The 71,619-nt window shown below is 44.7% G+C and overlaps 4 protein-coding genes and 1 long non-coding RNA gene across 14 annotated transcripts in view; 2 read left to right on the top strand and 3 right to left on the bottom strand.

Moving 5' to 3' along the window:
• Window positions 1-12,831: 12,831 nt before the first annotated feature.
• On the bottom strand, window positions 12,832-20,950 carry CCNE1 (cyclin E1). Of its 2 annotated transcripts, XM_075838407.1 has the most exons (12): window positions 20,339-20,950; window positions 19,662-19,712; window positions 19,460-19,538; window positions 19,303-19,377; window positions 17,241-17,392; window positions 16,913-17,048; window positions 16,429-16,575; window positions 16,028-16,123; window positions 15,818-15,952; window positions 15,618-15,729; window positions 14,971-15,131; window positions 12,832-13,435 (listed from the first exon to the last, which is right to left on the bottom strand). In XM_075838407.1, the coding sequence occupies exons 2-12, from the start codon at window positions 19,673-19,675 to the stop codon at window positions 13,328-13,330; spliced, it is 1,215 nt and encodes a 404-aa protein (XP_075694522.1). In that variant the 5' UTR covers window positions 19,676-19,712; window positions 20,339-20,950; the 3' UTR covers window positions 12,832-13,327. The 2 variants fall into 2 exon arrangements, with proteins under 2 accessions (XP_075694522.1, XP_075694521.1); XM_075838406.1 differs by lacking the exons at window positions 19,303-19,377; window positions 19,460-19,538; window positions 19,662-19,712; window positions 20,339-20,950 and adding an exon at window positions 17,486-17,617.
• Window positions 20,949-34,931, top strand: LOC142661129 (uncharacterized protein F13E9.13, mitochondrial-like). Of its 2 annotated transcripts, none has more exons than XM_075838408.1 (7): window positions 20,949-21,047; window positions 28,401-28,476; window positions 28,546-28,628; window positions 29,646-29,826; window positions 31,477-31,627; window positions 33,208-33,335; window positions 33,737-34,931. In XM_075838408.1, exons 2-7 carry the CDS (start codon window positions 28,404-28,406, stop codon window positions 33,925-33,927), a joined length of 807 nt encoding a protein of 268 aa, XP_075694523.1. In that variant the 5' UTR covers window positions 20,949-21,047; window positions 28,401-28,403; the 3' UTR covers window positions 33,928-34,931. The 2 variants fall into 2 exon arrangements, with proteins under 2 accessions (XP_075694523.1, XP_075694524.1); XM_075838409.1 differs by lacking the exon at window positions 20,949-21,047 and adding an exon at window positions 26,910-26,936.
• LOC142661131 (uncharacterized) lies at window positions 33,615-47,351 on the bottom strand. 3 transcript variants are annotated; one of them, XR_012850650.1, is made up of 3 exons: window positions 46,981-47,203; window positions 46,048-46,257; window positions 33,615-33,857 (listed from the first exon to the last, which is right to left on the bottom strand). It is a non-coding gene; the product is annotated as an uncharacterized LOC142661131 (long non-coding RNA). The 3 variants fall into 3 exon arrangements; XR_012850651.1 differs by lacking the exon at window positions 46,981-47,203 and adding an exon at window positions 46,709-46,972; XR_012850649.1 differs by lacking the exon at window positions 46,048-46,257 and having other exon boundaries at window positions 46,981-47,351.
• On the top strand, window positions 38,646-52,813 carry C9H19orf12 (chromosome 9 C19orf12 homolog). 5 transcript variants are annotated; one of them, XM_075838411.1, is made up of 4 exons: window positions 44,160-44,248; window positions 46,067-46,146; window positions 47,372-47,539; window positions 49,797-52,813. In XM_075838411.1, the coding sequence occupies exons 3-4, from the start codon at window positions 47,380-47,382 to the stop codon at window positions 50,060-50,062; spliced, it is 426 nt and encodes a 141-aa protein (XP_075694526.1). In that variant the 5' UTR covers window positions 44,160-44,248; window positions 46,067-46,146; window positions 47,372-47,379; the 3' UTR covers window positions 50,063-52,813. The 5 variants fall into 5 exon arrangements, with proteins under 5 accessions (XP_075694530.1, XP_075694525.1, XP_075694526.1 ...); XM_075838415.1 differs by lacking the exons at window positions 44,160-44,248; window positions 46,067-46,146 and adding an exon at window positions 38,646-38,667; XM_075838410.1 differs by lacking the exon at window positions 46,067-46,146 and having other exon boundaries at window positions 44,141-44,248.
• A 12,920-nt stretch (window positions 52,814-65,733) lies between these two features.
• Window positions 65,734-71,619, bottom strand: part of PLEKHF1 (pleckstrin homology and FYVE domain containing 1) — a 6,910-nt gene continuing 1,024 nt past the window's right edge. The window contains exons 1-2 of one of the 2 annotated variants that reach the window (XM_075837097.1): window positions 70,009-70,221; window positions 65,734-67,106 (exon numbers count right to left, since the gene is read on the bottom strand). In XM_075837097.1, coding sequence (XP_075693212.1) covers window positions 66,295-67,106; window positions 70,009-70,093 — 897 coding nt within the window. In that variant the 5' untranslated portion in view covers window positions 70,094-70,221 and the 3' untranslated portion in view covers window positions 65,734-66,294. Of the gene's footprint in view, window positions 67,107-70,008; window positions 70,222-71,619 lie in introns of those variants that run through there. The other variant, XM_075837098.1, reaches the window with a different exon arrangement.

The following is a 71,619-nucleotide window of genomic DNA, read 5'->3' on the forward strand; positions in this document are numbered from 1 at the left end:
GAAGCCAGATCATGCCAGTGACCCATTTACCATCCTCAACCACAAGGAACATTAGGTGTAATCCTGTAACCCACCCTGGACCTCCTGGGATATTACACTAGATTTTAACCCCTTCACCGCCCTAGAGCAAGTTAAGGATATTACACTCTAGCCTTAGATACACAAGCACCACATTACACAGGATAGGCTTAGATACACTGGCATAGTATAACAGAGAAGGCTTAGATACACCAGCACAGTATAACACAGGATAGGCTCTGATACACCGACACACTAACAGGATAGGCTTAGATACACCGGTACAGTACAGGCTTAGATACACCATCTCAATAGACTGTACAGAAATTTCTATTGTCGCTATTTGTTACTTTGGAATCCCCGCCTTCCTGCTCCTTCCTCTGCTTGCTGCCGGCTGACTCTTGCGATAACAGACGTTGCAGTTATAATATATTCTCTTTATACAGTGAGAGGCTAAATCTAATATGAGCCCGTGATACTTATTTACCTTCTCCAATAAAACAGGATTTACAGCTGCAGGATAAAACCGCTCATCTTGGACATTGTAAGGAATAAGAGCGAAGCAGCCCACTGAAACGCAGCATAACGGGGGCTCCAGTTACCCAAAGGACCAGCAGAGGTGAAATATATAGGATTAGAGGTATAAAAGGCAATGAATCAGATTAGAAGAAATGGCTCTGCACTGTTCCCATAAACAGCGCCACTCCTGTCCATAGGTTGTATCTGGTATTGCAGCTTAACCCTGAGAGCAATACAAGAACCTGTACTAGGAGGTGTGAAGAAAATAAAAAAAAGAGACCCTTTAACTATTGTACCCCTATGACAAGGCCAGCCATAGCGCTTCATACAGTGCAGCCGTGAAGTCTGACACGCCACAGGCGCTGAACCATACCATATAGTGCCAGCCACTGCAGAGCCCACCACTGAACTACAGAACCCATTTACAGTGCCAGCCACAAAGCCATGCCCAGGGGCCCACTCAGGTGCAAGAATGGTCCAGCTTGCTAAAAGTAGTTACAAAACTATAGAGTTATATTTTAAAATCCTTTCTGCTTGCAGCTGCCACTAGGGGGAGCTCCAAACAGGTTTATATGACTAGAATGGAGTTTAATAGGAGATTATAAATATGAATGTAAAGAGCCCCCCCTAGTCCCATTAACCCCTTCACCATGCAAAAACACCACGATAATTAGGTGTTAACCACTAAATTACCAGGAATCTCAGGAGGTTAACCCATAACCCCCTGGGATATCACAGGTAAACCCATAACTCCCCCCCCCCCCAGACCACCAGGGATATTACAGGTTAACCCATTACCCCCCCCCCTCCTGGCCAGCAGGGATATCACAGGTTAAGCCATATCCCCCCAGACCACCAGGGATATTGTAATGCCCATGGCCGCAGGCCGCCAGGTTTGCTTACCTCCTGACGGCCGCAGCCATGGATCAGTGAGAGCTGGTCCCCATCTCCTCCTCAGGAGACGCCAGCGCACGCACCTGAATTAAAGACAAAATTAGCCCATGAGCACCCTGGACTATAAGAAGGGCTCTGCCCCTTCCTGCATTGCCTGAGCGTTGTTGTCATTACCCAAGTTTGTCTCTGCAAATGGTCTCCTAGTGTCTTCCAGTTCCCAGTGTTTCCCGTTACTGCTACCTGTAACCTGTATCCCGTACTATCCTGGTCAAGTGCTGTATTGAGTTGGAGTCGTGCTGTGCTGTATACCACGCCTGGTACCTGTCTGCTGCCAAAATCCCATCCGAGCCGGTCTCGCTACTGTCTGAAGCTACCACAGGTAAACCTATACAAACTATAGACTGTGACCTGATGGTCAGCTGCCATACTGCCAAGGCGGTACGGCCCAGTGGGTCCACGCAGCCCACGTAACCGATATACAGGTTAATCCATCCACCCCCCTAGACCACCAGGGATAACACAGGTTAGCCCATAACCATGCTAGTGCACTAAGGATATTACCACCAACACCCGTTGCGACCCGAGACCACATATGTATTCCTGCCATGGGCCCCTAGGAATTCTAGACACCACTGCACAGAGCCCCCATATAGTGTAGTCAAAGGGGCTCCATAAAGTGTCAGCCCCTCCCTGCTCCTGCACTCCCTCCCTCCTCCACTAGAGGTGAGCAGACCGATAACAGAAAACATCCAACCCGGGGCACATCGCTGCAGTAAGGGGGGAGGGGATGTGAACCCCATAACACCCCAATAGTCCATCACCGACATCAATCTGGACCTAGGTAAAACCTTATCATTGGTCGGTGGCGATGTGAGGAGACGGAGTCTGTATATTCGGGTGTACGCCCGCTCCGCTGCACATTGTGTAAGAGCCTCCGTAATATCAATGTCTCCTCTATGGCGGCTGCAGGGAAATGCTCAGAGATTGGAGCCGATCATAAAGGTAATGGACCGGACCAAGCTTAGATTTCCACATTCAAAACCAATTGTGATCTCCAATAAAGCTGCGAACATTAATTATCAGCCGCTCATCACTCCGCTGCCTAATTACTTGGCTCAGATAAGCCGCTCGTCTCTCCATCACCGCAGCAAAGATGACAAGTCAATGATTCAGAGCGGAGGCGTCACAGCGAGGGCACAGCACCCCCCAAGATCCATCGTTTAGGGGAAAACTCATTATCTTTGGGCCCCCCCCCCCCATACACGAGAGAAGAATGGAGGGTGGGGGAGGGGCAGCGACAAATCATGCCAGATCCCCACCAGTCTATCTTATGCTTCCATGCCAAACTTTACAGAGTCTTTAGGAAGTCTCCCAGAATTACAGCCAACAAAGTATAAAACGTCTAAGAATCGGATTAAAGAACTAATCCGACACTACAAGCAGCTCCACCTGCAGGACTTAAAGGAACACTCCCTTTTTATAACGTTTCACAGTTAAAAATCGACCAAAAATAATGAGTAACTCTGCAGATATTTATTTTTTTGGACTGAACTTGGTTCATGCTCCAATCACATCCAAAGCGGCATGCACAGTTCAGCTGACTGATAGCAGGGAGCAGTGCATTTTGGGTGTTCCGATGACAGTTATAGCGAAGATATTATTAGACATTATATTTGTCTGCCGGTGCAGGTTAGATATGCCCTTGCCTTTTTCCACGGGAAGTGTAAATGCAGCTCTGTAAGGGACTAGAGTATAAGACATGAACTTAAAAAAAAATAAAAAAAAATAAAAATGTATAAACAAAGCATTCAGAAAGTTATGAAAAGTTCTTAAAGGGGTATTCTGGTTACAACAAGTTACCCCCTATCTGTAGGGTAAGGGGTAACTTGCTGATCGGTGGGTGACCCACAGCTCAGACCCTCACCGTTCATGAGAAAGGGGAGCCCGAAGTTGCCCGAAACCCAAGTTTGAACAGCGTGGCAGGTCGCCCATGCGCACTGCCGCTCCATTTATTCTCTATGGCAGCGCCGGAAAAAGTAGAACACCGCCCTCAGTTATCTCCGGCACTTCCATAGAGAATGCATGGAGCGGCAGCGCGCATGAGCGACCTGCCACGCTGTTCAAACTTGGGGTTCGGGCAACTTCGGGCTTCCCGTTCTCTTAAACGGTGGAGGTCCGAGCTGTCGGACACCCACTGATCAGCAAGTTACCCCATACACTACGGATAGGGGGCAACTTGTTGTAACCGGAATACCCCTTTAAAGCCACCCCAGGTGGCCGGACTGCAGGAAGAAGGAGAACATTCTGGGAAGGTAGGATTTATTTTTTTTCATTCGTTGCGATTTTTGCCGCATAATCGCTGCGCTTACGCCGCAAAACTTGGCTTTCTGTTACGGGTTTTGCGTTACCCTTGAATTCAATGGGGAAAACCACAACAGAAAATCAATGAAACTGCAGATTAAATTCACATGCTGCAGAATTAAATTCCGCACTGCAGGTCAATTCATTAGCGTTTTTGCGGATTTTTTTTCTCCGCAGCGCGGGCACAAGGTTTTCTAAATCTCATCCATTTTGCTGCTACTGTAAATGCTGCGGAAATTCCGCACAGAATTCCATTGCGGAAATTCCGCAGCGTTTACGCTATGTGGGAACCCGGCCTGAAGAGAGTACTGCGCTGAATAGACACCCTCATCTCCCAACTGATGGAGGCCCAAGCGAAGGAACCCCCAATACCATCTCTCGATAACTCCCTTGGATGGATTTCTGGGTGCATAGTGCCCAGTTGGGGTCTTGAAGGTTGGCTCTACAGTCACCAGTTGTTAACTTCTCCATCTTTGTATTTTATCCTTTTTTGGCTGTTTTCATTAAGATTTCGTTAATTTATACTCCTTGCAAAACCAAACCTGTTAGTGGAAACCATCAGCAAGCAGGTTGACCGGTGACAGATCTGGTGGCCTTTGTGAATTACCACAACAGCTTGGCTCAATAATACATGAATACCCGATGCTGTTTAACACATGATCAAATAAATACTCTGATCAACATATAAATAGAGAATACAGACGAGCCGGGGGGGGGGGGGGGGGGGGCTTCAAGGGTACCCTTACAGTGTTAATGAGTCAATCAGACCCACATCAAAACTTCACTATGCAATCAAAATACAAGAAAGATAAAATAATAAACATGGCAGATCCGTTAACAGCAGCTTAGTGGTTGTTTCCGCTACTAAAGCAAACTGGGAAACTATTCAAAACAGATAAAATAATGTAAACCTAAAACAGAAAACATATTTCCAGGAAACGTGTTCCAGGTGAACGGGCAACATACAGGAGACAATGCAGGAGTGACACTGCCGCCCCAGCCGTCCTGTGCAACCATTTACCTAAACTTAATCCCCTATGGCACCAAATGTGACAATAATTCAGGGCAACACAGTTTAAAGGGATAGTCTATATAAAGTCCGAGCACCCTGCATGGACTTTGCTGGTGAATATGAGCTGTTGCTCTCTGTTATCGGCCATTTTAAGAGGCTGGATGTAGAAGCTTTCATGGTATAAGGGGCAGGTAGTGTTGAAGAGGATTATTTTAGATCCTCCAGAGACAGTTATATCCATATCAGCTGATCCACTCAGGAGGCTTCGGCTACACGGCGACTTTTTGTAGCGCGAGTTTACAATTTTAACGATAGACCGCCGCTTTGGAAATCTATTGAAAAAACACAATTTTTTGCCACGAAAATACAAGAAAAATAACGACTGCGGTGTCCATAACGATAGAACCGCCGACCGCCACTGGGTCACCATAGAAGCAACATCGCTGCGGCCCAGTCATCACGCTGGATGGAGAGGGACTGGGGGCAGGGAATTAGGCAGAAACCAGGCACTTAGGCCCTATTCGTACGTGTTGGACTGGACACCGATTTTGCCGCATATTCTACACTGAAATCCAACAACAATCCGCAGAAATAAGAAGCAAGCTACTTATGTCAGACGGAAACGCTGAGGATTGGAAGGACATGCAGATCTTCTGCACAATTAGAGTGACAGATCCATCAACAGCAGCTTAATGGTTGTTTCCATCCAGGAACTACAGCACAGAACTTAGCACCCGTACTGCACACGTTCATATGCAGGAGGTTTACCTATTGCACTCAGACTGAAAAGCCATGTTTCTCCCCAGCAAACAAAATCTCCCTTCATTGTCCTCTGTGCGGACAGGGCGACACACGGCGGTTTTACACGCTTTGCACATTCAAATCTACCCGCCCACGCCACTTTTGAAGGGCGCGCAATACAAGAACCTCAACATTTACTCAGCCGACGCTCAACAGCTGTAACCTATCAATCTCCACCGCTGTGATACAGACGGGCTGCAGGTCGGGGCTTATATAGACTGTGGCCGCTCCCCTTTAGTGACGTAGCCCTGGAAAGGGGGTGTGTCTAGAGGTCGATGCTGTCAGCAGCTGTCAGTGAAGTCACGTGAGTAAACAGAAACACGTGGCTGCGGAACACGTGGTGACGCGTCTAGCCGGCGGGGGGAGGAAGAACTGTCAATCATAGAATACGGAAGTGGGTCAGCCAATCAAGTTGCTGGGAAAGTTTAGCAGCCAATTAGAAGGCAAGAAAGTTTGACAGCGCACTGGAAGCCTGGGTGCTGCCGGGGTGAGTGTGGCGGCGCTGACATCATGGCTGGATAACAGCTGCAGGTCACTGCTCGCCTTTTATTCACATTTCACTGCAGTTTTAGTAGATTCTAGTCGAGAAGAGGAATGATTATAGAGTAATGGAAGCTGTTTCTGTAGATTTTTCATACAATGGACATGCCCGTTAATTCAAATTATTCTTGATGATTATTATTATTATTATTATTAATAATAATTAATAATATTAAAAATAATAAAAAAAACTTAAAGGTATCCAAATTCTGATCATTACCTATATAATTATTAACCAAATATAATCCTGCAGTAATCAGATGTTATATATGTGATTCAATAGGGATATAATAATTATAATATAATAGGATATAAATTCCCGTTGACACTGACGATGATTCTGATACATGCGGTACATCGCAGCTACAATAAATTAGTGCATGTGATAGGTCAACCGAATGGCGCCCTTAGTTTGTCCTATGGGAAACATGCCCCCTACTGGACACTCCTTCTAACAACATTATGCAGAAGGACATCAGTAGACAGGAGGGCATCAATAGGCAGGAGGACATCAGTAGGCAGGAGGGCATCAGTAGACAGGAGGGCATCAGTAGGCAGGAGGGCATCAGTAGGCAGGAGGGCATCAGTAGGCAGGAGGGCATCAGTAGACAGGAGGGCATCAGTAGGCAGGAGGGCATCAGTAGGCAGGAGGGCATCAGTAGGCAGGAGGACATCAGTAGACAGGAGGGCATCAGTAGGCAGGAGTACATCAGTAGGCAGGAGGACATCAGTAGGCAGGAGGACATCAGTAGGCAGGAGGGCATCAGTAGGCAGGAGGACATCAGTAGGCAGGAGGACATCAGTAGGCAGGAGGACATCAGTAGGCAGGAGGGCATCAGTAGACAGGAGGGCATCAGTAGGCAGGAGGACATCAGTAGGCAGGAGGACATCAGTAGGCAGGAGGGCATCAGTAGGCATGAGGACATCAGCAGACAGGAGGGCATCAGTAGGCAGGAGGACATCAGTAGGCAGGAGGACATCAGTAGGCAGGAGGACATCAGTAGGCAGGGTCCATAGTGATGGTGGTGGACCACACTTCTGAAGTCACTATATCCCGGGACACTACAACTGATGCTGCACTTTTGCGCAGTTGTGTGATATAATGTCATTAAACACTTCATTGCATTAATCATGGAGCAGCGGAGATCCGGGGGGGCCGGGATGAGAATTTTAAGCCTGGGAATATTACATTTTTCTATTATTATTTTTCTATTTCAGAGCTTCTGGGGGTTCTCTGATTGTCCCCTCTAAAGACCCCAATAACTGCAGAGTGGCGACAATGACATTAGCGGTTACAACCCCTATTACTCCAATCCTACAGGGGGCGCCATATTTTTAATCAATCCCATGTTATGGGTTACACCCCAATCACACAAAGCGGAAAGGGGCCAACAACTTCAAATTGGGGCCCCTACTAGTTAATTTGTTATCTTGGGACAGGAGGTCCCAGCTCCGTTTGCCCCTTAAAGAGAACCTGTCACCTCTCGTCACATGTCTGTTATAGTAAATACTTAAAATTCTGGAGCACTCTTTCTTGGAACTCTACGTTGTGCTGTTCCTCTGTTATTCCTACTAGAAATCTATGAATAAATTGACAGCTGGTTGTTACCAGTTGGGGGTGTGTCCCTACACAGTCTGATACTGTCCAATCAGTACTGACAGATGAGACTGTGCAGGGCTATGCCCTTTTGACAAGGGGAAAGGTAACACCCAGTTTATTCATACATTTCTAGGAGGAATAACAGAGGAACAGCACAATGCAGAGTACTAAGAAAATATGTTCCAGAATTGTAATCTTATGGGGAATGTAAGTATTTACTAAAATAGACATGTCAGGAGATAAAGGAGGAATGCCCCCCCCCCCCCTGCTTCCATATGGGGCACATTTTTGGGTACAAATTACATTTGGAAACACAAAATACATAATTAGCGTCAGGTTGAACTTATCTGTCACTAGAGTAACTTCTGTTTATAATAAATAGGTCAGGAACAGCACCAAGAAAGAGCAGCCGAATATAAAGTCATCACAGAGGGGCGACCACTCCCATAGTACCGGGTGTCAGATGCCTGAGCTGGAGCCCCCTTCTTCATGGGCCCCACAGTAGCCGCATGCTCCACCTCTATTATAGCTGCTCCCTTGGATGACTATATTTCACTGCAGTCTGAATGGCGATGTATATACATAAAAACTACGCCACCTTATATCTGCTCTTGGGAAAGTTGGGTGACAACACACAGGGGTTGTGCCCAGTGTTGGGGGGAGGAATTACTGCATAAAAAGCAGATTTGACATTCAGGAGCCTGGAAAAGCTGGATGACAGCAGCTATGATGGCTATAGTGGTTGTCACTCAGCTTTCCAAGATACAGATACAACAAAGAGGACGACTAAGGGACTTCTATGAAATGGGGATGTTTGGTTTAAGGGCTCTTTAAAGGGGTTGTCCAGGATTAGAAAAACAGCTGCTTTCTTCCAAAAGTAGCACCACACCTGTCCACAGGTTGTGTGTGGTATTACAGTTCAGCCCCATTAACTTCAATAGAACTAAGCTGCAACCCATGGTCAGGCGTGGCGCGGTTTCTAGAAGAAAACAGACATGTTTTTCTAATTCTGGACAATGCCTTTTAATTGTCTAAAAATTCCCCATCAGCACCCGCTCCCTTCGTCCTGGGATCCAGGCGATCGCTGCTGGGTGATGGATCTGGATTTCCTCCTGAAGATCAGCGGCCGCCAGTGACTGCTTTTCTCTTTGTCTGGGTGTCAGTGATTAGTGAGCAGCAGCAGCAGCATTGTGTGCGCCGCTCTTTGAAGGTGGGTGGCACACCTGCTGACCGCCAGTCACTGAATACTTATTGTAGAACTGACTAAGACTTTCCCCTCGACAGCTGCTCCTATAATGGGCGCCGTCACCGGGGCAACAAAGTCTATACAAAATCGGATTTGTGGCCGCACTTAGTTATGCAAATACAAATTAAGAGAAGTTCAGTTGTTCTGCCGGCGCAGGGGGTCACATACTTATCCCTCGCTGTCTTCCTATAATAACTACGGAGGGAGCACTCACACAAGACCCCACATTATGATTATTATCTCCAGTACATTATCAGTGATCACAGTCGCCGTTTATTATAAAATTATAATTTAAATATCAGGATCATTCTCTCCCAGCAGCACAGAGTATTACAGGAGAGAAGCCTTTTGTCCTTGCTGATATTATGTCAATAAGGATGGGAGCAGTGTCAAGATGTGAGGCAAAGTATGGCCGGGGGGGTCACAGAGAGAGAAGACAGATAAAAAGCAGGGCCAACAGCAGCACAGAGTATTTTAGAAGAGGAGTGTGATCATGTGAGGATGTTAGTGAGGATAGGGCTGCATGTGACGGGGCAGTGTCATCATATGAGCGGTATGGTGACAAGTGGGAGGTCACACATGTGCAAGTATTGACAGCAGCACAAAGTATTTCAGGAGGAGTGACCAGCCCTTTTGTGAGTATGCTATTTTGGACAAGGCTGCTTTCTACATGGGCAGAGTGATGAGATCTGAAAGTGGGAGGTCACAAACTGAGAGTTTCATAGTGGAAGGAGTTGGGTCCCCCGCAGCACAGAGTATTTGAGGAGAGGCATGTACTGAACTTGTTAGAGACAGTGACTCCCGTGATGATGGGGCTGCATGGAGGGGGGAGGTGTTATTTACTTGTCCTATGGGTCGTGTACATGATTTCCTGCCTATAATGTCGGTATTTGGACTCTTTTCATAAGTAAATGACCCCGGGCGTGAGCTTGGACTAGACGGACTGATACAGACGAGAGAACGGAAGACCAAGCCCATCCAGCTACAAAAACATCAGGCTGACTATAGGACAGGCGCACACAAGCTATTGCTTCCTGTTATCAGCCAATTCAGGCGGGCGAGGCGGACTGTTCTGTGCTTTAATGGAGTGACAGGAAGTCTAGAAAGCTCCCCTCCCCCATGATCACTCTTTTATGACATATCCCCGATGCTGAGAAGCAGCAGAGACATTTATATCATATAACGCTGCTGTACTGTAATAACCTGATAACGTTACGGTTACTGGCCCTTTAAATGTAACGTTAAATTCTGTACTTTTCGGTTTCTTGGACTCTACCTGGTGCTCGTGTCTGCGCCATCTTGTTTACGTCCCTGCCCCCCACTTACCTCCATATGTAATCTGAACAACAAAGCCATGCCGGATCTTTTGTGCGCTCAGATGGTTAACATTTCTCCCCATGTCCCCACTCAGTTCTTGTCATTATGTAAAACCGGTCACTGCACTCCAGGTGAAACCGGACACTCATCATGACCGGCGCCTGCTTCATGTGATCGCGAGCGCGCCATTCTTATGCAGCTGTGACTGCCCTTACTCCTATAATCCAGAAAAAAGCCATTTTTGGGCATTGTGGCAATGCTTGTGGTCACCCAGCCCTTACTAGATCCTGAGTGAAACACCTTCAATAATATGCAGAGCAACATTCCTCCTGTGTCAGTATTCACTGTCGTTCTGGAATTTGATTCCTTCACCAGGTCCAGATTCTCTAAACTCCAGCGATCTGCTCTTACAGTAGAGACGATGCTTCTGGTCAGACATCCCCTGCAGGGGAAATGTAGCATTACATGGCAGTCTTCCTAACGCAAGGACAGGCGGGGTCTGTAACTGTCCCAGTGGAAGCCGAGCGTGCAGAGCATCTCTCCATTCTCGGATCACAAACAGGAGACCCTTTCTATGATATCCATATGTAATAGGAAATATGGACTTGTGGTCTCTTTAGGAGGCAATCCCACTAAAAGCGACTGTGCTCCTTTTATCACATCATCTTAGGCCTAACATTCTGCGCTGATTGATTCCTTAAGCTATCTATATAACAGTCAGAGCTCCCTTTTACTAAAACAGAGCTCTAAATCCTTTGTATAGACCGAGCTCAATGATCAAACTCTAGCTGCCTTCAGCCACCACTAGGTGGAGCTCACTGCATACATTGAGCTCAATAATAACAGTGTTCAGTAAGCTCCCCCTAGTGGCAGCTGCAGGCAAATAAGCTTTTATCATTGAGCTCTCTCTCTACAGAGACTTTGTGGAATATAAATATATAGGCACTATAAATAAATCAAGAGGCGAACACATAGAAAACAACCAAAATTAATTCCTAAATTAAAAAAAAAAAAAAATTGTAGCAGAGCGGACGTGGCAGCCCCTGCGATTTGTTATTGCAGGGGACACGTTTTGTTACAATGTATCAATTACTAGAATAGTTTTGTTTTTATCATCATTTTTTGCTGCATAGATAAATCACCCAATGCGTCCTGACAGATGATAATGTGACGGGGCTGAGACAGATCTGGAGCACCGCCACATCGCTGTTGCGTCCTGTGCGGCCATGTTCCCTGTCATACACACACCTTGTGTAAATAGCGGCCGCCATCTCCACCCATCGCTCATTATAATTAAGCGGTTTCCTAATTTCACAGGTCGCTTCATGAATCTGTATTTTGTCACAAAGGTTAATGGGGTTTTTCACCTACAAAACCAATCAACTTGTATGAAGAACGCGCTTTTCACGTTGTTCCTTCGATAATTACCTCAGCAGAAGATAAAAGAACTCGATTAAGACAAGCAGGCGGACAGCGCAGCGTTAATCACAGGACGTGCATAAAATCTAAACAACCCCCCCCCCCCCCCCAAAAAAAAGGGAAGGGTCTAATGGAAAGCAAAAGAGTATTTAAACATTTGACTAATCTGTGGCAAACCAAATAAAGCTTTAAAAGGGGGTGCATGGTTATATTTGGGGGTACACTGTATGATATAGGAGGCTGGAGGTAACTATGTAGAAATTTTTACATACAAAGTCAGTGTAAATAATTACTGATCCTGAGTTACATCCTGTATTATACTCCAGAGCTGCACTCACTATTCTGCTGGTGGAGTCACTGTGCACATACATTACATTACTTATCCTGTACTGATCCTGAGTTACATCCTGTATTATACTCCAGAGCTGCACTCACTATTCTGCTGGTGGAGCCACTGTGTACATACATTACATTACTTATCCTGTACTGATCCTGAGTTCCATCCTTTATTATACTCCAGAGCTGCACTCACTATTCTGCTGGTGGAGTCACTGTATACATACATTACATATCCTGTACTGATCCTGAGTTCCATCCTTTATTATACTCCAGAGCTGCACTCACTATTCTGCTGGTAGAGTCTCTGTGTACATACCTTACTTCTCCTGAATTATCTCCAGTATATACTTCAGACCTGCATTTGTAATTCTCCTAAACCTCACTGGAAACAGTCAGCAAGCTTGTTATCAGACACACCCACTAATAGCCTCAAAATACAAATTCACCAGTGCAAGCTTTATGGAGACACTGAACAGGGAGTGCTGGGAGATTTCAGCTCCGGAGCCTGCAAAATGTATCAATGCATATTACACCACTCATGTTAGAGTAGCAGGGGAACGTAAAGTTCTCTAACGGATCAGCATGTGCATCATTTCCTGCTGCAGTGCATTGTTGGAGATGTGGTGTTTATTCCAGTTTGATAGGGGAACACATCGGAAACGTCCACATGAGCAGTGGATTATGGAGATTGAGGCGTGCAGCTTTGGGAGTGAATGTAGTGGAGGGATTGGAAAAAATATTTAAAGAAATAACGCTGCCTTAAGATTACTTTAAAAACATTGCCATCTCCTAGACGGCATCTTTATTTAAAAAGATATAGCAGCATCTCTAATCAAAAAGGTACAGATTGTAAAGGAGAGAGGAGAGAGCACCCTGAAAAGTAACCCTGACACCCAGCAGGACTCCCAGTCACCCCCTCCCCCAATCATTACTTTCCTTGGCATCCAGCAGCATTTTCTATAGCAGCAAAACAAACACTTCGGGATTTTCGCCATTTGTTAAAATAAAATAGTAGCAATCAATGGTGAGACGCGGAGCGTCGAAGGGGGAGCGCCCCGCAATCAATGGTGAGACGCGAAGCGCCCCGCAATCAATGGTGAGACGCGAAGCGTCGAAGGGGGAGCGCCCCGCAATCAATGGTGAGACGCGGAGCGTCGAAGGGGGAGTGCCCCGTAGGAAGTTTATAAAAGCGTAAAATGCCTGCGTGTAACGTGTCCAACACATCGGCAGCAAGTCCAGCACAGAGCAGGGTCACTCCGAGTCACCAGTCCTGTTTCTTGTCACTCCGGGGGGGCGTCAGAACGCCGCTGGGGACTGGAGTTACTCTGTTCTTTTCCTCTAACATTTCCTTCTTAGTTTGAGCTTTTTCCTGAAAAATAAAAAAAACAAAAAAAACTTAAAAAAACAAAAAAACAGGACAATGGGAGAGACGAGCGTGCAACAGATGTGGCGTTAAGGAATTGTAACTTAAGAAATTCCCTGCTTGGATTCAGGAATGATCAAAACAGCACAGGGGGGGGGGGGGGGGATGCGGAGGGAAAAACTAACACCCCCCCCCCCCCAATGAGTGCCCAGGGAAGAGACACGCAGCAGGTTCTCATTACACCAATGAGGGATTGTTAGTCAAGCAATTGTCTGACATTTCCTGCATAAAAGAAAGTGAGGAGCTTCCCTCTACAGCCGGGTTTCTAAGTATAAACACTGCAGAACTTCTGCAACGGAACTGAGATTTTGAAGATCTCATGCCCACGCTGCGGGGGGGATTAATGGAGCTGCGGTGTGGAATTCGGTAGCATGTCAATTTATGCTGCGTTTTCCCGATTGAATTCAATGGGGATGCAAAACCAGCAACGAAGGCAGAATCGCAGCGACTCCGCGGCAAAAAAAAATAAAAAAAAATTATACCTACCCAGAACTCCCTGCCTCTTCCTCCAGACCGGCCTCCTGGGATGACGTTTCATCCCATGTGACCGCTGCAGCCAATCAGAGGGGATGCAGACTCATCCAGGGAGGCCGGACAGCAAAGGAGGGGCGTGTTACCATGACAATGGCCACAGTAAGTAGGAAGAGTGTTTTTTTTTTCTGGCGGTAAAAAAAAAAAAAACTGGTGCGGTTTTTCGGACAGAACGTGCTGCGGGTCTCAGGTCGGTGCGTGGTTTTATGGCTTGTTAAACTGGCATTAGTGCCACCCACCAGCCTTGCCCTAGGAAGCTCCTTTAACAAAAAAAAGCTGCAGAGCGCCATAAAGGGTTAGGACCTCCAGCGATACAAAACCCCTGAATTGACTAAATATGGGCGTCGGGGGCAGGGCTTGAGTCCCGAGCAAAGCGCTAGCCATGTGACAGCCCCTCGCGGTCATGTTCTTGATAACACGCCGTCACGAACAGCTCATGAAGCGAGAGCTCAGTCACGCGGGGCCGTGTCAGCGCGTCATTATTAGAAAAGCTCCAGAACTCCCGGGAACAATTCATGAGGTTAGAACTGCACGACTTAGTACAGCATTGTAAATTAGTAAGTTACTTCGTTTCGCATAAATATATTAGTGCAATTTTTGGATCCCGGATAACCCCTGTAAGCTGAGAGGCCGTAGTCACCCGGAGTAACAAGCAATCCCAGCAATGAACCAGTGGAGATGCCCTTTAAATAATCCATAGGTCAAATATCAGAAATAAAAATAACTAATAATTAAAATTACTCAAAAAAGGTCTTCAGAGGACATACAGGGGCCGCCATTTTTCCAACAGAAGAAACATTTCAGCCTTCAATTAGCTGAAAAGGAAGTTGCCACTTCTTAAAGAAACAGTCCTTACATAAGTAGGAGTGAGAGCGGCCGCCGGCACGTCCTATAATCTCCGGTTCGATTCACGTCCAATAACGGCTTCATATTTATAAGGAAACACTTACCAGCAGATCTAAGCAGCCCGTGTGCGTCTGGATATTGTGCAGGTCTTCAATGTCCACCCCCTTGAAAAACTTTAATTTTGATTGTACCCCCGCGTCTCTTATCGCCATCGCAAACGGTACCACGTGTTTTATGCAAGTTTCAAGTTCTCTCCATCGATAGCCTGAAATCAAAACAGAGAAAGAAAAAGAATTACAACTAAAGCAAAACCCCAACCAAGTAATATATATATATGGCACACGACCCATCAGGGTGACAAGTAGTGAAACGTCCTGCAACTTTCGAATATACTTGGCGTTTCAATTCCTCACCGTTTCACAGCTTGCTTTCAGTGAGTGGAAACACTTGCTTGAAAGCCCATACAGAGGTTCGCTACAATTGTATCCAGTCTAGACCATTCTATGAACTCCGGAATGTTACATGCAATCTCCACTGATACAATATATCTGACACAATGTAACAGTCTGGAGGTCAGAGGATGATCTACACTGGATACAATGTAGCGAGCCTCAGCAGCTATTCACAATATGGAGGGTCAAGCACCCACAAACTGGTTGTATAGGTGGCCCTGCTGCCATGAATCAGGGGGTGCCAATCCTCCGCCAAAAACAGAAACCAAACAAGCAGGCGCCGGTTCCTCCAGACGTACCCGACACCTTTTCCACAAGTTCAGCATTGGAGAAGTGATACAAGGCAGAAGCGGCCAGGACGCTGTAAGGATATTCCAGACACCCGATATCCAGGATACAAACATCTAGGAGCTAGAACAAGACCGGACAATAAATAAGACGGCGGACACTATGGAACCCTGCCCCCCCCCCCCCCCATATCACACAGGAACCATCTTACCTCTACTATCTGTATGTACGTCTGCTGAGGGTACTGGGGGAGCAGGAACTGCTGCAATTCTCTACCATAGGCGACTTGTAAGTAGACGTTCAGCCAGGAGACCACAGTCATCGGCGTTAAACACCATTTCAGTGTCTGAGAAGGGTGAAGAGAAAAGTTAAAGAGGCCTGAATGCTGTATAGAAAGAAGTATGACTCCCATCATCCTCACCTTCATGATTATTAGTTCCATACTAAGGATCTCATCCTCTGTGCAGGCACCATCTGAAATGTAGGCGAACTGATTGAGCTTCGGAGGGTAGATCTCCTAAAAGATAAGGTTTCAGGCATTATGGAGAACCCCAACTGGTACCATGGGGGGGGGGGGGGGGGGGCAGGCACTTCACAGAGTACTACGACTCCTCCACACAAGATATTGAGATCCAGGGCCACCAGATGAGTAGGTAAGTTATGTGAAGACCCTTCTAATCCAGCAAGGTCCTGGTATGGAGAGGACACTGGATCCAAGCAGCAAGAATTACCAGAGGTCCTACACAGAACTGATGATCTCAAAAAGTCTCCCTTAGGTGGTCACCTGTGCCCCCATCATAGCAGGCAAATCATGTTACCCACCTCCAGTTTAGCAGCAATGAATAAGGAGGTGATGCCGATTAGTTGTAGCCTGGTCTTCACCACGTTCTCTTGCGTTGCCATAAACCGGTCGAAGAAGTCTTGTGCCAGATAGAAAGTCTCTCGGTGCAGCTTATAAACTTCACAAACCTGAGAAAGGAGAAACTGTAAGAAGACACTGGAAACTCCAAGTCAGAAGCCGGGGAGAAGATACGCGCGGAGTTCTCCTTCTACCAAGCTTCATCTCAACCTTCAGCTCCAACAAGTTCTTCTAAAAAAAAAAACTTTACTACAGTAATGTCTCTATCATACAGGAACCCACAACCCTACTGATGGGGATGTCCATTTTGAACAAGCCGTTCGCATGTCGAGGGTCCCCTCTAGTGGGTGGTCTGGTTCTTCCACTGTAATGACCTTGCCTTACATAGTAGATTGCGATGACATTGACTTAGAACTTGAGTCTCGGGAATACCGAGATGCTACCAACCTCCATGAGCCAGTCCAGTAGGATGGACCTCATGCTCTGCTGCAGCTCCGGATGCCTTTGGAAGAGATTTTTGTCCCTCAGGTAGGTCACGTCTTTATGCAGCATGTTTCTCCACACATCGTCATGGTTGGCCCAACTGGAAAAACAGAACAGATCAGCAAATGTGCCACAGACTGGTCTTAAAGAAACCATCTCACCATTAAAGGGTACCCCATAATGTGTCCCAGTATAAAGGAGGGGGCACCAGTCTAGCGTTATAGGATCCATGTACAGTCCTGTATTCCTAGAACAAGAACCCCCAACATCCCTCTGATAAGTAGCTGCATACCTGAGCTGCGGGAGAGGTGAAACCGTGGACAATCGGAATTTCAGGCAGGTGTATTGAGGAGAAGGAGCAACGTCTGAAGTCTCCGTTTCTTTCTCGGGTGTAGGGATTAACTTGTAGGGGCTTTTCCATGCGTCACCATTACTCAAATTACCCTACAATGACAATCAATGTTTAATTATATTAATGATCTTTTTTTATAATTATGACGAATGTCACACAAGACAAATATCCAGAAGAACTCAGACCATACGACCACTGCGCTTCTTCTTGCTCGACTCTGATCTATGGAGATTTTCTGATCCGCACGCAGTCACTAGACTGCACCTCCCATCATGTCCTGAGCTGCATGTGGAGTGCAGCATTCTCCAGCTCACACTGTATAAGGAGACGGCACAAGGCCATATGAGGGAGGAAGTCTCCACATAGCAGAGCTGATACAGTGCAGGTCGACAGACGCAGCTCAGTGGGATTTTTCTGCACTTCCAAAACATTATGCAACTCTTCCCTCCAACAAAAAAAAATAACTTCTGGTAAAAAAAAAACAAAAAAACACAACAAGTTGCACAGTAGGAGCAGTGGAGTCCCAGCCGCATAGTGGAGGCCCGAGCAGCATGGACTATTATCTGTGTGTCAGCACCGCTCAGATCTCTCAGGAACAATCACCTTTTCCAGACGGATTAAAGACAAAGTTGGAGAAGAAAGGATTTTGATTTGTGCTGCAGACAATAACTACCAGTAGTCAAGGTCTCCGGATCACAAAAAATGAATTGTAAGCTCCTGGGCCTAAATGATACAGGCCATTGCATTGGTGCAGTTCACTATTGTTCTGTGATTTCCAGCACTATCGCCACAAGGGCTCACGTGCCCGGCCGTATCTTGGTACAACCCCAGAGTTAGGCAGCACCCACATTGATTCCAGAGGAAAAAAAATAATAATAGATGTTCTACCCAGATACCGTATTCCAGGGCATGGTTTCTGGGGGCAGATACCTCCATAATATGGTGGCGTACTGAGGTCTTCCGTATACAGCAGCACTCTGAATGCTCACAACTAACAGACGCCTGAACGACTAGGTTTTTGCTCCTAGAATAGCTTTTGGAACTTAACCCACCATTTTAGTTATTCCCATTGACCATAATTAATAGAAAGGTCTAGTGTAAGGTCCATTCAGGTGGCATTCACAGACCAAGGTCGGCTGTACATGGGTTCTCCGAGTTTACAGCATCCGCAGGTACAGTACGGACCCATAGTGGGCTATTTGCATTGTTACAGACCCATAACACAACCTTGTGCTAGACTCCTTAAAAGGGTTGTCCAAGATTTTTTTTAAAACGGCTCCTTTCTTCCAGAGTCGGCACCACACCTGTCCAGAAGTTGATATTGCAGCCATGAACCTCAATGGAGCTGAGCTGCAATACCAGACAACCCATGGATGTATGTGGCGCAGCTTTTTGGAAGAAAGCAGCCATGGCTTTGTATTACTGCCTAACCCTTATAAAAAGGTGCCCAGTCGGGAAGTGAGCCACAGGTAGTTTTACATTGCATTGCCGCGCTATGGTGATGCGGTTTTTGGCCAGCTTGCACAGGTGTGTACACCTGTCCAAGCCGCACTTCAAAAGTGCACCCCTTTGTGGTAAATCCATGTGGCACCATACAGGGCTCCATAATACAGGGCTCCATAATACAGGGCTCCATAATACAGGGCTCCATAATACAGGGCTCCATAATACAGGGCTCCATAATACAGGGCTCCATAATACAGGGCTCCATAATACAGGGCTCCATAATACAGGGCTCCATAATACACTATAAAAAAAAATGCTGCCGTTTAGTTTAGGCGTTAGTGACATCACAGCATTACTCCGAATAGCCAATATATGACCATAAGTATAGCAATGATGGGGGGGGGGGGGGGGGTGATAAATAGCACTATGGATAAAGTCCTATATATAAGGATCTGAGAGGACCATTCTACATACATAACTTTCCAGGAGAAGCTTGTTTACAAAAACAAAACTTCTATTTATCAACAAAACCGCAACAAAGTATCAGAGGAGTTACCCGGTGCCCGTACTGCTTCTTCTTGGTCATTTCCAGCAGCTCCAGCTCCAAATTTTCATCTGGGTCCTGCAGAAACTGCACAGGGAGCAATGAATGATGAGTGAGCAGAAAGCAGCAGCCCCCCATCCACCACACATGGCTCTTTGTATGCACTTACAATGGCCACATCTGCCTTTCTCTTCCTGGAGGGCTGTGCTCTCCTCTCACCCTTTGTAGGATTTTCTTTTGTGCAATTGCTAAAATTAATATGAAAAATAAATATGATCATTGCTGCAACAGATGGCACAGGTAGGGGAGGGGGTGCATGACTGGTGCCATGAATGGCACTGGGCACCAGAGATGGTGAGGTCTGTACCTACCTCATGATGGGCATCCCAGGATCCCAGAGGTGGAATTAGGGGGATTTGCAGCTGAAATTAAGAAGAGAGCAGGGTGAGAAGCCCACATTTGGGCAGTGGATATTGCAGGGAAGGGACTCCCAGCCCCCACTGAAGCTTTGGCGCCGGGGAGAGGGGGAAGGTGCAGAGCTCCCCTGGCTGTGGAGCTTCACCCTAGGAGCAATCCTTTACCAGAGACCCGATGCCATAGATCTGACCCCTCTGATAGCCCCCCACAAAGTGAGCCAAGACAGAAAAATGGCTGCAAACTTTGCACAGGGGGGAGGGTGGGTTTGGGCGTGCTTTCCATCCCCCCACAGCCTGAGACACCCATTACCATTGCCTGCTAACTACCCCTAGATAGTGCCCTCACAGCTGCCCCCATAAACAGGGGCCAAACATTAACCCCTGCAGGCCCGATGAGGCCTATAACGCGGGGTTTCCTCAGCAGGCCTCCTATCGAGTCAACAGGCTGCAATCTCAAACTCCTAAAAATCTCCACACCCTAAAAGAAAAACGGTACCCCCACTGTATAGAGAGCACCCCACATCCCTACACATTTACAGGAGACCACCATAAACCCAATGAGCACCCCACTACTTTTTTTTTTCAAGGTGAACCCCAAAACTACAAGGATAAAACGTGTAGCAATGACTTACCAGAGATGTCGGGGTGCAGGATGCAGAGCAGGGGTCCAGATATATATTTTGGGGGAATGGGGTGTGGAGTACGAGATCAATAAAAACGTGGGGTTCAGAGGAGGACAGAAATATAAACGGTATGAGATCACAGGAAGATTAAATAAGGCAAAAGTAAGGCGGGGGTTATGGTAGAAATGGGGTGGCAAAGTGGCCACTTCTATATAAATAAGGGGGCACAGAGATAGTAGGGACTATTGGGGTTCATGAAGCATGATGGTAGAGTAGCAGGTCTCCTACAAGGCAGGCGATGAGGGGGCTCCCCTGATAGAAGTGGGGGGTGGGGGGGTTACTGTTAAGAGAATCCAGGAATCCGCTTCCAATGTGCAGTAAGTCCTTAGGTAGGCGCCGGAATTTAGGGGGTTCAGCAGTCCAAGCGTTTAGTTAGAACTAGAAAGTGGGGGTCAGCGGTCCTGGGGTTGCCGATCAGGCGTTCTCGGCTTAGCTGACTTTTCGGGGGCGCCTCTATATCACAATCACACCCGATCCCCGGCCTCCCCCGCCAGCCCCCGTTATAAACACTGCCAGCCGGGACCCGGGGATCGGAGGGAGGGACTGGCGCCCAGGGCGTGGCTTCTTGTAACCAGTGGGCGGGGACTGGAAGGGAGGAACACGTGGGTGCTGGAGCTGAATGTAAACATAGAAGTGTCGGGGATCCTGGAATATTGGGGTGAGGTTTTATTATTACATTTATATGTATGTATTAAGGTCTGTGCGCGCAGAACAGCGCGCTGTGGTTGCAGGAAGCGCGCATGACGTCACCGCGTTCTAGAACTTGATACTTTGTAACTTCCTCTCGCTGATACAAGTGCATCGCCTCCTTTGTACGTCACAGGTTTAGGATTCCTGTCCCTTCTCTTGTTTTATTCACTTCTTGACATGTTTATGTATTTTTCCTGGTTCTGTAATACCGCATCTAATAGAACAAAACACTATTTATGTGGGACTAGTATAGATCTCTATATACCTCTAGATATTAGCAGAGACATACAGAGGTGCATTATGGTCCAGAGATCTGTATGGGTGCTGTATAAAACTCGGAACGTGTACGGAAACATAATACGTCCGTGTACATAAAGTGTGTGTGTGATTTAAAGCATCTGAAAGTTCCAGTGGGTGATGGAGATCATTTCCCTAATGGGATCCAATCTGAATTTCGGAAGGAAATATATGGTGCACATGCGGACATAAAATACCCTCATGATACTGCAGCCTGAGGCTGGCTGGCCATGAGAAAAGTAAAACTAACTCGCCGATCTTACGTGTTCGGGGGCCTCCAAACTTTCCTCTGACTGAAAATGTTGTGGGAAAGATGGATCAGATGTGTTGGATTTCAACATGCCCAATTTTTTGTTCCTATGGGGGATAAGCCCCTGCTGGACGCTGTTCCTTAAAAAAACCATGTTTAAAAAAAAACGCAGCATGAAACCGCAGCATGAAACCGCAGCGTGCTCCATGACATTCCGTACATTGTCTAGCCTTAACCTTACTATATAGCACATGAATCCATTAAGTCCACTCTGAATTTTATTAGAAGCCAGTTAACCTATGAAAAAGTGTTTGGAGTGTAGAAGAACCTGGACCCCAGTCCTGTAAGACCACCATTATAACCTGGACGCCAGTCCTGTAAGACCACCATAATAACCTGGACCCCAGTCCTGTAAGACCACCATTATAACCTGGACCCCAGTCCTGTAAGACCACCATTATAACCTGGATCCCAGTCCTGCAAGACCACCATTATAACCTGGACCCAAGTCCTGTAAGACCACCATTATAACCTGGACCCCAGTCCTGTAAGACCACCATTATAACCTGGACCCCAGTCCTGCAAGACCACCATTATAACCTGGACCCAAGTCCTGTAAGACCACCATTATAACCTGGACCCCAGTCCTGTAAGACCACCATTATAACCTGGACCCAAGTCCTGTACGACCACCATTATAACCTGGACCCCAGTCCTGTAAGACCACCATTATAACCTGGACCCCAGTCCTGTAAGACCACCATTATAACCTGGACCCCAGTCCTGTAAGACCACTATTATAACCTGGACCCCAGTCCGGTACGACAACCATTATAACCTGGACCCCAGTCCGGTACGACCACCATTATAACCTGGACACCAGTCCTGTAAGACCACCATTATAACCTGGACCCCAGTCCTGTAAGACCACCATTATAACCTGGACCCCAGTCCTGTAAGACCACCATTATAACCTGGACCCCAGTCCTGTAAGACCACCATTATAACCTGGATCCCAGTCCTGCAAGACCACCATTATAACCTGGACCCAAGTCCTGTAAGACCACCATTATAACCTGGACCCCAGTCCTGTAAGACCACCATTATAACCTGGACCCCAGTCCTGCAAGACCACCATTATAACCTGGACCCAAGTCCTGTAAGACCACCATTATAACCTGGACCCCAGTCCTGTAAGACCACCATTATAACCTGGACCCAAGTCCTGTACGACCACCATTATAACCTGGACCCCAGTCCTGTAAGACCACCATTATAACCTGGACCCCAGTCCTGTAAGACCACCATTATAACCTGGACCCCAGTCCTGTAAGACCACCATTATAACCTGGACCCCAGTCCGGTACGACAACCATTATAACCTGGACCCCAGTCCGGTACGACCACCATTATAACCTGGACACCAGTCCTGTAAGACCACCATTATAACCTGGACCCCAGTCCTGTAAGACCACCATTATAACCTGGACCCCAGTCCTGTAAGACCACCATTATAACCTGGACCCCAGTCCTGTAAGACCACCATTATAACCTGGACCCAAGTCCTGTACGACCACCATTATAACCTGGACCCCAGTCCTGTAAGACCACCATTATAACCTGGACGCCAGTCCTGTAAGACCACCATAATAACCTGGACGCCAGTCCTGTAAGACCACCATTATAACCTGGACCCCAGTCCTGTAAGACCACCATTATAACCTGGACCCCAGTCCTGTAAGACCACCATTATAACCTGGACCCCAGTCCTGTAAGACCACCATTATAACCTGGACGCCAGTCCTGTAAGACCACCATTATAACCTGGACGCCAGTCCTGTAAGACCACCATTATAACCTGGACGCCAGTCCTGTAAGACCACCATTATAACCTGGACCCCAGTCCTGTAAGACCACCATTATAACCTGGACCCCAGTCCTGTAAGACCACCATTATAACCTGGACGCCAGTCCTGTAAGACCACCATTATAACCTGGACCCAAGTCCTGTACGACCACCATTATAACCTGGACCCCAGTCCTGTAAGACCACCATTATAACCTGGACGCCAGTCCTGTAAGACCACCATAATAACCTGGACGCCAGTCCTGTAAGACCACCATTATAACCTGGACCCCAGTCCTGTAAGACCACCATTATAACCTGGACCCCAGTCCTGTAAGACCACCATTATAACCTGGACCCCAGTCCTGTAAGACCACCATTATAACCTGGACGCCAGTCCTGTAAGACCACCATTATAACCTGGACGCCAGTCCTGTAAGACCACCATTATAACCTGGACGCCAGTCCTGTAAGACCACCATTATAACCTGGACCCCAGTCCTGTAAGACCACCATTATAACCTGGACCCCAGTCCTGTAAGACCACCATTATAACCTGGACGCCAGTCCTGTAAGACCACCATTATAACCTGGACCCCAGTCCTGTAAGACCACCATTATAACCTGGACGCCAGTCCTGTAAGACCACCATTATAACCTGGACCCCAGTCCTGTAAGACCGCCATTATAACCTGGACCCCAGTCCTGTAAGACCGCCATTATAACCTGGACCCCAGTCCTGTAAGACCACCATTATAACCTGGACCCCAGTCCTGTAAGACCACCATTATAACCTGGACCCCAGTCCTGTACGACCACCATTATAACCTGGACCCAAGTCCTGTAAGACCACCATTATAACCTGTACCCCAGTCCTGTAAGACCACCATTATAACCTGGACCCCAGTCCGGTACGACAACCATTATAACCTGGACCCCAGTCCGGTACGACCACCATTATAACCTGGACACCAGTCCTGTAAGACCACCATTATAACCTGGACCCAAGTCCTGTACGACCACCATTATAACCTGGACCCCAGTCCTGTAAGACCACCATTATAACCTGGACGCCAGTCCTGTAAGACCACCATAATAACCTGGACGCCAGTCCTGTAAGACCACCATTATAACCTGGACCCCAGTCCTGTAAGACCACCATTATAACCTGGACCCCAGTCCTGTAAGACCACCATTATAACCTGGACGCCAGTCCTGTAAGACCACCATTATAACCTGGACCCCAGTCCTGTAAGACCACCATTATAACCTGGACCCCAGTCCTGTACGACCACCATTATAACCTGGACCCCAGTCCTGTAAGACCACCATTATAACCTGGACCCCAGTCCTGTAAGACCACCATTATAACCTGGACCCCAGTCCGGTACGACAACCATTATAACCTGGACCCCAGTCCGGTACGACCACCATTATAACCTGGACACCAGTCCTGTAAGACCACCATTATAACCTGGACCCCAGTCCTGTAAGACCACCATTATAACCTGGATCCCAGTCCTGTAAGACCACCATTATAACCTGGACCCCAGTCCTGTACGACCACCATTATAACCTGGACCCAAGTCCTGTAAGACCACCATTATAACCTGGACCCCAGTCCTGTAAGACCACCATTATAACCTGGACCCAAGTCCTGTACGACCACCATTATAACCTGGACCCCAGTCCTGTAAGACCACCATTATAACCTGGACCCCAGTCCGGTACGACCACCATTATAACCTGGACCCCAGTCCGGTACGACCATCATTATAACCTGGACACCAGTCCTGTAAGACCACCATTATAACCTGGACCCCAGTCCTGTAAGACCACCATTATAACCTGGACCCCAGTCCTGTAAGACCACCATTATAACCTGGACCCCAGTCCTGTACGACCACCATTATAACCTGGACCCAAGTCCTGTAAGACCACCATTATAACCTGGACCCCAGTCCTGTACGACCACCATTATAACCTGGACCCCAGTCCTGTAAGACCACCATTATAACCTGGACGCCAGTCCTGTAAGACCACCATTATAACCTGGACGCCAGTCCTGTAAGACCACCATTATAACCTGGACCCCAGTCCTGTAAGACCACCATTATAACCTGGACCCCAGTCCTGTAAGACCACCATTATAACCTGGACACCAGTCCTGTAAGACCACCATTATAACCTGGACCCCAGTCCTGTAAGACCACCATTATAACCTGGACCCCAGTCCTGTAAGACCACCATTATAACCTGGACCCCAGTCCTGTACGACCACCATTATAACCTGTACCCCAGTCCTGTACGACCACCATTATAACCTAGACCCCAGTCCTGTAAGACCACCATTATAACCTAGACCCCAGTCCTGTAAGACCACCATTATAACCTGGACCCCAGTCCTGTAAGACCACCAGTATAACCTGGACCCCAGTCCTGTAAGACCACCATTATAACCTGGACCCCAGTCCTGTAAGACCACCATTATAACCTGGACCCCAGTCCTGTACGACCACCATTATAACCTGGACCCCAGTCCTGTAAGACCACCATTATAACCTGGACCCAAGTCCTGTACGACCACCATTATAGCCTGGACACCAGTCCTGTAAGACCACCATTATAACCTGGACACCAGTCCTGTAAGACCACCATTATAACCTGGACCCCAGTCCTGTAAGACCACCATTATAACCTGGACCCCAGTCCTGTAAGACCACCATTATAACCTGGACCTCAGTCCTGTAAGACCACCATTATAACCTGGACCCCAGTCCTGTACGACCACCATTATAACCTGGACTCCAGTCCTGTAAGACCACCATTATAACCTGGACCCCAGTCCTGTAAGACCACCATTATAACCTGGACCCAAGTCCTGTAAGACCACCATTATAACCTGGACCCCAGTCCTGTAAGACCACCATTATAACCTGGACCCCAGTCCTGTAAGACCACCATTATAACCTGGACCCCAGTCCTGTACGACCACCATTATAAAGCTTTCATAAAACGTATGCTGCCCACGTTGGTTTCAATTCACCTATAGAGGAGATAATAAGAAATCAACATGCATATAGGGGGCTCCAAAGATCTACTGAGAGATCCAGCTGATAATCCACTTGTCCAGTCTGACCATGCTTGTGAAGACCATATCGGACGTTCACCCTGTAATGGAGGAATCCTCTGCACAATGGCTTTTCACCTTCACTGTTTTCAAAGGTCAAAGACCCCCCCCCCCCCATGTACCAGAGTGTCATAGGGGGTACAAGGCCTGGCAGATGATCCAGTGACTCCAGGTGTGTGCGAGGATCTCCTTATGTAACGCTTCGTCTTATTTAATGGACACATTTCTTTGCCGTCTCCAGATGACCTTGGACCGGTCACGTTATCTGTGTTCTCGCTACATTGTACGGGCAGGGGCGCTGCTGGCGTCCTGTATATGTCATCTTTATATAGCGGTAATAGTCATGTTTGATTATATAATAAGCCTGCGACTCCATACAGAATCTGTGACCAGTCCCCCCCCCCCCCCAACCATTATGTGCCATGTGCAGTTGTGCTGTACTCTTAGGGCTTGTTCACATGTAACGGAATTTCGGACGGAAAATACGCAGCAGAATACAGTAGCAGCAAAGTGGGTGAGATGTAACAATTCTCATCCACATGCTGCGTAAAATTTGCGACCAGAAATTGACCTGCGGTGCGTATTTTTCGTACCGCAGCATTTCCTGCTGCCGAAAGTGACTGGATTGCTGCGTTTTTCAGAGGAGATGTCACCATCCCCCAACATTGTGAAATCCGCAGCAAAATCCGCACCATTTTCTGAAGCAATTCCGTTACATGTGGACAAGCCCTAATATGGCAGGTGGGTCCTCCCGACTCCAGGGCCTGAGTGCTGGGACTCCCACTTATTCAGGAAAAAGAGGTGCCCCGCTCCCTCATTGCAGATGTAGCGTTTGCTGCTTGCGCATGGTCCCTCCAATAGTCCGACCCCCCCCCCCCCCCTCTGACTGCAGCTGCACATCCCCCCTAGTGAAGTAACACGCATGGTAATCCAGAGTTGGGTGTAACGGCTGAATGATCGTACGACCAACATCTGTCTGTTCATGTCCCCCCTTTAAGTAAAGACATTCACCCCATCCCCCGTGGAGTGATTTTCAATCTCGGGGCTACATGGGGAGTGTTCACACCTCATGATGTTTACAATGGACTTTTAGGAAACCGTTGGGAAAGTTGAATGTTCTTTCTCCTCTGTGTGATCCAGGGGGTGTAATATTTGGGCAGTGAATGATTTTGTTCTCTTGGAAGCAGCTGCCGTTTCTGTGCCCCAGACATGAGACGTTCGTCCCGGGATATTGACATAATGAATGTGCCCTTTCAGTTCTGTCCTGGGCCCAGGGTGTGACCTTGATAGCCGGAAATAAGACAGGAATCGAAAATACACAGCGTTACCTCCCGAGCCGTCTGATACAGGAATTTCACGTGTACTCATTTATTGTCTCTACCTAAACCTCTACTTACACCCTCTCTCCGCCCAGGAGCATAGATGGAGCCCATAGCAAAAAGTGGGGCGACGAATCATCCCACCATATGTCCCTGTCCAGAACAGGAGGCCTAGGGCTTGCCCCCCCCCCCCCCATGAGGCCAGCCCCCCTGTACTTTGTATGCACTTGATAAGGGATGTGTGGCCTATCTGAGCTGGGCCCCCACTCCATATGGGCTGCTTTTATGGTATGTACATTGTCACTCCCACTCTCTATGGGATGATGAGGCAGGTAGTAGTTCCTGTAAACGTTGGAATCTATTCCCTGCGAAATGTTAATTTAAAGGGCAAGTCCTTTTTCCTATGTAAATATTTCGCCGGGTGAGTTGTTTGGACGCTGCTCGTCGTCACATCATGTTTTTTGTTCTTTTGTTTTCAGGCAATGAAGTTTTTGCAACTCTTTGGAGGACTGAGGTCCGTTGTCATTGGGATGGTTCATCTGAAAGCTTTGCCAGGTAGGTGGGGACTAGATTTGAATTGAATGATGTTAATGTCGCTTTCATATTAACCCTTCTCTCTACTAGGCGCGCCGGGCTGCGTGTTACCAGTGGCGCAGATTCTGGAAGAAGCTTGTAAGGAAGCGGAGATCTACAGGAAGGCTGGGATTGTAAGGGTTAACAACGTGTCTCTTGTAATTCAGGCATGGCGTGCGCACACAGGTGACATGCTCACATTTGGCTTTGTCATCACATATACATTTGGGATGCACTAGGAGAACAGTATGTACGCGCCCGGCCCATCCCCCTTATTTATTAGGAACCCGCTCCTCTAATACTCCCCCCCCCCACTTCCCTTCAGTAAGTCTTTTTTTTTCTTTTCGTTTTATATAAATAAATTTTATTTCTTGTGCAATCAAACATTCCTCACAATTTCTAGATCTCTGCTTTTTGTCAGTGAATGGAAATATTAATTGTTTATATCCAGAGACTGTAAACCCATCATGATCTAATACTTGTCACAGCTGAGAGTTTGCTACAATGTATCCAATCTAGACGGCTCTCTGTGAGCTAACTGGATACAATTGTAGGAAACCTTCAGTTGTGAGAACCATTAGGTCTTTTAAGATTATGTATGTAAATGTTTCCATTCACTGACAGCAAGCAGATTTTTTAAAAAAAATTAAGAAGTGAAACCAAAAATTGACTGGAAAATCTTTTTAAGTGAAATGTCACTTTCAGAAAAGCACCAATAGATTTCAGTTTTGGATTGTGAACATTGATGAGATTGGGTCCCTCACAGGGGATCTTTGGGGGCCACAGCTGAGGGGCAGTGTTGTCATGGAGACATGTGGCGCACAGTAAAGTACATTGGACATCTGATCGGCCGTGCATGTGTCGGTTGACTATAGATTTCCCAATCTCAGGGTCATGTAGGTGTCCAGGTAGCAGAGATCTGGGATGCTGTATGCAGGACTGGTTTAGCTGTCCCTCTGATGGCCATAAAACCCCCCAAAAGTGCTCAATGGGGGACCAGTAATCAGAGCCCCTGATCAGTAGCCGTCCCTCCTCTGCTCAGCCTGGAGGTTGTGTTTGCGCCGCTGCTGTGACGGTGACATTGGACAGTGAGTGACCTGCACTTTGGATTGTTTGAGCAGCAGCTGACGCCGGGGATTTTCTCTTGTCAGGACGGCCTCATGGTGGAGAACATGAATGACATCCCTTACACCCTTCACGTTGGACCGGAGGTCACAGCATCCATGGCCGCTGTATGTGCCGCTGTCAGGCAGACGTGCCCGCACCTCCCTCTAGGTGTTCAGGTTCTCGCTTGTGCCAATCAACAAGCCCTGGCGGTGGCACTGGCAGCAGGTAAACATCAGAGAGAAATGTACAGGTGTCTTTTCAATGACTCACCAGGGATGGATCACTGTGTACATGCAATGTATGCATTCAGGAGCCAAGGAAAGCTGGGTGACAAAAGCTGTGGTATTGGCCGTCACCCAGCTTTCCCAGACTCCTGAATCTGCCTGATATGGAGCGGAGCAGGAACGGGATGTATCATTGTGGTTTGAGCAGAATTGCTATTTATGAAATTGGGAAACCCGGGTTACAACCAGTATGACCTTAAAGGGGTATTCCGGTTATAACAAGTTATCCACTGGATACTGATTGGTGGGGCCCCCACTGATTAACAAAACGGGGTCTCATGACTCCCCCAGCCGCAGCCAGGAGAATTTGAATGGAGCGGTGGTGGAGCATTCGTCTGCCGCTCGATCCATACACTAGGACACTAACAGAAATTGCCGAGCACTGTCCTGCTGTTATTACCGGAATCCCCCTTTAACGACAGCTTTCATAGGGCTTGTCATTCAGCTTTCCCAGACTCCTGAATAGCTAATCTGCTCAGTTATAGAAGGATACGTTCCCTCATTCTGTATCAAGCCCCCTGCACGTGGCCGTAGCGGTAATCACGGACTGCCCCCCCCCCCCCCCGCATTTGCGGGCCGTGTTCACATTATAAACTATGGGAGCACGGTCTGTAAATTCAAAAAATAACACATGTCCTATTTTTGGGGGATCCTTTCTACGGCACGGACACCTTCCCGTAAATATATGGGAAGGTGTCCGTGGGCCATAGAAATGAATGGATCCGTACTTTGATCCGCAATTACGGATCCAAATTACGGTTGTGTGAATGGGGCCCAGAATTCAGTAGATTTGTGTCCAGGGGGCTGAGAATCCAGAGTGACGCCGCATGTAGTTGCTGTGTAGACGGCCAGGCTGGTTAATAGACCAGATATACCTAAGAAATGGCTCCAGGACTTCTATTTGGACCGCGTTCACATGTTGCAGAAATGGCCAGAAATTTGTGACGTGTGAACACAGCCTTACTGGGGGGTTATTTCTTTGTGGGGGTGGTCTTTATGTATTTGATCATTTGGGGATGGTCTGGTGACCCCTCTCTCCTCTGCCGCTCATGTAAAGTTGAGTCTCTGATTTGAGAACCAGTTTCTCAGGTCTAACCTCAATTCTGTTTGAGAGGAGCAGCACGGAGGACACGCCGGCCACAGTAACCGCACTGCCATATGTAGATGACGCCAAGACCACTCCAGATACGGCCCCCCATGACAAGACTGCCGCCCCCAGAACAGAGAGTAGTAAATCGGGAGTGAGAGCAGTTCATTCAATGTGCAGAGGTTTAAAGTAATGAATACAAGTTATACTGAATCTTTTACCCCAAAATGATATATCAATCTGTTCAGCTCCCCCTACTCTATAACATGCCTGCGGATTGGACTACATTTCTACGTGACAGGATCCCTTTAAGTGGATTAATGGCGGCTCTCTATGTTGTCACCCAACTTTCCCAGGCGCAGATATTGACAAGTTATGATGCTTTCCATGGCAATTAAAGTTGGTGACAGGTAGCAGTGAAATCTAGCAGAGGTCCCTTGTGTAGGTGCAGGAGACCCCCATACATGACTCCCAGCGGGACCCCTGACCTCTGTTGTTGTGCAGATCTGGACTTCATACGAGCCGAGGGCTTTGTCTTTTCTCATGTTGCTGATGAAGGACTGGTGAGCGCCTGTGCCGGGGACCTGCTGAGGTATCGCAAGGCTATCGGAGCTGAACACATTCAGATCTTTGCCGACATTAAGAAGAAGCACAGGTTAGTGTGAGCGGACCCTCATTAAGAAGCACAGGTTAGTGTGAGCAGACCCTCATTAAGAAGAAGCACAGGTTAGTGTGAGCGGACCCCCATTAAGAAGAAGCACAGGGTAGTGTGAGCGGACCCTCATTAAGAAGCACAGGTTAGTGTGAGCGGACCCTCATTAAGAAGCACAGGTTAGTGTGAGCAGACCCTCATTAAGAAGAAGCACAGGTTAGTGTGAGCGGACCCCCATTAAGAAGAAGCACAGGGTAGTGTGAGCGGACCCTCATTAAGAAGCACAGGTTAGTGTGAGCGGACCCTCATTAAGAAGCACAGGTTAGTGTGAGCAGACCCTCATTAAGAAGAAGCACAGGTTAGTGTGAGCGGACCCCCATTAAGAAGAAGCACAGGGTAGTGTGAGCGGACCCTCATTAAGAAGCACAGGTTAGTGTGAGCGGACCCTCATTAAGAAGCACAGGTTAGTGTGAGCAGACCCTCATTAAGAAGAAGCACAGGTTAGTGGGAGCAGACCCTCATTAAGAAGAAGCACAGGGTAGTGTGAGCGGACCCTCATTAAGAAGCACAGGTTAGTGTGAGCGGACCCTCATTAAGAAGCACAGGTTAGTGTGAGCGGACCCCCATTAAGAAGAAGCACAGGTTAGTGTGAGCGGACCCCCATTAAGAAGCACAGGGTAGTGTGAGCGGACCCTCATTAAGAAGCACAGGGTAGTGTGAGCGGACCCTCATTAAGAAGAAGCACAGGCTAGTGTGAGCGGACCCTCATTAAGAAGAAGCACAGGTTAGTGGGAGCGGATCCCCATTAAGAAGCACAGGTTAGTGTGAGCAGACCCCCATTAAGAAGAAGCACAGGGTAGTGTGAGCGGACCCTCATTAAGAAGAAGCACAGGTTAGTGTGAGCGGACCCTCATTAAGAAGAAGCACAGGTTAGTGGGAGCGGACCCTCATTAAGAAGAAGCACAGGTTAGTGGGAGCGGACCCCCATTAGGAAGAAGCACAGGTTAGTGTGAGCGGACCCTGTGTACATAGCGACCAGTACTTGTCATACTCTAATTATTCATGGTTTTATGTATATAAGTGTATAATGAAAAATTCTGCAACTTTCTAATAAACTTTGCATTTCAATTCCTCACATTTTTAAGATCTCTGCTTTCAGCCAGTGAATGAACACAAAGTTTTCATACAGAAGTAAAAAAAAAACTTTACATACCGATTACTTCTTACAGCAGATTGTTTGCTACAATTGTATCCAGTCTAGACCATCTACTGTAAGCTAAAAAGCCTGAACTCCAGACTGATACCTTAGTAGAAGTAGATCTGGTATGTTTACCTCACAGAGTATTGTCCAGACCGGATGCAATTTTCGCAAACACTCAGCTGTGAGACAAATTAGGTCAGGTTTTCAGCCTCTAGATGCAAACAACAATGTTTCTGTTCACTGACAGCAAATAGAGATTTTGAAAATGGCATGGAATTGAAAAATAAAGCCTAATAGAAAGTTGCAGAACATTTCATTATACAATTGTTAAGCTTCATTTACTAGAATGGACGGCTCTTTCAGTAATTGGCTGTGTTCTCAGCTCCCATGCAGTGACCGCAGATGTTTCGGTATCGGAAACGGCAAAGGCGGCAGAATTCTTCTTAGCAGATGGCGTTATATTGACCGGGGTCGCTACAGGTCAAGAAGCAGATCCAAGAGAACTTAAAGGTATAGTATAAAGATCCGCAGTTATTGATCGATGAGCTTTAGGGAAAATAACGATTGCCTGCACTGATACGTTGTAACAAACCCTCAGGACAGGAGAGAGATTTGTGCTACTGATCTGTTTGGCTCACAGAGGATTGTCCACACTGGATATAATGTAACATACCCTCAGCTGTGAGTAGTATTAGCTTTATACAAGTTTTTAGTCTCTGAAAGTTAACCAGAACGTGTACCATTCACTGACAGCAAACAGACATGTTGAAAATGAAAATTGCAGAACTGTTCATTGCACAATGATTAACTTTTATTTACATAAAACTGGGAGATTCCTTGAAATGGGATCCGCTCACATCCTGTATTGGGCTGTTCTGGTATCTGTTATTAATGTCTCCGTCCTGTCCTAGAGGTCCAGCGCTCGGTCCGGATTCCCGTTCTCATCGGATCAGGGGTGACGCTGGATAACGTGGAGAAATACACGGACGCGAACGCGTTAATCATCGGCTCCTATTTCAAACATCACGGCGACTGGAGAAATAACGTGGATTACGATAAAGTTGAGACATTCATGGACAAGATCGATCAGCTGCGAAACTGATGGACAGTCAGCTGTTACGGCCCCCTAGTGGACATCTGGTGGGATCGATTGTACGAGACAATGGGTGGAACACTATGGGAGTAGTAGTCTTGGTAAAGAGCCCCCCCAGTATTATAAATCAGCACTGAGTAATGTCTGGACATTTCTATTTACCTCGGACTTTAAAACAAATCTGAATTTTACATATTTTTTCCTTGAATAATTTAAATTCAAAGTGTGCGTTTAGAAAATCCATTTCTTACACCCTATTAAGGAATTCTGGGATAATAGAGGGGGGGGGGGTCCTCTATTCAGGATCCTCATCTCTTGTCAAGAGTGGAGAGCGATCACATGGAGGGTCTCTGGAGGACCTGTCCTTTACACAGACAACACATTGATATGAATGGACACTGTGTAATGCTAAATGTCTCCTGTGGTGGCGCTGCAGGGAAACTGAACACTTACTGCCAGGTTTCCCCATAGATTACATCTGATCGCTGGGGTCCCAGGAGGAGGGACACGTGATTATTTTATTGTCAAGGGACCTTTCTAACAGAATATAGGAGAACACCAAGTCCCCTGCACCCCCCCCCCCCCTTAAATGGCTGCATTATTCCTCTTCTTGACAGCTAGTACTGGTACCCCGGGGGGCACCCCAATATAATAAAGGTGCTGGTGACGACAATAGATCATCCATTGGAACTATTGCAGTTGACAGATAGGGGTGGGAGATACTCTCCTCGCATAATAAAGAAGAACTTATCAGTATTAGCAGATGTCTCCTGCTCCTCCCCACCCTATAATCTTCTGCCGAGAGCTGAAAACAGGAACCCTCTGTATATTCTTCAGCAGAGCTTCTAAAGACTGGCGGGTGACTAAACCAAGGAGATTCCGAGTAGTCACCCACTGGCTGTGGAGCCGGTTCCTAGGCAACAGACATTAGAAGTATTGATTATGGCGTCTGAATTATTTCCTAAATAGTGTTTACAAAATAAAATTTCTGTATTTTTGCTGGAGTTCTATGACATACGGCACCTCCTTCTAATACGTTCCATGCCAGTCACTCACCCAACCTGTGATTTATGCTCCACAATAAACCATTGTCTACAGAGAACACGCTGGCACCAGACTCCAGTGTCCATGTAAACTCTACACTCACTATTCTGCTGGTGGGGTCACTGTGTACATACATTACTGAACCTGTAGTGATCCTGAGTTATATCCTCTATTATACTCCAGAGCTGCACTCACTATTCTGCTGGTGGAGTCACTGTGTACATACATTACTTATCCTGTACTGATCCTGAGTTACATCCTGTATTATACTCCAGAGCTGCACTCACTATTCTGCTGGTGGAGTCACTGTGTACATACATTACATTACTTATCCTGTACTGATCCTGAGTTACATCCTGTATTATACTCCAGAGCTGCACTCACTATTCTGCTGGTGGAGTCACTGTGTACATACATTACTTATCTTGTACTGATCCTGAGTTACATCCTGTATTATACTCCAGATCTGCTCTCACTATTCTGCTGATGGAGTCACTGTGTACATACATTACATTACTGAACCTGTAGTGATCCTGAGTTATATCCTGTATTATACTCCGGAGCTGCACTCACTATTCTGCTGGTGGAGTCACTGTGTACATACATTACTTATCCTGTACTGATCCTGAGTTACATCCAGTATTATACTCCGGAGCTGCACTCACTATTCTGCTGGTGGAGTCACTGTGTACATACATTACATTACCTATTCTGTACTGATCCTGAGTTACATCCAGTATTATACTCCAGAGCTGAACTCACTATTCTGCTGGTGGAGTCACTGTGTACATACATTACATTACTTATCCTGTACTGATCCTGAGTTATATCCTGTATTATAATCCGGAGCTGCACTCACTATTCTACTGGTGGAGTCACTGTGTACATACATTACATTACTTATCCTGTACTGATCCTGAGTTACATCCTGTATTATACTCCAGAGCTGCACTCACTATTCTGCTGGTGGAGTCACTGTGTACATACATTACATTACTTATCCTGTACTAATCCTGAGTTACATCCTGTATTATACTCCAGAGCTGCACTCACTATTCTGCTGGTGGAGTCACTGTGTACATACATTACATTACTTATCCTGTACTGATCCTGAGTTACATCCAGTATTATACTCCGGAGCTGCACTCACTATTCTGCTGGTGGAGTCACCGTGTACATACATTACATTATTTATCCTGTACTGATCCTGAGTTACATCCTGTATTATACTCCAGAGCTGCACTCACTATTCTGCTGGTCGAGTCACTGTGTACATACATTACATTACTTATTCTGTACTGATCCTGAGTTACATCCTGTATTATACTCCAGAGCTGCTCTCACTATTCTGCTGGTGGAGTCACTGTGTACATACATTACATTACTTATCCTGTACTGATCCTGAGTTACATCCTGTATTATACTCCGGAGCTGCAGTCACTATTCTGCTGGTGGAGTCACTGTGTACATACATTACATTACCTATCCTGTACTGATCCTGAGTTACATCCAGTATTATACTCCAGAGCTGAACTCACTATTCTGCTGGTGGAGTCACTGTGTACATACATTACATTACTTATCCTGTACTGATCCTGAGTTATATCCTGTATTATAATCCGGAGCTGCACTCACTATTCTACTGGTGGAGTCACTGTGTACATACATTACATTACTTATCCTGTACTGATCCTGAGTTACATCCTGTATTATACTCCAGAGCTGCACTCACTATTCTGCTGGTGGAGTCACTGTGTACATACATTACATTACTTATCCTGTACTGATCCTGAGTTACATCCTGTATTATACTCCAGAGCTGCACTCACTATTCTGCTGGTGGAGTCACTGTGTGCATATATTACTTATCCTTTACTGATCCTGAGTTACATCCTGTATTATACTCCAGAGCTGCTCTCACTATTCTGCTGGTCGAGTCACTGTGTACATACATTACATTACTTATTCTGTACTGATCCTGAGTTACATCCTGTATTATACTCCAGAGCTGCTCTCACTATTCTGCTGGTCGAGTCACTGTGTACATACATTACATTACTTATCCTGTACTGATCCTGAGTTACATCCTGTATTATACTCCAGAGCTGCTCTCACTATTCTGCTGGTGGAGTCACTGTGTACATACATTACATTACTTATCCTGTACTGATCCTCAGTTACATCCTGTATTATACTCCAGAGCTGCTCTCACTATTCTGCTGGTGGAGTCACTGTGTACATACATTAGTTATCCTGTACGGATCCTGAGTTATATCCTGTATTGTACTTCAGAGCTGCACTTATTATTCTGCTGGCTTCAGACCTGGAATCTCCCAATGGCTTCTGTGCCCTGAACAAGCAGATCTGTACTGTGTTTCCAGCCATTATATTATATTATAACACATTACCAGTATGTTCTGTTTTACCTGCCAGCTCTTCATTCATGAAGAATACAGTCAGCAGCTTAGTGTGGACTGTCATTACAGCCTGCTACCACTGGATGGCAGTGTCTCTAACACCAGCCCGAAGCACTAGAGAAACTGTTATGTGGGTGACGCCAGGTAACAAAGTCCTAGCCAGTCACGGGTAAATTCAGCTAATTACTCAGACATGTCAGGAGAGCAGACAGATCCTCTTTAACAGGTAAAGCTCCGCCCTATAAAGTCCAGCACCGTCCAATCAGGATAAAGCTGAAGTATCATGTCTCCTCCTCTGTCCCGCCAGGTTCCCTCTGGTTTTTCTGGGGCCCTGAGACCATGATGATATTTTCTGATATTCAGTTTCACATTATGCTGGTACCGGTGTAGCTGCACCGAGGAAGCGAAGGAATAGTGCAGACATATTGTGGTCAATCATGATTTACCACACCCCCTTGAAGTAGGGGAGGGGCTTAGAGAGAGTTGTCACTTTAAGCCCCTCCCCAATAGGTCTCACTGTGCATTCAGAGCAGTAATTGTCACCTCACTTCCCAAACCCAGATCACAATATGTGCAGAGACCCCCCCCACCCCCCCCCCCCCCCCACACACAAATAATGGGGCTTCAAGACCTGAGCTGTTTTTGGAGATAATCATATATCTCCGGATTGGAAAAATCCTGGCGCCCCAGGCATCGGTCGGCATCCTGTGTGATTATTCAGTATGACACCTGCTGGTGACCTCCAATGAGGACTCTTCAATGGCAAATCTGAGTATTCTCTGGAACTCCTCAGGGATCTCTAGAACAAGGACCCCCGACCACCAACCTACATTGCCCCACTGTCACTGCCCCACGGCCACTGAGTCACGAGGTGGTCGGGAGTACGGAAATAGCCGAGCTCGCCGTGACACGCTGTTTCCGTAACTCCCAGTCACTTCTACGTTGCCATACTACCAGCCACCTCATAATTCATTGGCTGAAGCACAGAAACATTGGGACAGGGTAGGATGGGGGGGGGGGGGTCAGGGGGCCCAATCTAGAGATAGGTGCTGGTCCCAGAGGTGGGACCACGACTATAGGACATTTATGGCACGTTATGTGGATATGTCATAATTGTTTGAGGTGACAATAATCCAAGGGGCGAATCCAAGACTGCACCGCTGTACAAAGGTGAACACTGCATCACAAGGTCTATGAAATCATCAGATACCTGCACTGATGTAACACTCCAATAAACAGCCGGTGATAGACTGAGAAAAGAGACTGCACAACGAAGACCTAAAATACTGTACATAGGGGGCAGTATTATAGTAGGTATATTCTTGTATATAGGGAGCAGTATTACAGTAGTTATATTCTTGTATATAGGAGCAGCATTATAGTAGTTATATTCTTGTATATAGGAGCAGTATTATAGTAGTTATATTCTTGTATATAGAGGGCAGTATTATAGTAGTTATATTCTTGTATATAGGGGCAGTATTATAGTAGTTATATTCTTGTATATAGGGGCAGTATTATAGTAGTTATATTCTTGTATATAGAGCAGTATTATAGTAGTTATATTCTTGTATATAGAGCAGTATTATAGTAGTTATATTCTTGTATATAGGAGCAGTATTATAGTAGTTATATTCTTGTATATAGGGAGCAGTATTATAGTAGTTATATTCTTGTATATAGGAGCAGTATTATAGTAGTTATATTCTTGTATATAGGAGGCAGTATTATAGTAGTTATATTCTTGTATATAGGGGGCAGTATTATAGTAGGTATATTCTTGTATATAGGGAGCAGTATTACAGTAGTTATATTCTTGTATATAGGAGCAGCATTATAGTAGTTATATTCTTGTATATAGAGGGCAGTATTATAGTAGTTATATTCTTGTATATAGGGGCAGTATTATAGTAGTTATATTCTTGTATATAGGGGGCAGTATTATAGTAGTTATATTCCTGTATATAGGAGCAGTATTATAGTAGTTATATTCTTGTATATAGGAGCAGTATTATAGTAGTTATATTCTTGTATATAGGAGGCAGTATTATAGCAGTTATATTCTTGTATATAGGAGCAGTATTATAGTAGTTATATTCTTGTATATAGGAGCAGTATTATAGTAGTTATATTCTTGTATATAGGAGGCAGTATTATAGTAGTTATATTCTTGTATATAGGGGCAGTATTATAGTAGTTATATTCTTGTATATAGAGCAGTATTATAGTAGTTATATTCTTGTATATAGAGCAGTATTATAGTAGTTATATTCTTGTATATAGGAGCAGTATTATAGTAGTTATATTCTTGTATATAGGGAGCAGTATTATAGTAGTTATATTCTTGTATATAGGAGCAGTATTATAGTAGTTATATTCTTGTATATAGGAGCAGTATTAAGGCATGACCACACATGGCGGAATTCCTCCGCAACTGTCCGCATCAATGCCGCACAGAATCTGCGTTGCAGATTCTGCAGCGGATCTACACAAAATGTGCAGAAAATTGATGCGGACTGGCCGCTGCGGACTGCAGGAAAAGTGCTTCTCTTCTCCCTATTCAGTGCAGGATAGAGAGAAGGGACAGCACTTTCCCTAGTGAAAGTCAAAGAAATTCATACTTACCGCCCGTTGTCTTGGTGACGCGTCCCTCTTTCGGCATCCGGCCCGACCTCCCTGGATGACGCTCCAGTCCATGTGACCGCTGCAGCCTGTGCTTGGCCTGTGATTGGCTGCAGCCGTCACTTACACTGAAACGTCATCCTGGGAGGCCGGACTGGAGACAGACGCAGGGAGTTCTCGGTAAGTATGAACTTATATTTTTTTTTACAGATACATGTATATTGGGATCGGTAGTCACTGTCCCGGGTGCAGAAACAGTTACTGCCGATCGCGTAACTCTTTCAGCACCCTGGACAGTGACTATTTACAGACGTCTCCTAGCAACGCTCCCGTCATTACGGGAGCCCCATTGACTTCCTCAGTCTGGCTGTAGACCTAGAAATACATAGGTCCAGCCAGAATGAAGAAATGTCATGGTAGTAAAAACAATACGCTCCGCAGCACACATAAGATCTGCGGACTTCATTGCGGAATTTTGACTCTCCATTGAAGTCAATGGAGAAATTCCGCCATGAGTCCGCAACCAGTCCGCCACTGCTCCGCAACAGACAGAGCATGCTGCGGACACCAAATTCCGCTCCGCAGCCTATGCTCCGCAGCGGAATTGTACGCATCGTGTAAACGAACACTGCTAAATTAAAGTGAAAGTCAATGGAGAAACGGCTCCGCTGCGGATTAACGCTGCGGAGTGTCCGCAGCGGAATTTAAGTGAAATTCCGCTATGTGTGAACCCGCCCTTATAGTAGTTATATTCTTGTATATAGGAGCAGTATTATAGTAGTTATATTCTTGTATATAGGAGCAGTATTATAGTAGTTATATTCTTGTATATAGGGAGCAGTATTATAGTAGTTATATTCTTGTATATAGGAGCAGTATTATAGTAGTTATATTCTTGTATATAGGGAGCAGTATTATAGTAGTTATATTCTTGTATATAGGGGGCAGTATTATAGTAGTTATATTCTTGTATATAGGAGCAGTATTATAGTAGTTATATTCTTGTATATAGGGGGCAGTATTATAGTAGTTATATTCTTGTATATAGGAGCAGTATTATAGTAGTTATATTCTTGTATATAGGGGGCAGTATTACAGTAGTTATATTCTTGTATATAGGGGGCAGTATTATAGTAGATATATTCTTGTATATAGGGGCAGTATTATAGTAGTTATATTCTTGTATATAGGAGGCAGTATTATAGTAGTTATATTCTTGTATATAGGAGGCAGTATTATAGTAGTTATATTCTTGGATATAGTGAGCAGTATTATAGTAGTTATATTCTTGAATATAGGGGCAGTATTATAGTAGTTATATTCTTATATATAGGAGCAGTATTATAGTAGTTATATTCTTGTATATAGGTGGCAGTATTATAGTAGTTATATTCTTGTATATAGGTGGCAGTATTATAGTAGTTATATTCTTGTATATAGGTGGCAGTATTATAGTAGTTATATTCTTGTATATAGGGGGCAGTATTATAGTAGTTATATTCTTGTATATAGGTGGCAGTATTATAGTAATTATATTCTTGTATATAGGAGCAGTATTATAGTAGTTATAGTCTTGTATATAGGGGCAGTATTATAGTAGTTATATTCTTGTATATAGGAGCAGTATTATAGTAGTTATATTCTTGTATATAGGAGCAGTATTATAGTAGTTATATTCTTGTATATAGGGGGCAGTATTACAGTAGTTATATTCTTGTATATAGGGGGCAGTATTATAGTAGATATATTCTTGTATATAGGGGCAGTATTATAGTAGTTATATTCTTGTATATAGGAGGCAGTATTATAGTAGTTATATTCTTGTATATAGGAGGCAGTATTATAGTAGTTATATTCTTGGATATAGTGAGCAGTATTATAGTAGTTATATTCTTGTATATAGGGGCAGTATTATAGTAGTTATATTCTTATATATAGGAGCAGTATTATAGTAGTTATATTCTTGTATATAGGTGGCAGTATTATAGTAGTTATATTCTTGTATATAGGTGGCAGTATTATAGTAGTTATATTCTTGTATATAGGTGGCAGTATTATAGTAGTTATATTCTTGTATATAGGGGGCAGTATTATAGTAGTTATATTCTTGTATATAGGGGCAGTATTATAGTAGTTATATTCTTGTATATAGGGGCAGTATTATAGTAGTTATATTCTTGTATATAGGGGGCAGTATTATAGTAGTTATATTCTTGTATATAGGTGGCAGTATTATAGTAATTATATTCTTGTATATAGGAGCAGTATTATAGTAGTTATAGTCTTGTATATAGGGGCAGTATTATAGTAGTTATATTCTTGTATATAGGAGCAGTATTATAGTAGTTATAGTCTTGTATATAGGGGCAGTATTATAGTAGTTATATTCTTGTATATAGGGGGGCAGTATTATAGTAGTTATATTCTTGTATACAGTGGGCAGTATTATAGTAGTTATATTCTTGTATACAGTGGGCAGTATTATAGTAGGTATAGTCTTGTATATAGAGGCAGTATTATAGTAGTTATATTCTTGTATATAGGGGCAGTATTATAGTAGTTATATTCTTGTATATAGGGGGCAGTATTATAGTAGTTATATTCTTGTATATAGGGGGCAGTATTATAGCAGTTATATTCTTGTATATAGGGAGCAGTATTATAGTAGTTATATTCTTGTACATAGGGGGCAGTATTATAGTAGTTATATTCTTGTATATAGGGGCAGTATTATAGTAGTTATATTCTTGTATATAGGAGGCAGTATTATAGTAGTTATATTCTTGTATATAGGAGTAGTATTATAGTAGTTATATTCTTGTATATAAGAGCAGTATTATAGTAGTTATATTCTTGTATATAGGAGTAGTATTATAGTAGTTATATTCTTGTATATTGGGGTAGTATTATAGTAGTTATATTCTTGTATATAGGGGCAGTATTATAGTAGTTATATTCTTGTATATAGGAGCAGTATTATAGTAGTTATATTCTTGTATATAGGGGCAGTATTATAGTAGTTATATTCTTGTATATAGGAGGCAGTATTATAGTAGTTATGTTCTTGTATATAGGGGGCAGTATTATAGTAGTTATATTCTTGTATATAGGGGGCAGTATTATAGCAGTTATATTCTTGTATATAGGAGTAGTTCTATTCTGGTACATAGTTGATAGTATTATAGTAGTTAGGCTGGGTTCACACGAGCGTGTGCTTTTTGCGCACAAAAAAAACGTGGCGATTTGCCTGCGCAAGAGGCACTTAACAGCTCCGTGTTTCATTACCATATGATCCGCGGCTGCGTGCTTTTCGCGCAGCTGCCATCATTATGACACTCCATTTGGAGGTTTGTAAACCGCACGTGGTGCTTTTCTGTTTTGATTCATCCTTTTCACAGCTGTTGCGAATCACGCTGGTCGCACGGAAGTGCTTCCGTGTGACATGCGTGGTTTTCACGCACCCATTGACTTCAATGGGTGCGTGATGCGTGAAAAACGCCCAAAGAACGGACAGGTCGTGACTTTTTTTCAGCGGACTCACGCTGCGTAAAAATCACACACGTCTGCACGGCCCCATAGACTAATATAGGTCCGTGCGACGCGCGTGAAAATCACGCACGTTGCACGGACGTATATCCCGTTCATCTGAATAAGCCCTTAAAGTAAAATCAAAGAACTTCCAACGTTTTGGGTGGAATTTTAAATCAATAACAAGTGTATGTTGATGCGATTTTTATAATCATGGAAGAATTGAACACGAGTTGTTATTACACTCTGCTACCACTGGAGGGCACTGCGCCTTATGTCTGAAAGCAGTAAGAGAAATTTCTACACGGGTGGCGCCGGCTACCAAAGTACTATCGAGCAGTGTGCCACGTGCTTGGAAACAGCCTATCGCTGCACGGCACATTCGCTCTGTATAATTTTGCTTTACTCTTACCACCGCCCAGAACACCGGGTAAAAGCTGCACACGGGGGCGATTAAAGCTGCTCTATGGCGGGAGGGGCTAACCGTAATCGTGCGCACAAATCACAACCTTGGCCGCCCGAGCCACTACAAAACGTCACTTCCATCCCAGACAGAAGTGACGTTTGGATGTCACGCCCCCCGGGCTTTCCAACCAATGGAACGCTATAGAGCGTTAATCCCGCCCCTTGAAGCTGTCACATGGCCGAGACCTTGCTGTCATCAGATACAAAGTAACAAAGAGGAGACCCTGAGAGCTCTGCGGCCGCTACAGGAGACGGTGAGTTATAATGATCTACTACACAATGTCATCCGGGACTACAACTCCCAGCCACCACTTACTAGGGTGTGCGGAGACATTGCTTCATAGAGACCGCTGGGGTATGCTGGGAGTTGTAGTTCAGATCATAATTCAGATATTGCTCAGTAGTGACTACCGGGCTATGACCTATAAGTCACCTGTTGGATCTACTCCCCTGCAAAAATAATTCTATAAATCACTACTACTCTCAGCATGTACTCAGCCTGGCCATGCTAGGAGTTGTAGTATTGGAACAGCTGTATAGTCACAGGTTGGAGTCCTTTGCTGTAAATTCTGGGGAGTGGCTGACATGTTCTCCTCTCTGGTGCTGGGACTGGACTTGCTGGTGACATTAGTATATAGACGGGCTCTGGATTACTTGTCCTGTTTTATCACGCCTCCCTGTAGATAAATGGCGCTGGAGGTGTGTGGTAGTGGCAGGAGTCGGAGGATACTCAGGTTGGGCCCATACACATTTAGATTGTCGGACGACCTTTGCCCACCTTAGTGTTGCCCTGTGTCGTTGTGGCCGGGTAGGGATTCCCTCTTAAAGGGATTGTCCAGTTTAGAAAACCCGTTGTCATACATCCTATTAGGGAATTCTGGGTTAATAAAGGGGGTGTCCTCTGTTCAGGATCCTCATCTCTTGAGTGGAGAGCGGTTACATGGAGTGTCTCTGTCTCTGCGGGACCTGTCCTGTATTACACGGACAACACAATGATATAAATGGACTCTGTGTAATTCCTAATTTCGCCTGTGGTGGCGCTGCAGGGAAATTGAACCCTTAGGCTGGGTTCACACGAGCGTGTTCGGTCTGTAATGGACGGAATGTATTTCGGCTGCAAGTCCCGGAACGAACACACTGCAGGGAGCCGGGCTCCTAGCATCATAGTTATGTACGACGCTAGGAGTCCCTGCCTCTCCGTGGAACTACTGTCCCGTACTGAAAACATGATTACAGTACGGGACAGTTGTCCCGCAGCGAGGCAGGGACTGCTAGCGTCGTACATAACTATGATGTTAGGAGCCCGGCTCCCTGCAGTGTGTCCGCTCCGGCACTTGCGGCCGAAATACGTTCCGTCCTTTACGGACCAAACATGATCGTGTGAATCCAGCCTAACTGCCAGTTTTCCCCACAGATCACCGCTGATCGCTGGGGGTTCCAGCAGGAGAATACTTTGTGATCAGTTTTATTTATTGTCACGGGACCTTCTGACAAGTAGGGGTTTTTTTTTCAGCGGAGAGTCGTGTACACGAGCGGATATTCATATTAGCTATACTTTTTCTGTCAGCGATCAAATAGCGAATACTGACACAACGTTATGGTGCCAATAATCCTAAAAATGTATCATTTGGTCGCCTATTCAACAATGTACGGTTCTTTTTTACATACCACAATGTACCAATGTCTATTTGTAGGTGCCGTTTTCTGTGCGGTTCTTACGTTTTGCTGCGTATTTCCCCAGAACTAGGGAGATGGATCGCAGGATGAATTGACATGCCGCGGTTTAGAACTTACCGCGTGTCCATTTACTTCCCGAAAAATACGGCAGCGTGGACATGAGATTTCCTGGAATCTCATTGCCTGTGCTGGTACCGTATTACGCTGCGGTTTTGCCTCACGCAAATATACGTGGCAAAACCGCACGTAGTATACATGGTGTGCATTGACCCTTATGTTGGCATAGATTTGTACGATCAATGTCCGTTAAATCGCTGCTCGCGCAGTCGCTATACATATTCACAATAGGTGATCATCGTTCACGTTGGAATCTGACCTATTATCCCCTCATGTAGATAAGCCTTTACTGCCGGGGCATGTGACTGGGAGGAGAGATAAGCGTCGCGTGTATATCTGAAGTCCATCCTATCGTCCGGTGAGTCATCGGTAGTTCTTACAGTCATCACTTTCTGCAGATCGCATGTTAACGGCGCTTTCTTAAAGGGCTGGTCCGATGCCGCAAACGATCACCTTGATTTTGCCCACACTGGAAATAAAAATCTGTCACTTTAAGAAACGTCATATACAGCAACTGGGGTTCCCCACAATCCCTACTTGTTAGCAAGTTGGCCTGAGAATAAGTCGATCACAGAGAGTTCAGAAGATGGGGGGGCAAAAATCAACTGTGTTCCTTAGGGGACTCCATTAGCAAGTGTTCAGTTTCCCTGCATCACCCCCACAGGGGAAATGAAGCATTACACAGTTCTCATTATATTCTATGCAGTGTCCGTGTGATACATAGGTGTCCTGGGTCCTCCAGAGTGGGAGACTCTCTTTGTAGCCGCTCTGTCTAATAGATGAGGATCATGTACATGAGAGCCCCTTCCATTTACCCAGAATTCCCTAAAATGGGGCGGTTTCCCATTAAAATCAATGGGATGTTGTTTGTAAGTGGTTTTCACTTGTGTTTTGGTGCAAAATACTTGCGGTTTCCTCACCGAAATACACAAAGCCGGGGCCTCAGTGATGTTGTTGCGTTCACGATCACATGACCTCATCGCCCGGTTGGTGTCATGTGACTATACATCCATAGTGACTGAGTTTAAGCGTATACGGGGCCAATGTGGAGCAGAATTTTGATGGTAAGTAACATGGCCGCTGAGCTGGACAACCCCTTTTACTGAGGCTTCAACAAAATGGCCGCCACTGTAGGATTCGGTTGCTATTAACGCAGTTAGAGATATGGGTTATTATAAACTGTTATTACTACCTCAAAGTATGTGCACGCTTCCCAGGCTTCAGTGTCAGCCACTCTATGACCCCCCTCTAGCTCAGAGGGCGCTCTGCAGCTGCCATGTCTGAGGGTGGAAAGTCCAGGCCTGTAGTATGTAGGCCTCCATCTTAACTAGCCAGTGCCATCGTCATAGCAACAGAGCCTTGGCTGTAATGTCCAGTGTACTGTTCCCTCTAGTGGTGGGAGGTGGTACTGCCCCATTCACTGTATGTGTGGAGACTGGTGCTGTTGCCCATGGCAACCTATCCGATCACGTGAAGGTTGCGGTGTTCCGTTGCGACCATTCTCTCCTCGTGGTTACCGTAGTGGTCAGTGCTGTTTCCTCCTGTACGTTTTTATTCTTATTGTGTCCGTGTTTCTGTTCCAGCGCTGAACATGCCGTTTAACATAGACGATATCCTGCGCCTGTTGTGCCACTTGTCGACGGAGCAGAAAATGAAGGCAGCCGTGAAGCATTCTGCTCGGGGGGCTATGACTGCCGGTGCTGGAGCCTTTATAGGGGGATTGCTAGGAGGACCCCCAGGAATAGCCGTAGGTAAGGTACATGTTTAATATTTTGATGTTGGCCGCCATTATGACCTCAGGTTAGTTATGGGGTGTTCCGGTTTTCTGTGAATACGGCTTAATCGCTGTATAAATATAGTGTTCTATACTTTATGCTTCAATTTTTTACCATTTGCAAGATCTCTGCTTGCTGTTAGTGAATGAGAACATTCAGAGGCTGTGACCCTGTACATACCTGGTCCTGGTCTCCGCTCTGTGAGCCAAACACATCAGCAGCAGCTGCACAAATCTATCTGCTAGTTTGTTACAATGTATCCAGTGGCGTAGCTATAGGGGTCACAATTACAAGCGGGCCCCTGGCCCTCCTCCGCACCATGTCTGTCCAATGTTACTGTAGTACTTGGGGGCTATAGAGTAAACTACATGTACTCCTGGTACTACAGTAATATCTCTATATACTTCCCCTTCTTGCCCCTGATCCGGGTCCTGACGTCATTCGGCATCATAACGTTATGTGCGCCGCTCAGCGCTGCGACACTGAATGACCCGCGATGCGCCCAGAGCCGAAGGGGACCGGGCTCAGGAGTGAGGAGGGGAAGTATAACAATACGGTCTACTGGGGCCCTGTATCCAAGCCGACAATATGTGATACTGTCTGCTGGGCCCTATATCTAAGCCTACCGTGTGTGATACTGTCACTGATCCTCTGTATCTAAGCCAATCATGTGTGATACTGTCCACTGGGCCCTGTATCTAAGCCTATCGTGTGTCATACTGTCTGCTGAGCCCTGTATCTAAGCCAATCTTGTGTGATACTGTCCACTGGGCCCTGTATCTAAGCCTATCATGAGTGATACTGCCACTGATCCTCTGTATCTAAGCCAATCATGTGTGAGGCTGTCCAGCGGGCCCTGTATCTAAGCCTATCATGTGTCATACTGTCCACTGAAACAAAAAAGAGTGTGACCCTTAGTGGCTGGCGGGCACAATATACATTTACACAAAGAAAGGCTGTCTGCAACAGCCAAGCCCAATTTCCCAGCCACCACAATAGGTAAAATAAATAACTTTTATTCAGCTACGTATAGCTTAGACAGACCACATGAATAAATGTAAAATTGTCAACAGCCGAGAACCGGGCACACATATGTGTTATCTGACTCAACAGACACATATAGTTTTAGGCATAGGAGTATCAGTGTTTTCCCTATCCAGTTAGAATTGTAAAGTAACCAGTAAGCAACAGTAGGTCCGGTCGACGGCAGTGTTTAAAATATTAGCAGCCCCCCCAGGGGTCGACCGGACCTACTGTTGCTTACTGGTTACTTTACAATTCTAACTGGATAGGGAAAACACTGATACTCCTATGCCTAAAACTATATGTGTCTGTTGAGTCAGATAACACATATGTCTGCCCGGTTCTCGGCTGTTGACAATTTTAAATTTATTCATGTGGTCTGTCTAAGCTATACGTAGCTGAATAAAAGTTATTTATTTTACCTATTGTGGTGGCTGGGAAATTGGGCTTGGCTGTTGCAGACAGCCTTTCTTTGTATACTGTCCACTGGGCCCTGTATCTAAGCCTATCATGAGTGATACTTTCCACTGGGCCCTGTATCTAAGCCTATCAGAGTAATACTGCTTGCTCGGCCCTGTGTATAAGACTACCATGTATGATACTGTCCGCTGGGCCCTGTATCTAAGCCTATCATGTGTGATACTGTCTGCTGAGCTGCTGTAGCTAAACCTATCCAGTGAAGGAGCTATAGGGGTCTTAGTCTTCTAGATCTTCTGTCTCCAACATATATTTGGGGGGAGGGACTTGGGGCTATTGCCCCTGATGTATTAAGACCTTAGCTACGTCCATGGCTGCTAGTGCTGCATCGACAGTTCACATAGGAGACCCAGCAATGAAACTGAAAGCTGCGGGTCGTTGGCCATGAAGAGAATTTTTGGGGGTCCCAAGAAGAACTTTTGAATCGGGGTCCATGAGCCTTTAGCTACGCCCGAGAATGTATCAGTCTGGAGTCCAGGCTGTTTAGCTCCCAGATCATTGCCGAGCATGGAGAATATTGTACCATCCACTGAGAACAGGACTGGGTATGTACAGCAAGCAGAGATCTTGAAAATGGTAAAGATCTGAAAAATATTCAAAAGTTGAGGAATTTTTCATTTATACAGTGATGAAGATTTATTAACCTAAAATGTGAGCACCTCTTTATAATTGCTGTTTTTGGATGGGTAAATGCTCTTTAATGATCCGTTTCCCACTATGGTGTATTTTTCAGGAGGTGCTCTAGGGGGCGTCCTAGGAGCCTGGATGGCAAACGGACAGTTTAAGCCGATTCCGCAAGTCCTCATGGAACTGCCGCCCGTGCAGCAGCAGACACTGTGCGAGCAGATCTTCGCCATCGTCCGAACCCTGGACTGGACTGATGCAACGCAACTCATCATGCTCGTAACGGGCAATGCCGTTTTACAACAGCGGGTGGCAGCAGCGCTCATCAGTTACGTGACACAGGAACTGAAAGCAGAAATACAGTACGGAGACTAGAATATAGCACGAGCGGTCGCCTTACCACCGGGCTGGCCGACCATGACATATTTTAGGATAATGACTATGAAGACTGACAGTTGTAATAATACCATGCTATTAAGACCGCGCTGCAAGGGCAAATAATGGGAAAAAATTGAACATCTAAGGAATTGCATCCTCATACTGACATCTATTTGTTTATATCCTTTCAACAGCAAAAAAAGGAAAAAACATAAAAATAATAATTAAATTGAATATATATATTCTGCCACAGGGGGGCGATGTGCATAGCACAAAATAGACAAAGGACGATGCAACTGACGGGTAGAGAAACAAATTATTTTTTTTTGCTGCAGACTACCACTACTACTAAGACTATGTTCACACCGGGTGGATACACTGCATAAAAGTACACCGCAGACCCACCCTGGTCCCCGCAGGGAATTCCGTCCGAAAAACCGCACCAAATTGTGTTGCAGTTTTTCGTCCGGAATGTCCTCTGCAGGAAACCGCACGTAAAAAAAAAAAAAGTCCATCCGTAGCCATGGCGATGCGTCCCTCTGATGTCCTGCAGACCGGCCTCCTGAGATTACGTCTCATCCCATGTGACCGCTGCAGCCTGTGATTGGCTGCAGAAGTCACATGGGATGAAATGTCATCCCTGGAGGCCGGGCTGGACGCAGGAGCAGAGAGTTGCATTTTTTGCAGTTTTTCACGTCCGAGATGCGCAGCGCTGGTGTGAACCCGGCCTTATACTGATACTACTAGTACTGACATTACTGACCTTGTGTTAGTCTCAGGATGGACAATGACTTTGGAGGCAAAACACCTGAAATTGCGCAACTATTGCGCCCATAGAATCGCATGTGAATGGAGTCGTGTTATTTAATTTGCTGCTCTAATAGCAAAGAATGGCGACCTGTCCTGTCGTGTGATATTATAGAGTGTGATTACTGTGTGATATGAACAGAATATACAGCTACGGGCTGGTACATGTAAAATTCCTTTAATCCGGCAATATCGAGACTTTAACGCTATCAAATGTTCTGGATTATCAGGCGGTGATAGGAAAGTATTTACCAATGACCGCAGGAAGACGTGTTAGCGTTATTGTGATGTATCTTGGAGTTTTGTGTTTTAGAATTTATGGACTATTGAATTCCGGATTAAAGGAATTATTGATTCATAGACCGCTATTGATCTCATGTGCCTCGTGGCCTCTTAGTATGAGCACAATAATTGTAGATTGCTTTGTATTTGCATTGGCTTCCTGCAGTATTTCTACATCGTTGGTCTGACACCTGGGGCTCTCCCAGCTTTTGGAGAAACTATTACTCCCAGCATGTTGGGAGTTGTAGTTTCCTGACCAATGATCTGCATAATACAGGTAGATGAGGTCTAGAATTTACAGGATGGGGTTTTAAACATCTGGAGACTGATATTTACAAATAAATATATATATATGCCCCGCCCCCAACTAAAATTGAATGCAGATGGGCGGGACCTGAAGGTATATGGGAGGGGTTGGTCCAAAGAGGACGACCCCTTTAAATCTCAGACCACACTGCTATTTCACCCACAGTCTGTCCTGTTGCCCCCATATGTATTTGTGCAGTGCTCCTCCTGGGCGGGGACAAGTTCCTTCTGACTATGTATAATGGTTGGCAGAGACACCATGATTGCTACCTCTTCTGCTTGTCTATATTTATAGCTTACATTTTCTTCTGGCCATGCTCCTATCACCGGGACAAGACTTTTTTTCTGTTTATTAAAATCAAACTTTCAGACCGCAGCACCTCCGATGCCTTTTATAGAATGGAAAAGGAAACCTAAAGATAAGCGGGGGCGTTTCCAACTTGAAGCTCCTCCTTCTATTAGCAGAAGGGGAGGGGCACTGCCCCGGTGCTAGAAAAGTCAGCCAGATTATAATGCTGCCAAATGATGAGTTCGCTGTTAATATTATATTAGGGAATAGCTGTTTATGTGTAAATGTAACTTTTAGGTTTATAGATTTGCCTTTGATCTGTTTACATTGTTACAGGTCCGGACCTTAAACAAAAGCACATTGATATTTATGCTGGACGCATGGGAGGGGCTGTGACAACCTCTCAACAGATGTTGCTATTCTAAAGCCTACACTAATCAGTTATAGTTCACATCCAACCTGAGCATTCTTAAAGGGGCTTTCCACTTTGGATTATCCCTTTTTGTTAGAGGAGCCCAACAATAAGATAATCGCATGGTGCCCTGCTGCTGGGACCCCCTGTGATCCGTTTTAATCTGTGCAGGAGCCTGGCAGCGAATGTTTAATTTCCCTGCAGCGCCCCTACAGGGGAAATTAAGTATTATACAATCAATGGTCTGTTCATGTAATACATGGATAGGATGGGACCTCCACAATTTTTATAGCCTTTCTGATGGAGGTCCTGAACGGGGGATCACCCCTCCCTAACAGGGTATATTGGGGCTTTCTAAACTGGACAAACCCTTTTTAATAATAAATTCCCCGGCTAAATAGTGAGCGCTTATTTGGGAGGGGGCTCAATATCCCGAGCTCCTGATCTAAATTTTAGGTAAGCAAAGGATTGTCAATTTAAAGGAATAGTGAAGGAATTCTTTTTTTGGACTGACGGTCTTGTGGCAGCAGCTGTGATATTGTTATTATGTGGACACCATAAACGGCCTTATTTTGTGTGCGCTGAATATATAGTTTTGTTCTCTACTGTGAAGAATTTATAATTGTTCCGGCAATAAAATATTTAAAATTTATATTTCTGATGTGTCGGGTTACAAGTTTTTTTTCATAACTGAGCCATGCCCGATATGCTGGACGAATCCTGACAGACCCCATTGTCTTATAACGGGGTCTGTCAGGTTTCCATTGGGATTCCGGTAGTTTTGAGGTCAAAAATAGCTCAGCAGACTGCAGCATACAAAAATACCAGAAACCCTGACGGGAACCTAAAAACACTGATCCAGATTACCAAATATTCCAGAAATGGTGCCACTCTTGTCCACAGGCTGTGTCTGGTATTGCAGTATTCAAGTGAATGGGGCTGAGCTGCAATACCAGACACAACCCATGGAGAGATGTGGCGCTGCTTCTGGAAAAAAAAAAGATTTTATTTTCTTTTTTTTAATCTCATACTACCCCTTTAAGAAATTAAAGCTTAGCTCTGATTGGTTGCAATGGGCAACCAGGCCAATTATTCTTTTAAAAAAGTTTGATAAATGGGGCCAAGTAAATATATTTCCACTTCTACCCATAAACTAATATACACATTTTTACCATGTTTCTTATCTCACACTGGGGTTGTGGGTGTCAAAAATTTAAAGGGACACTGACTCATTTTTTGGTAGGGGGCTTATTTAGAGGCCCTTATTTAGAAACTCTAATATATGTAATTAATAAAAATTGTCATTGTAATATTTTTTTTTTACATTTAAATATAGTCCTGGGGTCAGGACTTCGTGAACTGTCCCACCCCTGCTTTACACTCCAGTAATAGGAGAGAAGCGGCAATAACACCACTATTCTTCCTATTACCCGTCCTGCTTTTTGCTATGGGCCCCCCACTTCTCTATGTGCACCCCTGGATGTGGTGGTGAATTGTTGCTGTGTAATTGAATAATCTCCACTACATAACTCCACGATCTATTGAAATGTCTCTTGTTTTGGGACCAACATTAAAAAAAACATAAAATGGCAATTTGTAACATTTATCATTCCCGGCGTCTTCCGTGTACTAAGCATCTGCCCGGAGAGATCCGCCATGCTGAAAGTAAGCGCTGGCGCCGGGAGCAGACGGCTCCCAGATACCTGTCCAGCTGTTCGGTGCCGGAGATCGTTGTGAAAAACAGTCATCGCCTTGGAAACGGGCAAAAAATCGCCAACCGCAGCGCGGACGCCATCCGCAGAAAAGTCCACACGCTGGTTATAAACCGCAACCATCTGTTTCTCTGTCATTTATGAGTTGGGTCTCGGTGGAACGCAGCAGATGGGGTCGAATTCTTCTGATTTTTTTATTTTTTTTTATTTGTCTTTTTCTTTTATTGAAAATTTGCATTTTTATAGTTAACACGTGAGTTGCCGGAAAAAACAAACTTTTTGACGTTTCATCAAATCGTACGTTCAAATGGAACAGTCGCCTTGGGACTTCTCTTAAAAAAGGTTTTAAAGATGCGACGCATTTGGTGCCAAAGATATATTAAAATTATTCTGAAATAATTGTTTTTGGTCTACAGAAATATATATTTTTTAAATTTTTGTTTTTATTTTAAAGGGATTGTCCACTACCGGACAACTGATGACCTATCCACCGGATAGGTGATCAGTAAATGATCTGTGGGGGTGTGAAACCCGAACCCCGCACCGATCAGCCGCTCCGGTGGCCTGCGGGCCCCAGATGTTATTGCCCATAATGTGATGTACGGAGCCGGAAGCAGTTGGCTTCGTACGTTGCATAGCGGTCGTGCTGCAGAACTGCAACTCGGCCGCTATTCAATGACCGGAGCCAACTGCTTCTGGCATGTATGTCCGGTGCCCGGAGGCTGCCGGAGAAGCTAATCGGTGCAGGGTCGGGGTGTCAGACCCCCAAAGATCATGTACTTATGACCTATCCAGTGCACAGGTAATCAATTGTCCGGTAGTGGACAGCCCCTTTAATACATTTAGTTGGCAGTTTTTGCCCCCAATTTATCTTCCATATACCTCTGGCGCCACTTATAAAGGATCAGCCACATAGGATCAACCGTATTTGCAAAACATATTAAATAATAACACTGTTCATGGCGCAGCAATGGGGTCTAGTGCAGCTCAAAACGACCCACAATCCTCTTCTTTTGTCTTTCTCTTGATGTTCTCCTAGTCAACATGGACACACTTGTCATGACCAGCAGTTACAGGCACCATCCAGTTTAAAGAGGACCTGCCACGCCGTCATATAAGTTGAACTGGTTATCTGACATGAATAGTGCTGTCTCCACGATGCCTCTGATGCTGACCAATCAGTGCAGGGCAACTTGAGGGTTGGTCACGCCCTGTTGGCTAACTACAGAAAATTAACATAAAGGGAGCCAACACAAAAGTGGCCATATCTTTGGAACCGGGAGATACAGGAAAAAAATGAAAACATTGCTGGAATCAGGGAGACAGCGCTATTCAGGTCAGTAAACCCGTTCAACTTATATGACCTAGTGACAGGTCCTCTTTAAGGAATATCCATACTATCGGCAACTATGTATGGCAAATACCAAACACCTTAGATCATAGCGTTACCAACGGCACAGCTATGGGGTCTGTGCAAGCCATAAAAATACCTTATATCTTATGTCCAAGGTGCCGCAACCGTCACATACTATTTATAATACTGGTGTCGTCTTAAGCAGCAGACCAGGGTTTGGATGTTACAACCATGACTGACCCCCAATAACTAATCCACAGACCCCTATGCTCTTCATGGTGTTGGTATACTGTAGCGCTACTATGAGTCCAGTGCCCTGGGAAGCAGTGTGATCCTCTCATGCTAATCCATACAAACCTCTGTGGGATTCATCTGGAAAGTCCTCTGCCGGCTGCTGCAATATGTTGTACTATTTATTTTATCCTAAATTCTCAGGGTGACGGTGACCTGGCGCAGAGCCTAAGCCGAACTGGCCAAAATCTCTTTCACAGAGCAGATCTTGTGACACATGTAATTCCAGCCTATTCTCTGCAAAACAAAACACATTGGAACATTTCTGTATTTACTGAGTAAAATCCAGACCAGAGAAAACCGGATTTACAGTATCAGAAAAATAGAATTAATAGAAATTGTAGCTACAGCGATCCAGTCACTACTGACCGGGATGATAATCAATCCTCAGCCACATGGTAAAGGCTCTTACAGTAAAACATATTGTGTTAGATTCCATTTTTTTAATTCTGAATATTATGTTCTCTGTACCCTGAGAGGAGCCTTGCCCTGTGCTCATTGTCGCCCCCTGCTCAGTAATTCACATTGTCTGAAATTATCAGAAGCGGGGAAGGGAAGCAACTACTGCTCTGAATAAAATTCTGGCTCAGAAAAAACATTTGTCACTTGCCAAGCCCAGTCAGTTGTTGTGCTCACAAGCTAATCTGCATATGTTTACAGCATCAGCACTAACTACTATAATCCTGCCCACTGTATACAAGAATATAACTACTATAATACTGCCCCTATATACAAGAATATAACTACTATAATACTGCCCCCTATATACAAGGATATAACTACTATAATACTATAATACTGCCTCTTATATACAAGAATATAACTACTATAATACTGCCCCCTATATACAATAATATAACTACTATAATACTGCCTCCTATATACAAGAATATAACCACTATAATACTGCCCCTATATACAAGAATATAACTACTATAATACTGCCCACTGTATACAAGAATATAACTACTATAATACTGCCCCTATATACAAGAATACAACTACTATAATACTGCCCCCTGTGTACAAGAATATAACTACTATAATACTGCCCCTATATACAAGAATATAACTACTATAATACTGCTTCTATATACAAGAATATAACTACTATAATACTGATCCTATATACAAGAATATAACTACTATAATACTGCCCCCTATGTACAAGAATATAACTACTATAATACTGCTCCCTATATACAAGAATATAACTACTATAATACTGCCCCCTATATACAAGAATATAACTACTATAATACTGCCCCAATATACAAGAATATAACTACTATAATACTGCCCCCTATATACAAGAATATAACTACTATAATACTGCCCCCTATATACTAGAATATAACTACTATAATACTGCCTCCTATATACAAGAATATAACTACTATAATACTGCCACTATATACAAGAATATAACTACTATAATACTGCCCCTATATACAAGAATATAACTACTATAATACTGCCCCCTATATACAAGAATATAACTACTATAATACTGCCCCTATATACAAGAATATAACTACTATAATACTGCCCCTATATACAAGAATATAACTACTATAATACTGCTCCTATATACAAGAATATAACTACTATAATACTGCCCCCTATATACAAGAATATAACTACTATAATACTGCCCCTATATACAAGAATATAACTACTATAATACTGCCCCCTATATACAAGAATATAACTACTATAATACTGCTCCCATGTACAAGAATATAATTACTAATACTGCCCCCTATATACAAGAATATAACTACTATAATACTGCCCCTATATACAAGAATATAACTGCTATAATACTGTCTCCTATATACAAGAATATAACTACTATAATACTGCCTCCTATATACAAGAATACAACTACTATAATACTGCCCCCTATATACAAGAATACAACTACTATAATACTGCCCCTATATACAAGAATATAACTACTATAATACTGCCCCCTATATACACAAATGTAACTACTATAATACTGCCCCTATATACAAGAATATAACTACTATAATACTGCCCCTATATACAAGAATATAACTACTATAATACTGCCCCCTATATACACAAATGTAACTACTATAATACTGCCCCTATATACAAGAATATAACTACTATAATACTGCCCCTATATACAAGAATATAACTACTATAATACTGCCCCCTATATACACAAATGTAACTACTATAATACTGCCCCTATATACAAGAATATAACTACTATAATACTGCCCCTATATACAAGAATATAACTACTATAATACTGCCCCCTATATACACAAATGTAACTACTATAATACTGCCCCTATATACAAGAATATAACTACTATAATACTGCCCCTATATACAAGAATATAACTACTATAATACTGCCCCCTATATACACAAATGTAACTACTATAATACTGCCCCTATATACAAGAATATAACTACTATAATACTGCCCTTATATACAAGAATATAACTACTATAATACTGCCCCCTATGTACAAGAATATAATAATGTGCTGCTCCTGTATACAAGAATATAACTACTATAATACTGCTCCTATATACAAGAATATAACTACTATAATACTGCCCCCTATATACAAGAATATAACTACTATAATACTGCCCCCTATATACAAGAATATAACTACTATAATACTGCTCCTATATACAAGAATATAACTACTATAATACTGCTCCTATATACAAGAATATAACTACTATAATACTGCCCCTATATACAAGAATATAACTACTATAATACTGCCACCTATATACAAGAATATAACTACTATAATACTGCCCCTATATACAAGAATATAACTACTATAATACTGCCCCCTATATACAAGAATATAACTACTATAATACTGCTCCTATATACAAGAATATAACTACTATAATACTGCCCCCTATATACAAGAATATAACTACTATAATACTGCTCCTATATACAAGAATATAACTACTATAATACTGCTCCTATATACAAGAATATAACTACTATAATACTGCCTCCTATATACAAGAATATAACTACTATAATACTGCCCCTATATACAAGAATATAACTACTATAATACTGCTCCTATATATAAGAATATAACTACTATAATACTGCCCCCTATATACAAGAATATAACTACTATAATACTGCCACCTATATACAAGAATATAACTACTATAATACTGCCCCCTATATACAAGAATATAACTACTATAATACTGCCCCCTATATTCAAGAATATAACTACTATAATACTGCCCCCTATATACAAGAATATAACTACTATAATACTGCCCTCTATATACAAGAATATAACTATTATAATACTGCCCCTATATACAAGAACATAACTACTATAATACTGCCCCCTATATACACAAATGTAACTACTCTCTGATCATCCCCTATGTGGGCTGTGATGGGGACTAATCACAGGTGAGATCTCCTCATCATCATTTTTTGCAATCAATGTTAATAGACGCCAGCTTTTGGCACCAGTTGTCATTCCTCTTTCCTCTTATGATGTTGTATCCTGTTTATGACATCACGAAGACCATGACGTCAGTCACCTGTGATGCAATAAGGGTCTAGAATTGTGAAAGGGTCACAGACCTGATGCCTCTTCATTCTTTACTAGGTTAAACAGTGAATGCAATAACCCAGTGACCGTAGAGGACGTCAGGGAGGAATCTGCTGTCTTCAATATTTTTTTCCCTTAACATTTATTTCTTGTTCTGGTAGAAGGCTCTTCCTCCGCTCTCTCACCTCCATTCTTGGTGCAGATTTTCAGACTCTTCAGCACAGGATTTAATCCCTTGTCCTCCATCAGTTCTGCTCAGGGTGAGGGCTGTTGGGCGTAACATCAGATATTCCTCACGGCGGTTACGTTATATGGGGTCGGTCAACATGGAAGGGGTTGTTGTTGAATGCAGCCCTAATGGGAGGGAGTCACAGAGGAGGGGTACTCTGCCATTGCTTGGGGTTGTAGCTGTCCCCTGATCCCTGTACAGTGACCCTAATTTCCTGGTTGCATTATATCATATCATATCCATCGACTGGTGCAGTAGCAATGGGCTTGTATTGATGCAAAGTTTCAATGTGACCCTTGATTTAAATAAAATCCCCATAGTTCCCGCCTTGATGGAGTTCTTTACAGTGGCGTAACCAGTGAAAGCAGAGCACCGCGGTCCTCCGTGCGTAGACCCCCCCCAGATCAGCCCCCTAAATCGGACCCCAAATCAGACTTTAAAAAAAAACGTACAAAAAATTTAGTCACTGCCCTTGGCTTTTCTGGAGCGCCCACCCGCTCTGGATCCCCAGCGGCTGCAATATCAGAGCCGCGGCGGATACGTCCTGACCCTGCCCAGCATCAAGACCCTCTACGCGCTGCAGGTCTGATGTGGTAACCTGTGGGAAATGGGGCAGCCGCCCACCCAACTCTGTGCCCAGTCGCGATCGCAAGGACTGTTACGCCACTGGTTGTCTACTATTACCTCTTATGGAACAACGTACGCCCCCTAGAGAGAGTCCATGCAGCTGCTATGGGGCCCCCCGGACAGAGGATGCCCATTCTCAGTTGGTCTGGTTCCTTTTTAATGGGTGGTAAGGGCCTGTAATGGTAAGGGAAATAAGATGGGGGCACCAGGACCTCCTGTCCTGGAGGTCTAGCAGTGTGGTGGTATCTTCGCTTTGGGGCCACCACCTTCTCTGTACGCCAATGGGGAATATTATGTCCAAGGTACAAACCTTGGACATGATATTACAAAGATTCTTGATAATGTCGGGAAAAGGTCTTCAGCTGGACTCTGCACAAATACTACAATGTCCTCGTCTCCGCGCACCTTCTTCAAGACAGAAGCATTGCCAACATGTCCGTCAATTATTGTTCAGAGCAGAATTTCCCAATCCTTCTGTGCAAATAAACCTGACGGTGAATGTACTGAGCAAACAATCCAGAAATAACTTCTACCAAGACCATGTGAAGAATGTGAGTGGGTAGACCGGGTTCGGAATGGAGTTCTGATGTAGCAGAGCTGGGTTTGTCATTGGGCAAAACATATAGTAACAATACAATGCGTTATCTCTGGTTTACATAGGACTGCAGGTAAACCCACTGTATTATCATAAAGGGTTTTCAGACATTCTGCAAGTATCATTTCTTGGAGTTATCCATTAACGGTAATCAAAAAGCGTAAGACAAATTGCTGTCTGTCCACCCGTTCTCGCTGCGTCATATGACCAGTTGTGTCCATTGGTTACGTCCAGCATAACAATGTATACAGATATATTTATTGATGTTTTATGGAGCGTTGCCCCTTTAAGGACGGTTCTAGTCAAGGACTCAAGCCAGGAGAGTGGACTGCAGCCGACATTGCATGACCAAAGTCCTCGTCTACCACTGACCCCATCTTAAATTGCCCTTTAATAGAACTCACGCATCCACCTTGGTTCCCATTCTCTGCGACTCTCTGTTCAGCCAACATTGGCGTGAAATAGTGCGAGCATCGCAACGGTACGGCTCGTTGCATTCCTATAGGTGCAGCTGTTGCTCAACTTCAAAATCAGCACCATGGCGTGCATCTAAAGCCGTCGTCTAGCCTGGACCACAAAGAGTTAGATGACAAACTCAGCTCTGCTACATCTGCATGTATGATATGTACTCAGTAGAAATCCCACACAGAGACACAGAACAGTCTTTTGTATGGAGAACATTTCCATGAAGAGACAAATCTCTCCCACCCACAGCAAGTGATGAAGTCGTCTTGTGACATCCGAACAACGTGGGGATTGTAGGATTTCTATACCTTGGGGGTAAAGTCGCCTTTCTTATCTTCTTCTACTATCTCTGTGGGAAATAAGGTGTTAAAGAGCTTGCCCTCTATTAGGGAGTATGGAGATCATAAAGGGGGTTCCTCTATCGGGACCCCCACTCCACTAGCTTGGGCACAGCTGCTATAAAATACAATGGTGTGCATTAGATAGGGGCCCAGTGATGAGCTCTGTGTATGGGCTGTGCTTGCCAAGCTGTTCCCCCATGATAAAGTGGGGTAACGGCAGTGGGTCCGTCCAGCAAACAGCTAGTCATCAGGTGACCTGCTCCATGAGAAAGGGTTCTCCGAAGAGTAAAGCCCAAAGAGTTATTATATATGGGTCCCCCCTTCTACCGCCTCTATAGGCTTTAATTGGATTGTCCAAGGTGGACTATACCTTTAAGGATCTTAAAGGAACACAGCAGTAAAAACTGATACACTGGTGCAGAGTAACTGCTGTGTCTGCGCCTAGAATGTGTCGTAAAATTACATCCAGTTTTGGCACAAATTGCCCCATTTCATTTTAGACTAAATTAAGAACAGATGTTTGCACCCCACTAGACACAAAATAAAGGGGGAGTGGCTTACCAGGTAAGGGGTGTGGCTTAAAATACACTAAACTGCACCAAACGAAAACTAAGCCAACCAAGAGTTGATATTAGGAAGAGAATCATTTCAAGCAAGATGCGCGAAATCTATCATACAGCGAGCGCCATGGTGATACATATGGTGCCTCTTCAGTCTGTCAGGTCTAAGTTTATGCTGTCTTAATCTTACACAGTTTAGTTAATCTGCCCCACTGTGTTAAGACTAGTGCAGGGACCGAAGGGGCGGAGCATGACACAGGGATTCTCTCCTCAGTGTTTTTTAATTATTGTGTCATGCTCCTCCCCCTCAGTCCCTGTACGAGGCATAACACAGTGTATCAGTTTCACTTAGAATGTTCCTTCAGGGTCAGTTCCCACAGAGTTTTTTGGCGCTGATTTTGGTGCGGAAACCGCGTTGGAATCAGCGTAAAAAAAATGGCCGTAGTTGCCCCCCATTGATTTCAATGGGAGGCAGAGGCATTTTTTTCCCTGGTGGATTTTGGGTGCTCATGGAAAAAAAAAAGCGGCACGTCCTTTCTTGCCGTGGTTTCGGCCTCTGACCACTCATTGAAATCAATGGGAGGCAGAAAAAAACCTGGCGCTTTTTACCTGCGTTTTTTGTCCGCGTTTCTTGAATTAAACGTCCGCGGGCGAGAAACGCAGTGAAAAAACTTGGAAAAATATGGGCAGGCTGTTCCTGAGGGAATTCTGAAGCAGATTTTTTCTGCCTGCAAAAACTCAGTGTGAACAGGGCCTTCATTCTGCGAACGTTCTTGGCAGTATAAACAGAGGGGGCAGAGGATACAATGTTGCAAACATTGTGAAAGAAGATTTAAAAAAAAAAAGACATTTTGTGAAAAATTTTGCAGGAAGTTGCATAACAGAGAAATGTAACCATGGGACATCCGTGCGGCCGGCATAGGATCTTCTAGTAATCTGGACTCCATTACAGCCACACATATTGCTGGAATTACATTTCTGTGAGTTCTGCAAGTAATAAGGGTCCCAAGACCCCAGCCCCGAATATATGTTTCTACTTCTAAGGATTTCCAGCTTGTAAAGAGTTAACCTTAAGTAAAGCCACTGATTCATCTCTTATCTGCTCAGAGATATTTGATTGTTTTTTGTTTTTTTTTGTCACATGTTTAGTTTTTATTCTATTTTAAAAAGGGGAACAAATGTCCCATCCAGGGACCACAATGTACATCATATAAGTGACCAGTCATAAGGGGGACTGGAGACGTCGCAGATCATTGCCCCGTCACATTCAGACCTGTCCACACTAACATCATCACATGAGTGGACAGGTCACTGCCCTCAACAAGATCAGCACACTTCTCCCCTGAAATACTCTGTGCTGCTAGGTGCACTGCTTCTTCTACTAAGTAATGCTCAGTCTGTTATCTCCGTTACTCTTCTGACAGTCTGACTCTGCCCCTGTCACCTGCAGCCCAGTCCTCATTATCATCTTCACGGGTGGACAGGTCACTGCGTCCCACAAGGTCAGCACACTCCTCTCCTGCTGCTGTCATCATCTGATTAAACCATCTACAACTTCAAAATTAGGTGCAAAGTGGATGATGGACAAAAAATAAGGAACCTAGTCCCTGATTAAATGCACAACACATGATAGGTCATAAGGCAGTGCTTTTAAAGTTTTTGATGAGGCGCGTCATGCCTCCGAAACGTCCCGGAGTCAGCAGGACAGACTGACCTCTTCTGTGCCAGAACTTGTGATCTATTACAGATTGCAGCTAACTTCCTTCTTGGGGAAGAAGAGGCAAGAGAATGAAGAAAGTGGCTAGAGACTGGGAGCAGATACTGAGGGCACTGTTGGTATTCTACATGTCCCTCTTTTTGCAGGGATGTGGACCGCTGGTGAAGCCAGATCTTACCATAGTTTAGCTGGTGAGGTCCCGGAATAAAAAGCATGAGAAGCTCTGTCCTGAGGCACCGGGGACAGAAATGAAGCAAATTTTCCATGCATTTTCCATGCAGATTTGTGCACGGAAGATCGGCAGCGGATTACATAACCAGCCATGCGGATATTTTCCACATAGAAATCTGAGCATGCTCTAGTCTAGCCTGTTACGGATGTTTACTGCGGATTTCAACCATTTCAATGTAGACGGGGTTAAATCCGCAGCAAAATCAGCACAAAAAATTGCGGAAAAATTTGCACGTACCAGAAAAAATGCTGGGAAAATGTTTGGTGTTTTAATTAAAGGGGTGATCCTTAGTATATGCTATCACTATCAGATCGGTGGGGGTCCGACGCCTGGCATCCCCGCCAATCAGCTGTTTGAAGGGGCCATCATTTTTAAAAACCGGGATAACTGTTCTACTTCATTACAATCAGTTATAATAATGACCCGTTTTGCAGGTTGTCACAATCATTTATTCTTATATCAGTCAATAAAATAAGTCGCACTGTGTAGCATCTACTTCACAATTTATCTAGAACAAACGGTATAAATTAATATATTACACACAGGAAACATCAGGATATATTATAATACAAGACAGTCCTTAGTGTTATAAGCATCACCCATCATCTATAGGTCCGAGGTTACAAAACGTCCCGACAAATAATGTATTCATATCCTCTAATAAAGAGCTGAGGCTTAGAAGTTACCAGTAGTCGGGCCCTGGAGCTTAAGGGGGCCCAAAGCCCCTTCTGTCCAATGAGACCAGTACTACAAACGACAAGTGAAAGTTTATTACATATTTTGCATTGGGGACCAGGAGTTTCAAAAGTTACAAAAGTTTTGCCTTTGGTCAGGAACGGCCTTAGGGGAGTGCGACCTGTGCGGTTGCACAGGACTCATCACTTGTCACTTCTACGATGTTACAGAAGGGGGCGCCACGAGCCCTGATGCTTGCACCTCCGATCTCACACTCCGCGCTTGAACTTATGGAGAGGCGCTGTATTTGGATCCTGCTACATTGCCTGGGTTATTGGTGGGCAGCGTTATGTAGGCAGCTGTTTGGCAGTGTTATTTGGGCACTGTATGGCACAATTATTTATAATCTGTATCATTGTAGTATTTAGGCATTATATTGTACACCAAAGGGGGGGTGTTAATAGAAGGATACAAACATAATGCCGGCCCTGTCTCTGGTTACCAGTATTAAACACTAACATAAAAAAACCAATAAAATAATATGGCCTCCAGGTGCCGACCCATTTCATAATATTGCACCCCTCCCCGGGATAGATGGGCCTGATGCAGCTAGCTGCCCTCAGTGCCATCCCTTGAGATGTAGGGATACCACGTGGCACAATTACTGGAGTTAATACATCACTGAGTAACTTCTAGAAAGTCAATTTACTGCCAAGTTACCATTTTTATGGCAGTTTTGTTGAGGGAGAAGTAGATTTAGTGTTGTCGATGACTACGGAATATAAGTTCGATTACTTGGACTTTGGAAGCCTAAATCACCAAAAACCACAAACCAGAACAATGGCTGCTAGGAATGTCTGAAGAAAATATAGATTCAATACTATACATAATATGGGAAGAAACAATGGCCGAGTAAACCATTTCATGCCCCGTAAAGCACAGGTCAATCCCCTCGGACGTTTTGGGTATTTTGACCCAATCCTGTGCTGATCGGAAAAGTTCAGAGAATTAAGATTTTGGATGGTCTATGAAGGAAGGTCCATATCCATGGACTGATCAAGTCTCTATGACAAGACAGCTTCTCAGGAGTTTGGTCACCGGACTTAAAACCGAGATCTGTCCCATCTGGTCATGATTCTCCAATAAAAGCATCGTAAGGAGACCATAATTTGGGGAAGTTATCTGAATTAGATAATGTATTGAAGGCTTAAGCATGTGACTCCTAGAGATGTCTCCAAGGTGTCTGTCAGTTGTACAACATACTCATTCTAGGAGGCCAACGCTGTAAGGTCAAATTAAAGGGGTTCTCCTCTTTGGACAATCTCTACTAGAAAGTCCCTTGACAATTAGGTAATCACAAAGTGTCTCCTTGCTGGGAACCCCAGCGATCAGCTGTAATCTGTGAAGAAACTTGGCAGTAAGTGTTCAGTTTCCCTGCAGCGCCACCAGAGGGGAAATTAAGTATTACACAGTGTCCATTCACATCAATGTGTTGTCTGAGTAATGCAGGACAGGACAGGTCCTCCAATAAGAGAGACGCTGTTTGTAACCGCTCCCTACTCTGACCAAGAGATGAGAATCCTGAACAGAGGACCCCCCTCTTTTAACCCAGAATTCCCTAATAGGGTGTATGACAATGGGTTTTCCAAACAATCCCTTTAAATGTCTTTTATTCTTCAATTGTGTCACCAAGTGAAAAATATTAAACAAAAAAAAGGTCAATATATAAGAAATTAGGCGTGGAACGCCGACCATGAGGAGGAGTAGAAGTCTTCATTGGTAATTAAGTCATTGTTCCTGTCTTCATCACTGTCTTCCTCACTGGAAGGTTCGTATTCTGGCATTTGCATCTCGCGAGCTCGCCGTTTTTCATTCTCCTCAGCTTCTTTGTCGGATATGAGCTTTCGATGACAAAAAGAACAGACTCTTAAGGGCTTGGAAGATAAAAACGGGATCACGAACCTGTACTGCGAACAATCCTGACATACGACAAATCCACAGTTGCGACAATGATGCCTACGAGTTAATGTTGTGAATTTCGTTTTGGTGCATCTCATGCAGATATCGGTGGCTTTGTCCGGTATCCACGGTGCCGCGTGCTTGGTAGATGGTCGTCTTCCAGTCTTGGCCATGAGACTACTAGTGCATTGCTTGATGTGACTGATCCACTCTTCCCGTTCGGTGAAAGAGGCAGCACAAACCACAAAAGACTTCTTGGGGGTCTTCAGCATCCACCTGTTCCTCACGTCTCCATTGTCAGAAAGTGTCTCGGCCGTCACATCTTCCAACGGGATGATATGTTGGCAGCTGTATTTCTTTTTACTTATCACAATGGTTCCATAGACGAGGATATCACTGAAGAGAAAGAAGACCCTCGGCTTGGGTTTTTTCCGACACTCTTTGGTCAATATCCCTTCCCCTACAAGAACTCTTCCCGGGAGAGCTAGAGGTTCGCCAGCAGCTCCAAAGCATGTTTCCACCGTTGCTATCCTATGGCTGTTGACGTCTGTGTTTGCCAGGTGGTCCACCATGTTTTCCGGAATACCTGAAAAATACAGAAACAGATTAACTGGCGTCCATACAATATTTCAACGAGTCCTGTGACCTTCTAATATTCTATTCGTCCACGTCAACGTTCCTTCAAAGTAACAGATGAAAGGTGACAACCATGTGACTCCGCCATCCACAGACCCTGAACGTCTTATACATCTACATTGTTGTTCATCCATTGAACCAGGAAGGTTGTGGATGAGGAAGGAAAGCCATAAAGATCCAGTAAGACATTCCCTGGTGAGGGTAGGACGAGCACAGTTCTAGGAAGCTCACGTTTGGGTTGATCTCTCCATCTATGACCGTTATCAATAGATGATTAGTATTGATCCTGGTTTACCTTCAATCAGATCCTTCAACCAGGGGTCTGCATACTATATAGAGGCCAACCATGGGGCCAGAGGGTCACTATAAGGGATGGAGGTTTATGAGGACATGAACAAGCAGAAGGGGCCCATTTTGGCTTTTTCCATGGGGCCCCTTTTGCTCTATGCACACCACTTCTTCCACACATATAGCTATATTTAGTATGCTGCAATATATCCAATAATAATAATACTAGTAAAATGAGGGGGAGGGAATCCCATTATGTAATATTGTGGTAAAGTTGTAAAATAGTTTCCCAATGACCAAACCAGTCCGACTGTATATAAAGGAGACGTAGTGTGCGGCCTGGCAGCAATAACAGATCATTATAGCGGAGGGGTAGTTCTCCTGCAATAAGCTTGAAGGAGCACTAAGGACGACGAGCTTCTGCCGGGGGTACTCCAGTACTGATCATGGGGGCAGGGAGGTTTCTGGACTTCCTCCTCCCATTACAGTCAACCTCTCTGGCTGATAACAGGGAGCAACAGCTCAGACTGCTGTCTATGAAGCCATCTGCTGTGATTTATTTAGTTGCACCGTATAATATTAGCAGTGGGCACTATTTGCTGTACAGGATTTGGGCGTTGCGTATCGGACTTGGGAGGGGTTACATGTCTTTGCTTTCTGAGGTCACCATCATCAGATAACATGCAGAAAGGTAACTGAAAGCAATAAGTCGTTGGAATAAGGAAGTCGGATGCGTCTGTCGGACTGAAGCTAAGAAGGTGGTTTACCCCAAAGCTAGAGGAGGCCGGGGAGGAAGCGCCTGCAGCTCATCAGTAGCTCAGTCTGTGCTGAACCTCAAATATCAGAATTAATTGTGTCGTTCAGGGCATGCTTAGTCACAGATCGGGGTTCCCCACTCCAGACCCCCCCCTTTAGAGACGTCGTCATAATCACACTCCTGTTATACTAGTGACCTTGTTTCTTCTATAAATATATAATAATAAAATAATATAATAAAACCAATCACATTGTCAAACAATCCTGACATATAGATAGTGGAGGGGCTATATGGGGCAGGGGTGGTCGTCAGTCCAGGCCCCGGTGCAGGACGGGGCGATGGCTCCTCTGCTATATAATAGTATTATAATGACATGATGGATGTGCGCTCTGCTACAGATAGATCAGGGCCCTGGAGCTTCAATTTACTTCTCTGTATATACATGCTGGGGGTATATTGTAACTCTCACCTAGAATATGTCATACTGTCTACCGAGCCGATGTATCTAATCCTGTCATGTGTGATACTATCTGCAAAACTGCTATATCTAATCCTATCGTGTAAAATACAGGATGCTGAGTCTGTGTATCCAAGCCTTTAATGTGTGATACTGTCTGCTGAGCTGCTGTATCTAAGCCTATCATGTGTGAAACTTCCTACTAAGCCGGTATATCTAAGCCTATCATGTGTGATACTATCTGCTGAGCCGCTGTATCTAAGCCTATCATGTGTAATACTGTTTGTGGAGCAACTATATCTAAGCCTATCATGTGTGATACTGTCTACTGAGCTGCTGTATCTAATCCTATCATGTGTGATACTGTCTATGGAGCCGCTATATCTAATCCCATCATGTGTGATACTGTCTGCTGAGCTGATGTATCTAAGCCTATAATGTGTGATACTTTCTACTGAGCCGGTATATCTAAGCCTATCATGTGTGATACTGTCTGCTGAGCCACTGTATCTAATCCTATCATGTGTGATACGGTCTGCTGAGCTGGTGTATATAATCCTATGTAATAACCTGCTGAGCTGCTGTATCTTAGGCTATCATGTGTGATACTGTTTGCGGAGCAACTGTATCTAAGCTGATCATGTGATACTCTCTGCTGAATCGGTGTAAATAATCCTATCATAGGTGATACTTCCCGCTCTGCCCCTGTATCTTAGACTATCATGCGTGATACTGTCTGCCTAGCTGTGTATCTAAGCCTATCATGTGTGATACTGATTGCAGAGCCGTTGTATCTAAGCCGATCTTGTGATATGGTCTGCTTAGCTGTGTATCTAAGCCAACCATGTGCGATACTATCTGCTAAGCTGTGTATCTAAGCCTATCATGTGTGATACTGTCTCCTGAGTCAATGTATCTAAGCTGGCCAAGGCTATCAAGGACAAAAAGGGGGAGATTTAGAAGCTATTGCTTTGCAGTTCACATTATAAAGACTAAGGCCTCAAGATAAAGCCTAACCCAAGACTACTTAGAAGACAAGGGCCAGACTTCCGACAAACTGTACAATGTATAATAACACCGGATCTGCTGATATTTCGCTCCACAAGGAAGAAGTTTACATTTTCCTCCAGTCCAGAGTTCTCCCTGCTGATATTTATAGATAATAAGTAAAATGTATCAACCAGTCAAATCTCTTCCTGTTGGTAATCCTCTAGTCAGGCCTGAGTTAAGCTCCTCCCTCATTTCCCTCAGCCTAGAAGAGGGCTGAATGTGCTGCCCTACTACGGTGCATCGTAGACCCTTTTAAGTCCATAAAAAACACATGTAGGGGTATTTGTTCATTATAATTACCTTCTATGTTACACTTATACATGAATGCTGTATATATATGAAGTAGCTGGAACTGCCCTTTAAGACATTCCCACGCCCTAACCATGTCGGGAGCACTGGTTTGTAGGTGTAAATGGTGCGTTCCTACAAATCCATCCTGCCCGGGGAGGTGTCAGCCCCTCAGACCAGTACAGGCCTGCTCATGGGGAGTCTTCCCTGCCACATCAGCTTAGTACCCAGCCAGCGATCCGCATCCCATGCTCCTTACATCTTCCCATAATGCAGACATTCCTTCCCGGCTTCTGGGAATATTGCCTGACCGCTAAACAAAACAAGAAAATGATTTATTTTTTTCCCTCCAAGTACAGCAGCAAATTTCCCCCCTTTTTTTTTCATTGAATTCTTTCCAAACCACAGATTTAACCCTTTCCCCCAAAAAAGAAAGTGCAAGAAAATAAAGGGGTAATGGGTCCAAATATATCTATCTATCTATCTATCTATCTATCTATCTATCTATCTATCTAATATCTATCTCATATCTATCTCATATCTATCTATCTATCTATCTATCTATCTATCTATCTATCTATCTATCTATCTATCTATCTATCTATCTATCTATCAACAAAGACTGGTAACTTCTTAGAACTCCTCCCTTTTGAAATTTCTGAACTTTCCCCTGAACTTTTGGGATCCAGTTTATCTAGAGCAATGAAAACATCTTTCCCATAAAAGGAGAAATGAATTATAATGTAATGTGGGGCCAGGACAGGACATTTAATCAGATACAGGCATAATCTAGAGCCAAACCAATCTAGGAAATCTGTGTAGTCGTATAGGCCGTACTGTAGTTATTACCGATCCTCAACGGGCAATCACATGACTTACATAGATCTACTACCAATATCTGACACCCGGCTGCCTGGAAATCCTTTTTTGGTAGAAGGTCAACCTGACAATAATCTAATAACAGGGTGTCCCTCTCCTAGGACCATCAGCGATCAGCTGTAATCTGTGGGGTAACTGGCAACAAGAGTTCAATTTCCCTGCAGCGCCACCACAGGGGAAATAAAGCATTACACAATTCTCATTCATATTAATGGGTTGTCTGTAATACATGGATTACAGAGTGTCACTCCAGACTGATTGACACTATTCGTATCTTCGCCTCACTCTGGTTGAGAGATGAGGGTTTCTAAATGTTGTCCCCCCTCAGAATTAAGGTATTTGATAATAAATTTTAAAAATCAAGCACCCCCTTTAAAGCTGCTGCTCAGGCTCCTCTTATCGAGACTAATTTCCCTCAGTTTTACGTGTGTTAGGACTTATTCAGATGAACGTGGGGGAAGTCGGACCTGAAAAACAGCCGTTTTTCACGTCCGAGGTGCCCCGTGTGGGTCCCGTTTTCACAAATCCCCATAGACTTGAGTCTATGGAGGGATCCGTGAAAACGGAAGAAAATAGGACATGTTCTGTTTTTCAACGGACCCTTCACACGGTCTGTTGAAACAACGGCAGTGTGAACGGCCTCATTGAAATACATGCGTCCGTGTGACGGCCGTCGTTTTAACGGCCGTCACACGGATGTATTGAGCGTTTGTGCGAATAAGCCCTTCGTTTTTTCCCCCTCAA

Source organism: Rhinoderma darwinii, chromosome 9, assembly GCF_050947455.1.
Source record: "Rhinoderma darwinii isolate aRhiDar2 chromosome 9, aRhiDar2.hap1, whole genome shotgun sequence".
Lineage (NCBI taxonomy): Eukaryota > Metazoa > Chordata > Amphibia > Anura > Rhinodermatidae > Rhinoderma > Rhinoderma darwinii.

What these genes read in the sequence shown, in the direction of transcription:
- LOC142661129 (XM_075838408.1), top strand. Translation starts at nt 28,404, where the DNA reads ATGAAGTTTTTGCAACTCTTTGGAGGACTGAGGTCCGTTGTCATTGGG. An exon ending in GGCGGTGGCACTGGCAGCAG is followed by an intron (nt 29,827 to 31,476) that starts GTAAACATCAGA and finishes GTTGTTGTGCAG; the next exon opens with ATCTGGACTTCATACGAGCC. An exon ending in AGATCCAAGAGAACTTAAAG is followed by an intron (nt 33,336 to 33,736) that starts GTATAGTATAAA and finishes GTCCTGTCCTAG; the next exon opens with AGGTCCAGCGCTCGGTCCGG.
- CCNE1 (XM_075838407.1), bottom strand. An exon ending in TACTGGACTGGCTCATGGAG is followed by an intron (nt 16,576 to 16,912) that starts GTTGGTAGCATC and finishes CTCCTTTCTCAG; the next exon opens with GTTTGTGAAGTTTATAAGCT. An exon ending in CGGGCTGCTTAGATCTGCTG is followed by an intron (nt 13,436 to 14,970) that starts GTAAGTGTTTCC and finishes TTTATTTTTCAG; the next exon opens with GAAAAAGCTCAAACTAAGAA.
- C9H19orf12 (XM_075838415.1), top strand. Translation starts at nt 47,380, where the DNA reads ATGCCGTTTAACATAGACGATATCCTGCGCCTGTTGTGCCACTTGTCG. An exon ending in ACCCCCAGGAATAGCCGTAG is followed by an intron (nt 47,540 to 49,796) that starts GTAAGGTACATG and finishes TGTATTTTTCAG; the next exon opens with GAGGTGCTCTAGGGGGCGTC.